Raw genomic sequence first — 72,089 nt, 5'->3', positions numbered from 1 at the left:
GTATTTGCACGTCTTTTAGTCTAATTAGCTCTTAAGTTTCTCCTGCTCTGTATTTTCTCTTTATCTAACCAAGACTTGCGAAAAAGCACTGTTAGAAGCAATTTTATTTTTACATTTTTAGAAGTAAAAGAAAATATAAGCTTTTGACTTAAATGAAACAAACAAAATGATACAACAGCTACAATTAGTTAATTTCTATTTTTAACAAAAAAAAAAGTTTAAACAAAACTCTTTTTTGATAAATTTATTTTAATAACGGTTAGAATCTAATTTTATAATCTATTTTTTATTTTTATTTATACAATTTTTTTTGATAGATTTTTGTTTATTATTTAAATTGTTCATTTTGAATTTAATATTTATTATTATTTCATTTAAATTTGTTTAGTTATTTATTTCATTTAATTTGATTTTTTATATTAATTTTATTGACTTTTGTTTTGGACTTTTATTTAATGTATTTATTATTTAATTTTTAATTTTTGTAAATCTTAAATGTTTTTTGATTTTTTAAAACTTATTTATTATTAAGTTAGTTGATTTTTTATATTCTAACTTTTTTTATTATTTAAAAAAATCTAATTAACATTTAATTTTTTTTTACATGAAAATATTTTTTTTACTTAAAAGTCCTATATATATATTTTTTTTTTCCTTAAATTTTTCACTATTCTATTTTTATTTTTTACTAAATATTTTTCTTAATTTTTCGTTATTTAGTTATTAAATTTTATAATTCAGATTTTTTTATTATTTTGAATAATATGTAATTTTGTTTCGTATTTTTTATTATTAAGTTAAAAGATTTTAAATTCTGTTTTTTTTTTTTTTTTCTTTTTTTTTATTAGTTATTAAATTTAATAATTCAGATTTTTTTTATTTTTCTGAATAATATATAATTTTGTTTTGTATTTTTTATTATTAAGTTATAACTTTTTTAATTCTGATTTTTAATTTTCGTCATTTAGTTATCAAATATTATAATTCAATTTTCTTTTTTTTAATATTATATAGTTTTGTTTTGTAGTTTTTATTATTAAGTTATAAATTTTTTAATTCTGGTTTTTTTATTTTTTAAACATTGTTAAAAAATTTTGTGCAAAAGAGTCTTCTCGTGCAATTTTGTTCCTCGTGCAAAAATGTCTACGCGCAATTTTGACCCGTCCCTGGGAAAGAAACAAAACCCTTGCAAAATTGACCCTCCGTGCTAAGTTGTCACTCGTGCAAAAATGACCCTTCGTGCAAAAGTGTCTGCGTGCAAAATTGTCTACTCGTGCAAAAATATACCCTCGTGCAAAAGTGTCTTCGTGAAAAAGTGAGCCTTCGTGCAATTTTGTCTGCGTTCAATTTTATCTTCGTGCAATTTTGTGCTCTCGTGCAAATTAGTCTTCGTGCAAAAGTATCTTCGTGCATTTTTGTGTTTTCGTGCAATTTTGTCCCCTCGTGCAATTTTGTACGCTCGCGCAATTTAGACACCTACCCTTTATTTTCATATGCTAAGAAAATTAGAAAATAACATTTAAATAAGTAACCTTATCAACATTTTAAACTTAAAATGTTTGTATTCTTTTAATGACATACAATTTTATAGTCAAACTTTTCTTAAAGTAAACAGTTTATTTAATAATTTTATTTATTACAAGATTTAATGTTTAAAAACTGTTGGTAATACGTTTTTAGTACTTTTTTATAGTGACTATGCTTATGACGATATCAATTCAATTCAATTGTATAATTAAAAGTATTACTTTCGTTATAAAAAAAATTATGCGAATTAGTATAAGTCGAACAATTACTGTTTGTATTAAAACAATACCACACATACATGATAACTTATTACTTTTATTTATTAACACAATTTAAGGGATATTAAATTTTGTCGTTAACTATTTTTAATTTTTAATTAGTTTTGTCGATTGATATCGATTAAAAAATCTAGAAAAATTAAAATTGGTAAATTTAAAGTTTAAAACATTATTATTTTTATATACTACGAAATATTGTTGAACTTAGTGTAGTATTTATTTATAAGAAGTCTCTAAATTTCTAAAACTTATTGTACAACACTTTATTAATCCATAATAAAGCATTATGTTAAAAAGTAAACAAGCTGTTTAAAACCTGCTTAAATCGAAAGTTGTACACTAATTAATTAAATATAATCAAAAGTTAGTAACAAATAAGTTAGTTTTTATTTATAACAATAACTTGTATAACATCTTACATTTTAATAGTTACAATTACTAATTATTTCTAATTGGTAATAATATATCTCCCATGATGCATTCATACAAAAAGTAATAAAAATGTTATACATTATTTGAATTCACCTTAGTAGAAGAATAAAATAAAACAATAATTATTAAACTGGATTGAATTTTAAACTTAAACCTAAATATACTTATAAGAATAGTTGTGTGTGAATTTTTGATATGATGAAAAAGTAAAGTTTATTAAAGCAAATACTAAATTTCTTTAGTGAATCAAGTTGACTATGTGAGGACAGAAAGAGGAAAGCTGAAAGCGTGCTCCAAAGGTTTTTTGTATAATTTCACCTCAAAGAAGAAAAACGATCCAACAGTGTCATTTTATAGATGTGAAGAATATTGGAAAGATTTTAAGTGTCCTGCTAGGGTTAGTATAATAGAGTTAAATTAATAATAATAAGAAATGTAAACTAAAAATTTAATCTTTATTTAAAACTTATTCATTTGAAACAAGGTTGTCCCTTTACCTGGAAAAACCTGCAATTTGAGAAAGTTTAAAAAAAACATGGAATTTAAACAATTTTTACATGTCAAGTAGAAATATTTAAATTAGACTTAAGAATCTACTACAAAGATAAAAAAAATTGAAGTAGTTTCACAGTATTTTTCAATGTTTTTATACTGTTTACCTTAAACTTCAATTTAAACTAAAAACAGACCCAAAAACAAGTACTTTGAAAAACCTGGAGAAAATTTTCCAAAAGTTGGTGGCAAACCTTTTTGAAATTTTATATTGTTTGTATTTTTAGCTGCCTTATTGTAAATTAAGTTAGTTGAGTAAAAAAAATAATTGTTTAAATTATTTTTATAAAATATAACTCAGATTGTTGTAAGAGATGATAGAGTTGAAGAAATCAAAAATGAACATAATCACAGTCCAAATCACACCAGGATAACTGTAAGTATACTTTTATTTAAAACATTGACATAGCATAAAATAAAAATTTGAAGTTTTTAAAGTAGACATTAGGTGAAATCTAGTTAATCTTCAATATTTGTAAACTATAAGTTTATACTTTAATTTTTATTAACACTAAAAAGCATATTTAATTTTCTTTTAGCCTTTAAGAATAAAAAAAAACTAAAATTTTGCACATTTTAAAGCTACTTATTAATTGATTATTAAGAACAGTTTTTGAATAAAAGAGTGGCATGTCTGAAATAACAATTATTTTATACTTATAGATAATTTTTTTGGTTATAAAAATATTAGTTCCTACTGTAGTTGTTATATTGAGTATATAGTTTTAGATTAATCTTTCTTTTTTAATATTGTATTGTTGATTTTTTGATAAGAAGTTGGATACAAAACAAAAAAAAAATTATTTTCCACCATACAATTTTATATTATTCAATGATAAATGTACTGTCATTACTAATACAATTCAAAAAAACAAACATTTTAAAGCTAAGAATATACATACATTTAGATTTGTATTTAATAAAAATTAGAATATCTCTACAAATCAGTTTTTGTTTAGATAGGTCTTTATTCCAGCCGCACTAAATAAAAAAGTAAATACACAATTTTAAATTGGCAATAGGGGTTATGACTCATTTTTTACAAATAAATGTTATTTTAAAGATCATAAACTTATTTAACAGTTGAACATTTAGTCACTTAGTGAAAGTTAATATCTAAGTTGTTTAAACTTGAATAACCAGTTAAAAGAGAATTTTATAGCATGATAACTTAACATATTTGTAGTTTTTGTATAACTTAAGTTTTATAAATAAATAACAGTAGATTTATTTGTTTCAAATTTTTTGGTAAATGATAAGAGGAAATATTTTATATAACATATATATAGTTTACATTTGTTTGTATTTTTTTACAGTTACTAAAGTATATTCTTTTCTAATCAATTTTTAATTTTAGGATTTTTAATTATATGGGTAAGGTAGTATTTGTTAAACTTAGTGAACAAATTATATAAGTGTTACATGTTTTAGATAAACAGTAAACTAACCTGGAAGTTAATAATATCCAATAAAAAAAATATATTAGTCTAAAACATGTAATACTGATATAGATTGTTCATTAAGATCATCAATACTATAAATAATCCAGAAACAGCTTGGTAGGGTAATTTTTTAACATCTTATTATAAGATTTTGAAATTTTATAAAGGATATTTTATTAATTTATACCAAATGAAGTCGTTGGAAGTTAAGTAGTTTTGTAAATTTTAAAGAACAATATGCAGTTTTAGTCTGACAATGAAATTTTTTATTGATTTTTACCATTTGAAGGCTTTGGAGAATAAGGAATTTTTGAAATTTTAACTGTCAATATCTAACTATTTTTTTGTCAATTCTCCTGACTTTTCCTGACTTTGATATAATTTTAAGTTGTTCATTATTTACTTTAGAATAGGTTTAAATTAAAATTTTGATTTAGAAAATTCAGGAAAGCTTTTGTAAAAAGTCAGGAAAAGTTGGACATTTTTTTCTCAAGTTGATCTGTGTCAACCCTGATTTCGTATCAGAAACATTTTACACAACTGGCTGTTTCTCTTTTTTTTTTTTCAGAAAACAGTATGTAATAGTTATAACTGATATAAGGGCTTATATACATTTTGGTGAACAAAATAATGTTGAAACCCCTATGACCTTAACTTGTTTAAATATCAAACATAGTTTATTCTTCATTTACTCTCATTATATATTATTTGAAGGCTGATATAAAGGTCTACCCATAATAAAAATAGAATTGACCCAATACTTAGAAATTCACAGGATTTTTTTTTTCCACATTTTTTGTTTAACTAGAGATTTGTTTGTTTCTGTTGTTCTTTTTTTACATGCAATTTAATTGTTTTATGATTATTTATTAAAAAATGAAATTTTAAAACTTTTTATACCAGGATGGCCATTTTACAGAGAACTTTGAAATTTTCTGGATCTGGATCTTTTTTTCAAAATAAACTGGCTGGCTCCAGATTCTAAACAATTTTAAAAATCCAAGCAAAAATAGCCAAATAATTTAAAAATGATCAAAAAACCTTGAATTTTATTTTAAACCAGTGGCAACCCTGTGAAAAACAAAAAATAATGATCAATTTATGGTCTTTTAAGATCTTGAAGATGTTAGAAATGTGTGCATGTTTGTTTTTATTATGAGTATCCTTCAAAATGAGTAGCCTCATTTTAGCCTTTAAAAATAAATAGTTTGAAAGTAATAGAATAATAAGAAAATTGTGTCTCATATATATTTTATTTCATAAATACATATTTGATAAATAGTAAAACACTTTTTCTTTACATAAAACTAATTTACAGGCATTGAAGCTGGTTTCTACTGCCAAAAGTACTGCTACGAGTACAACAAATTCTACATCAAGGATTGTTAGTGATGCTTACGGGTCGATGCCATCTCATTCAATTTTTGAGATGCCAAAGGAATCTAGTCTTAAGAGAACACTACAAAGGTCAAGGAATGTAGCAGAAAGCTGTCCGCCTGAGCCCGCTTCTTTAAATGAGCTAGTTTTGAGAGAGGAAGACAAAGTGTTATTCAACCGTGAAAGCTGGTTGGTTTTTGACTCTGGTCCAGGTAGTGACAGACTTCTCATTTTTGCAACTCAAGCGAACCTAAGGCTCTTGGGACAGGCTGAAATCGTGTTCAGTGACGGAATATTTAAGTGTGCTCCAAGTCGTCTTTTTCCCCAGTTGTATACCATTCATGGTAAATGCTACGGGTCAGTTGTTCCCTTAGTATACTGTTTGTTGCCGAACAAAAGGGAAGCAACATATAGAACTTTAATCAATGCATTACTTGATAATGTAAATCTAGCTCCTCTTGCTTGGCACACAGATTTCGAAAGGGCTGCCATTAACGTAGTTAATGAAAAGTTCAACAATGTTGCTAAAGGGTGTTTCTTCCACTTCACTCAATGCATTTATCGTAAAGTGATAGAACTCGGCTTAAAGCAACCCTACGAAGCAGAGGATGGAGATTTTGCCCACTCAATTAGGCAATTAAGTGCATTGGCGTTTGTCCCAGAAGATGATGTAGCTGGGGCATACCTCTTACTGAGGCAATCTGATCAATTCGATCAAAGAACTGTGCCTCTGTTTGCATATTTTGAAGACACATGGGTGGGAGTTCCCGGAAGCAACCGTCAGCCCTTGTTCCCGATTTCATTATGGAACGTGTACCTTCAAACACTGTCAGGAGAGCATCGAACTAACAACGCTCTAGAAGGTTGGCACAGAAGTCTTCAAAGTAAGTTCAACTGCGCAAATCCAAGTGTTTTTAAGTGCATTAAGTTATTGAAAAGAGAACAAGGACTGATCTCTGCGAGAGTGGCTCGTTATGCAAGCGGTGAGAGTCCTCCTCTTCCTCGGATGGACATTCGGAAACGAGAAGAAAGGATCAAAACAATCGTGGAGAGATATCCTTTAATGGATAACTTGACTATCTTAGTGCAATAGCCAGGAATTATAAATTTTAATGTTGTAATGAAATGTGCACTTATAAATCTTAGTTGTTTTAGTTTGTAAAATTTGAGGAGCTTAGGAATGAATATATATTTTTCGAATTTTTTTCAATATAAACTAAATAGGTTTTTATCTTCATAAAACCAGCATTGATTGATGTAATATTAGTTGAAAAAAAAATTAAAAAAACAATGTTAAAAACTGGTTATGTTATATTAACACGTGAACAAAATTTAGAATTCTCCCAATTTAAACTGATCAATAAAAGCTCACCATTGACTAAGAAAACAATATAATTGTTTTTTGAAACTATAAGAAACGAAAGTGTTACACTAAATAGAGTAACATACCTAGAATATCATGGTATAGATATACATTTAATTTAGCGCTATGTTACACTAATCTAATCAAAAAAAAATTGCCTTCAAAAATTTGATAACTTGAATAAAGAAAAATGGGCAACTCATAATAAAAAGTAGCACAATTTAATATCAAATCTAGAGTTAAATTACACAAGAATAATAAATTAAATGTTTTTTATTGCATCAAAAAACAATTATATTGATTTTAATATTAGAAAATGATTTTTTTTATCAAAAAAAAAAGCATAGAATGAAGTTTTACTGTATATGTAGAGATACAATTTATTTTAAATAAAACGTTACGACAACGTGACTTACATTAAAAAAATTATAAAGCTTTAAAAGAGAACAACTATTATAACGACATTGTACTTATTGAACATACATGCAAAAGTTTTTTAACTTCAAAATATTAAAATTTTAATTTTTCAGATGAAAACTATATACAAATCGGTTAAAACATAACCGCAAATATTACCCTTGTAACTGCTGCTCTTAGATTCTATGTCCTTGGATAATAAATATTTAACCCTTGACCGACTTAATACTATATTTATAAATACAAAATCTCGATTACTTAAAATTTACTCGAAAGTAATGTTTTAAGCTAAAACATACGACTTTTTATTAAGTTTTTGGAATCATCTATTTGTGGCATCCTTGTGCTGAACAGTATTTTAATAACATTTTAATATTAGATCTTGTAACCGCTCTGTAGCGTTAGAAAGTCATCTTATTTCATTTTCTTCTCTCAAGTTCTCTTTAACAGTAACGAACTCGTTTGAATTTGGCTTTTTTAGTTGACTTACTGTTTGTTAGTATTTGTTTTTTATTGGTTTTTTTGGGTTTGTTTTCGTCGCTTCGGCTGTAAAGCCGAAGTGTTTCATATCGAACTATTTTGTTAGTACAATTCGTTTTAGTTTATTGCAAATTTATTTTTTTGTAAATACAGTCTAAACTTATTGACTCGATTTCTTTTTACAAGTAGTTTAAGCTTTCTAACAAAGTTAAAAAGCTACTTAAACAAATTTTAGTTTAAATAATCTAACTGCTTTGTAAAACTACTTCAATAAACAGCAGTTTGGTTCCATCAACTTTTATAATCTGTTAGATTATTAGATTTACTTCAATTTATTTTCTATATACCTACTTAATTATTTAACGAGATTAATCTAAATCAGGGGTCGGCAAACTGCGGCCCGCGGGCCAAATGCGGCCCGCGAAGGGTAAATCTGCGGCCCGCGAGCACATTTTATTTTTGAATGGAATGCGGCCCGCGAAAGAAATTTCTGCGGCTCGCGAGCATGTAAATGTGGCCCGCTGAGGAAAAATATATAGTAGGTTAAATTAATTTGCTTTATTTCGTTTTAAGTCCCTGTATAACATTTTAAAATCAACAAAATACTCTACTGCTTTAGCTTTTAAAATGTTAAACCATTTCACCAGGGTATTAAGTTTAACTCATTTAGTGTTTAAGAAAGTACATATTCTATTAGGACTTTAGTATATTTAACAATTTAAATTCTATTCCCAAAGAAATTTTTATATTAATTAGCATTCTTTTTGTAGCTTAAAGTCATTTAAAGTAACAAAGTGATTAAAAGTAAAATTATCTCTTGTGTGACTAAAACTAAAGCCAAAAGATTACTCAAATATCACTAAAACTAAAATTGTGGCCCGCGAAGATTTATAAAACTTAAAATTTGGCCCGCGAGCACCAACTGCCTGCCGACCCCTGATCTAAATAGTAGCATAGAACTACCTAAGGATATCATTTTAATACGGCATTATAGTTAGTAACCGCCAGAACTGCGTATATATAACCAAGCATATCTCTTAAATTGATTTATTATAAGTAAAGGTATTACCTCTGATCTTGAACTAAACAAAATGTTACGACGTAAAATGGTGTTTTTATCACTATACATAAATAAAAATTCTATTTTTAAATTAAGTATTTTAAAGTCAAATTTTTACAGTTTTTTTATTGTAAAATTATGATACAAAATTAATTAAAATTTTTGTAATATTGGCCTTAGCGGGCCGGATCCGGCCTGCGGGCCGTATGTTGCAAAAACCCTACTCTATAAGAATAGGAGATTAAAATCCAACACAACATCTTAAAGACTTCAAAATAAAACTTAACAAATTTAAAAACACAACACTTAAAAACGACAAGTACATGTAGATATACAATTACGATAAAAATAAACTCTTATTATTAAACTTTTTATGATATATACTTTTTTTTTGATTTTTTTTGTATTTATTTTAAAACTAAGTTTTATTACTCAAGATAAAAATACATAAAACAATTAATACTGTCAAAGCTTTCATAGCAAAAACTGAAAAGAGGTTACTTGCTACAAAAATGAATAGTTTTTGAAACTTTATTTTATGTTGTTGGTTTTATTTATCATAGTTTTAGTTGTCGTATTTTGAATTGTCAAAATTAAAATTGTCGGGTTTGAAATGTCGGAGTTTAAATTGCTAGAATTTAAATTTTTAGAATTTCAATTGTCCGAAATTAAATTATCGAAATATTAATTGCCACAATTGAGTTTAAAAATTTGAATTTTAAAAGCTTGAATTGAACGAATTTGAGTTGTCGATGTTTGAATTGTCTAAGTTTGAGTTGTCGGAATTTGAATTGTCCGAATTTGAGTTGTCGGAATTTGAATTGTCTGAATTTGAGTTGTCGGAATTTGAATTTTCCATATTTGAGTTGTCGAAATTCGAATTGTCGGAATTTGAGTTGTCGGAATTTGAATTGTCCGAATTTGAGTTGTCGGAATTTGAGTTGTCGGAATTTGAGTTGTCGGAATTTGAACTGTCCGAATTTGAGTTGTCGGAATTTGAACTGTCCGAATTTGAATTGTCGGAATTTGAGTTGTCGGAATTTGAATTGTCGGAATTTGAGTTGTCGGAATTTGAATTGTCGGAATTTGAATTGTCGGAATTTGAATTGTCGTATTTGAATCGTCCGAATTTGAATTGTCGGAATTTGAATTGTCGGAATTTGAGTTGTCAGAATTTGAATAGTCATGTAACCAGTTTATTTTGTCTATTAGAACACTAAATTTTCAAGTTATACTCATTTAAGTTATTTTTTTAATAAGGCTTCAACAAAGTTTTTTTTTTTTTTTTTTTTTTTTTTTTTTTTTTTATGGTAAAAAAACATCAGTCTCAAACTCTACCCCTTGCAACGATAAACGTTTTCTGGGGAAAAGTGAGTGTGTTACATCATATGTAATTTTACCTGCCCCATTAATATTTAACTTTAACTATCCAAAAATAAAATAAACAAAAAACTATCTTTTAAACAAATAAAAAGCCCTTGGTGACACGCCATTTGAAGAACACTCACACACAAGGCTAAAATCTCAACACTAAAAACCACAAAGTGTGGGAAAATCATGAAGCTCAAATCCCCAAGTAAGTGTTCACCGGCGCTACAACAAAAAAATCACACCAACAATCCAATCATGTGATCACTGCCACCAAAGTGAACTCACAATCAGCTGTTGAGCAAATGCATAAAACTAGTATTATAATGAATACATTAGCATTAAATAACTATCTTAAAGCTTGATAATTAACTAATTTACTGAAATGGTACTCAGAAAAAAAATCTAAAAATTAAGCTAAATTAGAAAAAAAATAAAAATAAATAGGTAAAAATTAAACAAAAACTATTAAGAAAAATTTAGTTTCTGAAACTTGTATTGGTGGAATTAATTTTAGTCTAATAAAAGTAAGAAAAAAAAATAAAAGAAAAAAACTATATTTAAGCAATAATAATTAATATATACAGCTAACAAATAAATATAACAAAAATATAATAAAAACTGGATAGTAGCAAAAAAAAAAAAAAAAAGAACAATCACGCACAACCATACAATACCCATCAACAGACCAAAACCAGCCAATCATGATCAGAGTAGACACAAACAAAATTGTCCATACATATAATAAGAGAAACAGATAAAAATAACAACCAAAAGCAATTAATCAAAATCTGCATGCAACACAAAATATTCAATCACAGCACTCTAAATCTTCTCAGCATACTGGCTCAACAAGAATTTTTTGTAACTATATTTAAACTGATCTTTTTTTAGGTTTTTAAAAATTTCTGGAACACTAGACCACAACTTAGGGCCCAAATACTTGAAGGAGTTTAGGCCAAGTTGTGTTCTAGGTCTTTCAATAACAAAATTATTATTTTTTGAATGTCTTGTGTAGTGTGTATGAACCATACTTACTGGAGTAAAACAACTGTGGTCAACCTCAAATCCTCTCAAAGTATTCAGCATCAACTTACAAACTTGCAAATTAAACACCTCATTAAATTTCAGTATACCAGTTTTTAAAAACAATGAATTTGTAGGAGTCAGTGCAGGTACGCGACAAACATATCTTACAATTCTTTTTTGCATACAAACAATTGGTTTCAAATGACAACTAGCAGCACCACCCCAAACAGATATACAATACAGGATATGAGGATAAAACAAACTATAATACACCATTTTCAAAGTACTCGTATCCAAATAATATCTTAATTTTGACATCATAAAACAACTTCTTGAAAGCTTAGACTTAAGGTACTTTAAATGTGCCTTCCAATTTAAATTATCGTCTAATACCACACCTAAGTATTTAATATTTTCACTCTGCTCAATCACAAAACCATTTACCTTAACACTGAAATCATTCTTTTTTGCAGTTCTATTAAACAGCAAAAACTTAGTCTTTGAATAATTAATAAACAATCTATTTTTACACAGCCATTCATCAATTTTCTTCAACTCCATATTTATAACAACATTAACATGGTCAATATCACAATGTTGATAACTCAGACAAGCATCGTCTGCAAACAATCTCAATTTAATATTTGTAGCTGAAAATATGTCATTTATATATACAAGAAACAACAGTGGACCAAAACAAGAACCCTGAGGTATCCCAACATTCAAAATTTCACGCTCAGAAACAACATTATTTACAACAGTAGACTGACTTCTATCTTTTAAATAACTTTCAATAAAATTTAACATTGAGCATTTTATATTATAACATTTAAGTTTTGATATTAGAATTTTATGGTTAACAGTGTTAAAAGCTTTAGCAAGATCCAAAAAAACAGAACAATTTACCTTTTTTTTTTCACCAGCCTCAATTAGTTCCTCAACAATCTGATTTACTGCTAACTCAGTAGTACTATTTTTTCTAAACCCATATTGTTTGCAGTGCAGTAAATTATTTGACAGAAAATAATCACTCAGTCTCTCACACACCAATGACTCAAAAACTTTAGAAAATGGAGACAAAAGAGAAATAGGTCTATAATTGTTTACATTGTTTTTTTTACCATTTTTATAAATCGGCACTACCTCAGCATGTTTAAGAGAATTAGGAAACACACCATACTCAACACAACTATTATACAACATAGAAAGATAGGGAGAAATTATTTTTGCACTAAGCTTCACAAAACGAATACTAGGGACATCAGAACGCACACTCTTGTTAGGGTTCATTGTTTTAATATAATTTTCAATTTCGCTCGCTGATATATTCTTAAAAACAAAACCATTTTTTACAGAACCTATTGAAAACTTATCATAATCACAAGCAACATGTGTTCTTTTTTTTATTAAATCATCAGCAATTGACACAAAATTTTTATTCATAACATTACCAATTTTTTTTGGTTCAACAACAACATTACCATGCACATCAAGCACACCATTGATTTTTGAATGAGAGATAGGTTTAGTAGCAACAATATTGTTAATTATTTTCCACAACTTTTTACTGTTTGTTTTGTTTTTGTTTACAACCTGTTTAAAGTAAAGTATTTTAGATCGTTCAATAACTCGATTCAGAATATTTCTATATTTTTTGAATGTTATTGAAAATTTTTTAGTTTTATCTTTGATGGCAGACTTAAACATTAGATTTTTCTTTTTAATTGAAACAATAATCCCCTTTGAAATCCAAGGTTTAGCTTTTAGTTTTTGGTCTTTTTTATTTAAAATTTTAATTGGTGCATGATAAAACACTGTGCTACCAAACACACTCTCAAACTCATTCCAACACTCATTTATATCCTCACCTTTTGTTATACTCATTTTCAATTTACCCAAGTTCCTTCTAAGATCATTTAAAAAAACTCCAACATCAAACTTACTGAAATCTTGAACTGATTTTTGATAACACAATTCATTTTTATTCATTAAACATTTAATTTCACAAACAACAGGCATATGGTCAGATATATCATAATCTACAACATTAACATTTAGCTTCTCACGCCCAAAACTAGAATAAACATGGTCAATTAAAGAACTAGAGGAGCAATCAGAAGAAAGTCTAGTTGGGGAATCAACAAATTGTTTAGCACCAGCACTAGAAACACAATTCAAATAGTCACAAGTACGCTGATCTCTACTAAATAAGTTTATATTTACATCACCACCAATTATAAAATCTCTTTTCTTTTCATTTAATTTATCTAAAACTTTACGAAATTTTCTTTAAAAGTATTAAATGTAGAGCTTGGGTGTCTGTACACATTACCAAGTATAAGATGTTTATTGTTTCCAAGTTTAATAGAGATCCACAAATCATCTACATCACACTGTTTAAATGATATACCTTCTACAACCTCATAAGAGTGACAAGCTCTTACAAAAAATGCAACACCACCAGATTGATTACTATTAGACAGTTTATTTACAAAATCATACCCATGCAGTTTACCCATAAAAGGTCTCAGACTAGTCAACCAAGTTTCACAAACACAGATTATATCAGGTAGATTTTTCACTAAATTCAAAAATTCCTCAATTTTATGTAGATTTGCATTTATGCTTCTAATATTCATGTAAACAACACTAATAGTATTTTCTTTTCCAAAATTCACACAATTTAAGTCTAAATATCGGTCATATTTTCTACTAATATTCATCTTAATAGGTTTATTAAAGCAATCATAGTCAAGATTATCAACATTCTGAAATGGAAAAACAGATTTTTCACATAGATCACAATAAAATCTAAAACTATTGCTTTTAAATTGGTACAGAACATTTTTACTAGTTGTACATTTAAAATGACATTTTCTATTACATAAAAAACAAGTTAAACAATTTTCTGAGTCTTTACAAGCTAAACTACATCTATAACAAACAGACATGTTCAAATCACAATCTTTACAAAAAAAAGGTAAATCATTTTTACATATCTTATTAAGACTCTTGTTTGGTATATTGACACATTTGCAATGCATCCATTTAAAACAACCTTCACAATACACACATTTATCTTTAGAAGAAAATCTTTTAAAACAATTTTTACAAAAGTCTTCACTCCCAACAATGTCAAACTTAAAATTATTTGTACAATTTTTACAATAAAATAAATCACTGTTATAAGAATAGAAGTTAAAATTAAGCTTAGATAGCCCAGAACAATTTAAATGTATCCATCTTTTACACCCATCACAATATATGGATTCAAAATTTGGAGGTTTAAAATCATTTTTACAAACTTTACAAATCTCAACAGAAGCAGTTTTAACTAATTTTGTCTTATATGAGCTCATTTAAAGTACTAAGTAAAATCTCGACAAAAACTCAAAAAAAAAAAAAAATAAATAAATAAATACCTAAATATATTAATATTTAGAATTAAGTGATAGTTAACAATCACTTTTAGAATATTTTTTTAACTCTTCTACACAATGAACTACCACAGCCTTGCTTGTTTCCTTTTCTCTCATCAAAACCACCCCACCAGACGACCAAGAGAACTTCCAGCCATTAGCCTTTTGGAACCTTCTTGTATGGTAAAGAAGGTCCCGACTAAATTGTGATAGGTTCTCGTTGATGTAAATCTTCTCAATATTTTTACATATTGAGTTAAGATTAGCATTTGCCAACTTTTTCTTCTCTTTCATGATCTTGACCTTCTGTTCAAAAGATCTAAACTTAACTAAAATCGGATTAAATGCTTTCTTCTTATCTTCAGCCTTTCCAGTTGGTTTCATCCTTCTAAATGAAACAACATCCTTTCTATGAATCCGTGGGTCAACTATTTTCAATGTGTTCATCACTAAACTTTCCAGATTTTCATTTTCTGATACCGGTATCCCTTGGATTTCAGCATTTGATCTTCTAAGAAAGTTGTCCATCTGGTTAACTTTTTGGGACAACTCACCACCTTCTTTAACTTTACTAAAGTTTTTTAAAAGCATAAGAAAAACATATATTTATTGATGTAAAATAACTTTTAATTAAGTTTTGAATGTGGGGCTTAAACTTTTTTTTACACAAATTAACTTCTTACACTTGTGTATATAACGATGTGGAGTATAGAACAATATACCTAAAACAATTTAACTGTTACATATTATCATCTTCTAAGATAATAAATAGTTTTAAGTACAGCAACATATTTTAGATATAGACGTAATCATACTCTAAAACAGGGTTTCCCAAAGTGGGCAATATCGCCCCCCTGGGGGCGATTTTAGTTATTTGGGGGGCGATAATTAGTAAGGGGGCGAAAGGGTGGGCGATAACTAGTAAGGGGGCGAAAAGGGGGCGATTTTAAAATTTTGGGGTGTCATAAAATTTTTACTTTTTATCTTGATATTTTACTAATTTTAGCTTGCTATCAAATATTTGAGCCTGAGGTAAAACTTAAACAAAAAAGTCTATTGTATTCATTTAAAATATAGAGAAAAAAATCAAGTACTTATGACTCCTACTTTCAAGTTAATTACATATTTTCATTTATATATTTTCTTATTTAACAATTACATAAATCATAGACGATCGGAAATCCTCTCACTATTTTCAACCTTACATATATGTTATTTAGGATCATAAATGGTTTGTAAAAATCTATTTTATCAATATTAACTATCAGCTAATGATATTTACAATTGTTTTTTGAAAATTCATTAAGTTAGACTAAGAAATAAAACTAAACAGGGTTGCCAATTTACCTAGAAAAACCTTGAACTTGACAATTTAGGCAAAAAAAATCTAAAAAATCTGGAATTTTTAACAATTCCAACATATTAAGTAGTAAAATTTCGATTTGACACAAAAAAGCTATCAGATAGATAAAAATATGTATCCCTTCGTGGCAGATCTTTTTGAAGTAAACGACTCACAGAAAACTTTCTCAGACTTACAAACTGACTTTGAACTTAAATTAATTTTTTATAAAGAACGATATGAAAGCTTTTGGACTCAACAAAAACTTAGGCAAAAATATTCAATCATTTGAGAGGAATTTAGATTGTTGTGTATAGTTTTTTTTTCTTTCTAGCTACGTTGTTTAGAAAGCTTTCAGTTTAGTTATCATCATCTTGAGAAAAGTATATAATCTAGATATTTGTAAAGGAGGTGACTTGAGGCTTTATATGAATGATTTAGAATCAGATTAGAAAAACTTGCAAGCATTCATGAACCTCATCCTTCGCATTATATTAGACTTCAGTTGCAGACATTATTTTATGAATTTTTTTTTACTTATTTGATCTTTTAAAATACTTCTTATTTAACCTGGTTTGTATTGTATTTAAGTAGTCTTTTTATATTAAAAATTCTTATAAGTTATTTATTCTTTAACAGGTTTGCATAATGCCTAATAAATATTAATTACGGTAGACTTCCTCTTGAGTTTGCATTTTTAACCCAAAAAAAAGTGCAAATTTATATTTTCTTAAACTAGAAGTCTATTACTAACTAAGTAATAAAAAAAAAACACAATATTTAATAGCTTATATAGATCTTTTTCTATGAATGTTTGTTTTATGTTTTAGTTGATTTCATGTATATTCATAACGTTATTGCATATAAGACATCTAAATTTATCATTTTGTAAAAATAATGGTAATAATTTTTAAGTTTAAACTTTTTGATTTTGTTCAAAGCGCGAACTGAAGAGGAAGTCTACTGTATTTATAAAATGGTTTATGTTTTAAATATGTTAATAGCTTTGTTTTGACCTAATTAGTTTTTAGTTAGTATTTGTCGATTTACATTACATTAAAACTTTTTATAGCATTGTAGTTAAAGTATTTGTTTGAAAGAAATTTGTTTGACATATTTTTGTTAATACTTGTTTGATCTGTATAAGTAAAAAAATATTGATAACCATTAAAGTTTTTATTTTAAAAATTATTTTTCGGCTTTAAAAGAGTATAGATTTGATATCTCTATTTGAAATGACTTCAAACTTTTCATTTAAAAGATTATTAAACTCAAATTTATTTTCTAACTTGATTTATTAATGTTAGAAAACCTATTATTAAATAATTTTAAACTATTAGTACAACTGTTTTTTGTTTTATCTTATTTTTTAATATATTAGCAATTAGAATAAGTTGTTTATTTTAATAGTTCAACACTAGTTTTTAGTTTTTCACTATATTCTTCTGGTAAATTATTGTAGGCTAATAACTAGAAAATAAATAAAATTAAACAGTATTAAATAAGCCATCAAAAAGACTGCTACAGTTACAAAACAAAGTTTAAACATAATTAAAAGAATTTTTAATCGATTACTTTCTGTTCACAGAATTAACTGCAAAACATTTGATTTTTTTTGAATTTAAATTAAGAAAAAAATGTTAAAATTAAGGTTTAGTTTCCTAAAGGTTATTCCAAGTCAAATACTATTTAATGGTATTCTACTACAAAACATATAGTTTAAAATTAAATTTTTAATTCTGCAACTAACTTGCTTATAATATATTTTAGCATTGAAATTAATAATTTTACTACATTAGCAGAAGCTATTCATAAAACCACTTTTCATGTTAGATTATCAACCAGTCGGTAAAACTTTCTACAACTGGATTAGAAATGGTGTTTTAATATTTATTTTATTATGTGTAAAATAATCTCTGGTATTTAATTTTAGAATATGCCTATCTATAGAATAATTTAAGTATTTTGTGCGGCTTAAATAAGTTACTTAGTATTCACTTCTAAATGTCCGAAATTCCTTAAATGAGAGATAGTTATAACTTCAGGTTTCAGTTAAGATTTCAAATGGGTAACGTACGGTCCAGATCCAATCAAATTTCGACCCGCTAAGTAATTTGAAAACTACTTGTGCAAAATAAACAAAATTTAGTTTTTTGATGCTTATGATTTTGAAATACACTTTCAATTTGGTTTTCATTTCACAAAAGTATTTCCTAGATCACAATAATAGTAAATCATTTTATTGAAATTATGCTCGAGTTTTAATTTTCTATATGTTATTATTTTTTTAATTATGCAGCCTGCAATTACATTTTTTTAACGAGTTGAAACAAGAAAAGATTTTTTAGTAAATATGAATTGCTGACTACAAAAATTTTCGACCACTACCCTAAAAGTTTCATTAGCTTCAAAACAATTGATATTTATTCAGGATTGATAACACAAGGCTTTTTAATATTTAAGTATTTCAATACACTTTACTAGGCTTATAAGAAAACAACAGCAACTTATTTTCTCAAGCCCTGTAAACTACTTTGAACAAAGCCCAAAAGTGCGTGCATAAGAAATACCAGACTAAATTACATTTCGAACACAAATTATTTGGCTCAAAAGTTTGTACTCAAGAGAAAAACTACTTTTTAAAATCTTGGGGGGCGATTATTTTTCAAATTTCTGAAAAGGGGGCGATTTAGTAAATGAGTTTGGGAAACCCTGCTCTAAAATGATAGAATATTATCAGTTAAAATTAGACTGCTCGTATATATTTTCGTTTTAGTCAAAGAAAATTATAAGAGTTTAATGCGTTTCTTTTCATTAAGTTACAAAACATTAGTTTTTTTGAATAATAATTAAAATGGGAGTTTTAGGTAGTACAATCTGCAAGTATTAAAAAATAGAAATAAGTTGCATAAAACAAACGATTTAAATTTTTGCAGTTAAAAATAAATATTCACAGTAATTTGTCACAGTTGTGTTACTCTCTAAATTGGCAGCTCTCTAGGCAATGGTATGTCTAACACTAGCTCATCATCGGGTAGAAACCTGAAATTTATTAACAAAAGTTTCAACTTATAAACCAAGTACCAATATTATAGTTATTGTATATTATTTTTTTAGAGAGATTTAAATATTTTGTATTTAATTTGATTAAAGATAAACCTCTTTAGATAATTTTCATTCCATTAACAGGGGTCAGCAACCTTTTTTAAGTAACTGGCTATTTTTTATAGAAAAAGTCTTTAGCGGTAATAAATTGTTAGAAAAAAAATCTTCGCAAACTAATGTGCTTTTGAAAAACTAAACTATGATATTAGAAAAGAAAATTAATCCCAAACCAAAAAAAAAAAAATCACTCTTTTTTACTCACAATTTATTTAAGAGCAGATGCATGAATTTTTATAACTAAGTATTTAATTTGCTTGTTTTGCTCAAGTTGTTTTCAACCTAAAAATACTCCATGGGTTAGATCTGGATTACGGGATTTTTAGAGTTTATCGACGCCTTATTTAGTACTCTTGCTAATGATAGTTAAGAGTTTAATATATTCGACTGGAAGTACTAACAAGGAACAATTATTCTTTTAAAGGGCTATAAAATGATTGAACGTTGTTCATTCATCAATAGTTTTCCATATTCTAAGCTGCAGAATGAAACATAAGTATGCTTTAGTTCATTTTTCAAACAAGTTTTGAAAAAAACTTAAATAAAACAAAAAACTTGTCTGAAAATAGAACTAAAATACACTTAACTGAAGGATTTTAAACTATACGATCGCTTTCAGGTTAAAATAGTAGAGAGTGGAACAATAAAAATTTTATAAGCTGTATATGTAAAACAGCTGGTAACAACTTAGTGCTAGTAATGATCGTTTATGAACTTTCGAAATAAGAACAAACTTTTTATCTCTATCAATACCGATCACATCTTGGAAAGCAACATGTCTGACATTGCTCAGTTTGTTGGTGATCATATCGTTATTTTTCGCTTCTAACTCCAACACATCGCGTTCAAATGCCTCTATGATCTGTTGAATTTTTGTAAAAGTATTTGCTAAAGTTACGAGTGAAGTGTACAAAAAAACTTACTAAGAATTAATTTCTTAAATGTTATTACATTAATACTCTTTAATTTAATAAATAATTTAAGCAAAAAAGTTAGATTGTATCTAAAAGCTCTATTGTCACAGTAGTTAGTATGCAACAAGATATAAATAAATATTTACTTAAAAAAAGTTGCACCACCCGAAAAGCAACAACGACTAATTTTTTTTCAAAATCACGGTTTTAGTCCCGGCAGTTTCAAAACACCGCGCACCCAAGAAATTTCAACCCAAAATTTAATCCAAAATTCAACCAACGTCCTTCTGCTTGCCGATCTCGAACCTCAGCTGCTTGTTGTTCACCGCCACGCTCTTCAGCGCCCTCTCCGCCCGCTCCCCCCTCTCGCTGAACACCTTCTCCGCCGCCCTGTCTACCACGAACACCGCCATCCGGCCCACCTCCACGTCCAGCTTGTCCATCTCGTCGCCCATGAACTCGTTTATCTTGCCCGAGTCCGCCTGTTGTTGAAATTAGAAGGGGGGGAATTACCGAAGCTGGAGGGCATTGGGGTGGGGTTTGTTTACAAAAAAAAATTAATAGTGAAGCCTTTGTGATTTTAATGTATAGATTAAATAAAATCTTAAAAGTACATGCAACAATCAGATGTATTAATATATTATTTTATTTTTTCTAACTTTGATGTACACGGAATTTTTAACAAATGACATTGAACTTAAGCACAACAACAGTTACGTACAAGGTGCTCGGCATTCATGTGGTCGAGCTTGTAGTTGAGCTTCTTTATCTCCAGTAATTTCACCGGGTACTCTTTATCTTTGTAACAGTGAAGACTCTAAATATGAATAGTCACTCTCAATGAGTTGTATTAACAGCTTGTAAAAAATATACAAAGTATTTAAGTGTGTGCGAGTTTTCAAATCAGATACTTTTAGCTTTAGGATTTTTTTTTTTTTGGAATAGATAGTAGTTTTTTTTTATTCTAACAACTTTCAAACAAAGTTTACAAAAAAAAAATTAACCACAACCAAAATAACAACAAAAATAAGTCTAAGACTTGATTAAACTACAGGAAGAAAATATATTGGGTAAAAATAAAAATGATAGTACAAGTCTATTTATTGGTATTTTTAAAACAAGTACTTAAAAATTCATCAACAGAAATCTAAGGATTAACTTTAACTTTTAGCTAAAAGCTAATTTAATTGTTTAAACCTTATGCTTTGGAATAAAAATTAAAGTAAACTTAAGGATACATAAGCAGCATTTTAATGAATTACTTTCAAGGCTATAGCACAAAAAAAAAAATTACAAAAAAAAACTAAAGCAAAAAAAAAATATCAAAGTAAAACATCACTTAGACTTATACAACTCTTCTGAAAAAAAGTAAAACTTTAAAAAGAGGACTTTTATACAGTTGGATCTATAGTTTAAACTGGTAACATGATTTTTGGTTTGTTAAACTTGTTTATTTTTGTAAGTATAACAAATGGTTTAAACTTCATAAATTATTTTTATCTTAATTTGAGTATCTGTAGAAATAGAAAAAAATTACTAAAGTGTATTACATATATTTCTTAATAACAAAGTATAAATAATCATGATTTAGTTAAACTAACTAATAAATCTTGTTGTGTTGAATATATTTCAGCTTCTTTTGCTGCTATTTCTTGTTCAAGCACTGTTTTGAAATAAACTTAAGTTTTATAACGTACATCAGCCAGAAAAAGTTACCAAAGGTATAAAACTTTTTTATTAGTTTTTAACAACTACTTTAAAAATTTAAGATGACTTATAAATTAAAATACGTAACCTTAAAGTTTACATTAAGCTTTGATCAAAAAATATAACTATTTTAGTTTAAAGTGTGTGCTTTAAAACAATAAGATAAAAATAATTTATCAGTAATAGCATACTGTTTCTGGAAAAAATTATTAAAGCAATTTATTGTTATATAAACTATTCATAAATTACTTGATTATAGGGTTAACAGAAAGTTCTTGAACCATTTATAGACTTAGGATAAACTGGCTAAAATGTTTTTTTTTTCATTCAAATTCAAGTATCATTTAGTCTTACTCTTTATCAGTTACTGCAAAAATAAAAACAAAACAAAAATAAAGAGTAAAAAGCAAATATCAGCTTTATTGCGCGGGAAGTCAAATTTATTGATTGAAAAAGGTGACTAAGTAAATCCATAGTGTATCACGTTTTTAAGAAACTTAAGGAACCTTGTATATTTAAAAAACGAATTAGCAGTAGAAGGCAACGCTCAAGAAGGTAATTAAAATTGTCAAGGATAGGGTAAGGAGGAATCCAGATAAATTTGCAAGACATATAGCTAAATATATGACTGTAAGTTTTACCTCAATTAAAACCATCATAATTTTTAGATGATTTTCAAGGTTAAAAAGAACAAAAAGAAGGAGTCTTTTTAAATGAATGCAAGCACGGCAGAGCGAGAAATTTCAGAATAAAATGTGTCTTAAATTGAAACTAATGTTAAAAGTTAAAATTACAGAGTGAATGAAAAGTCTTCAGAAGTCATTGACGACTCAGTGAGAATAATTTATTGCCGACAAAAACTATTTTCTCTCATAGTTGTGGGCTGCAATTAATAAATATTGAAAATAACTCTTTAGTTTTTCTAAGATAACAATATAATTATAATAACAATATTTAAGCTTCAATTTAGGAAGAGATTAAAAATACGTTAAAGGTGATTCGAAAGGCCTAAAGTCTTATATTTCTAAAAAGATTAGAAACTGTCCAACGCTCTGGCAAAACTAGTTCAAATGTAATTTCAAGTTTTTTGAGTAAATATATTTGGCTTTCTGCATTACCTAATTTAAATCGAATTTATTTTTGGTATGTTTAAAATCAAAGGTTACTTCTGTTATAAATCCAAGTTTTGAAGCATCAAAGACATATCTTTTCAGCGAGTAGATTAAAATATCAAGTAAATACTATTTGCTATAGTTGATAACTTCTGTCAAAGAATTAAAAAACTTTTTGTCATATTGAAAACAAATTTTCAAAATTAAATACTGGTTCACTTATTTTATCATATTTGTGTACTTTTTATTGAAAGGCTACTTTTAACTTAGTTCAAGCACTTTTTGTATAGTAAAATGTTTTATAAAACTGGTGTTACAGTCACCTCTCTCAAATCTACGCACTCATTTGGTTACGCAATCTCGTTTAGTTACGCATTTTAGAATTCTTAAAAAAACAAAAAAAATAGTTTGAAAAATATTTTTTATGTAAACTTATTATATGTATGAATGAACAATGTATTTACTAATTTTTATATATTTTTAAATTTAAGTATTAAAAATATAGAATAAGATAGAATTTTAATAGAATTGAGATTTTTACGATTTTACTTTGTGCTTTTTATAAGAAACTTATTGAACTCTTTGGCTTTGCTCTTTGTATTTTAGGTGTCTTAGCCCCTTATACTCTTAATTGAAACAAGGTATAATTTTAAATTTCTCACAATATTTATAGCATAAAGTTTAATTTCAACTCATTAAATACTTTATTTTTAGCTAATTTGTTCCTTGCCCACCTAAGATTATACTTGTCTTGCAATACATTAGAGAAATATCTTTGTCTAATATCAACCAAGACAAGTTTAATCTTAAATAGTCAAGGAACAAAGTATAAAATAAAGTACTTTGAGTAGATATAAACAATTTTTATTAAAAAGTTTTTTACATACATTTACAACTTGAATGAAAACAATTTTTGTAATTAAAAAAGGGGAAAAGTTACCATAATTTATGTAATTAAATTTATTAAAAGAAAATAGCCGATATAATAGGTATATTTGCTATCTCTCGTTCGGTTACGTTCTCTCGTTTAGTTACGCACTTTTGCTGTGAACACAATGTGCGTAGATTCGCGAGAGGTGATTGTACTTCAGAAGTTTATAAAAACATTACTAAAGTCTATGACCGCTAGAATAAAAATAACAAAGCCAATACTTATAATACTGAAATCCATAAAAAATAGTTTTAGAAATAATAGAACACTACATTAACTATACTTTGACAAATTAATTCAGATGGTCTAGACCGTAACTTTTTTAAAGATCGATTACAAAAAATTCCAATTTGTAATACAACTAAAACTTGTTTTAAAATAGTCTAACAATATAAAATTAACCAAGTAATCCAAGAAATTAGTTATTAACATGAAGATATGATTATTAAAACTCAATTTAAAATAAATTGTAATAAAAAATTAGTTTATACTTAGCTGTGAACTAATATACAAAATACAAAACTTGAATATACAAAACTTCTAATGAAAAAGAACATGAGTACAATTGAATACTGGCCTTATAACTTTATAATTTAAGCAAATATATACAATACTAATATTACAAAGTACTTGTAATTCTTTTCAAAACAACCTTTCAGCTAGTATCAGTTAAAAAATACAAGAATTCAAATCTCTAAACTATTCCACACATTAAACCAAATTTTTCAGCCAACCTGCAATTTGATGTTCGGTCTTCACCTTGGTCGCTTCCAGGTCACGCTTGATCGCGTTCATCCTCACCGCGTGGTTCTCCCGCCTCATTTTCCCGCCAACCAGGTAAGCGCACCCCCGTTCCAGGTCCTTGGTGGCCTTGGTGTAGGCGTCCTTCTCCAGTTTGCTTATTTCGGCGCGCACTCCGTAGTTCGCCTGCCTCATGGCTTCCACCAGACCTCTGAATAAATAAAAAATTATACGGATTAATACTTTTATATGTTGTTGTAGACTTTTATGCGATATTCAAAGATGAGAACGGATAAGTGTGACAACTTTTCGTAAATATTTAGCAACAAAAATTAATTTCTTCTAAAAATTAAAAAATTATACAAATAAAATAATTTCTTAAGTAAATTTAATTTCCAAATTTTTATTTAAGATTTTAAACTAAATTCAAAAGAAAAAACTAGAATGCATACAAAACATAAAACTACCATAACAAAAACTTGAAAGTGTCTGCTGTATAAAACTATAGTGCCCCAGGAAACATATACAAACTGAAACAAAGTTCAAGCTTTAGAAAAAAAGCTAAGGTACAAGTTAACAGTATATACACAAGTATAAAACTTTATATTTAAAGATCTTAGAACAAATAATTAATTTAAAAACTCTCATGTTTGGTTTTATTTTAATACTCATATATTGGTTTACGATTTTTACACCAGACAACTTTAAAAATAATAAGAGTAGCAGTTTTATAAACTTAAATTTAAATCATAATCACAATAATAACAATTAGTTTTAGTACAAAACATTGCTTGAGAATTAAAAAACAATTAAGACAACTATGAAATTTAGGAGATACTGCAAAGTTAAAATCAAAAATTGGTAAAAAAAATAGAAAAAATCTTTAAACTTAAAAGGTTAACTAAAGGTGAAACATTAAAAAAAAAAAAAATAGATAATTTCGATCAAAATATAAGATAGAGTTATTCTCACTCGAAAGCTTGGATGCTTTTCTTCTTGGATTTTATTTGCATTCTCAGCATGAGCACGTGACTGCCCTTTGTTACGTCATAGTTCTGTTTGTGTCTCACAAACTTTCTTACTTTGTGCTTTGAGCTCACATTCACGGGATCATCACCTGCAAAATTAAATTGAAAACAAACTTAAGTATTTTAAGTCGGTTTAAAGTAAACTACACATTTTCTACTTTGTTTCAGTTAATCTTTAATTAATTTTACAAAATATGATTATACTGAAAAACTTAAATACCAATGTTTGAAAATAATTTTAAGTTAAAATTTACACTTTATTAAACAAACTGAATTAAGATTTGTAAAATAAAAATAGAATACACTATTTTAAAAATTTTAACAGTAAAATAAAAAAATCTATACTTCAAGTACTATTTATTTTTCATGTTTATATAACAACATTGTATAACAAAAAAAAAGGAAACTGTGTGAGTACGATTTCTTTCAAAAACAGTATATGTTAACACAAAACTCTCAGTACTATCTTTTACTTTAAAATACCTTTACTACCAGCCAGAAATAAATTTAACTGAAATTACTCAAAAACAAAAAACTGACTACGAAGCTAACCTAGCTGATCGAGCTTCTCGATTATGGGATTATTGTATGCGTCTTCATTGACGCAAGGCAAATAAAAATCAAACCAGAACTTGTCTTGCGCTTCCTTTTTCTGCATCTCAATTTGCTAGCTGACTGCTTTGTTAAAGTCTTTACCAAACTTAAATCACAAATCTCATGTAATGTTTGTTATAAAATTTGAAGTTTTTTTGTTAACAAAAGCATACTGTGACTGACAATTTTTATAGTACAATTGTTGTTTAATAAACTAGAGAAAGTTATAGTCTTTATTGAAAAACAATTTTTTGTCAATATTCAGCAACAAAAATTAATTTCGTCTAAAGATTAAAAAAATATAAAAAGAAAATAATTTCTTTAAATAAATCTAATTTCCAAGTTTTTATTGAAGATTTTAAACTATATTTAAAAGAAAAAAAAAACTAGAATGCATACAAAACATAAAATTACCATAACAAAAACTTGAAAGTGTCTGCTATATAAAACTTAAACAAATAAAGCTGAAACATAACAAAAAACACTTTAGTACTCTAAGAAACATTTACAAACTGAAAAAAAAGTTTAAGTTTTAGAAAAAAAGCTAAGGTACAAGTTTACAGTATATACACAAATATAAAACTTTAAACTTAAAGATCTTAGAACAAACAATTAATCAGAATTATTAACTACATTTTTACCCCTTTTACATTTAATTTCCTTCTATTCAAAACATATTTTGAATTTAAGACAGGTAATAAAACTTAAAGTTTACCAAACCCCTTGTTTGTAAAATATAATAAAGTATGAGGCATAATCTTAAATGACAATAAATAAAAAATATATACTACAAAATATTACATCAGCGTTCAACTCTTAACCTCTAAACTTATTTTTAGAGTTGCTTGATTTCTTCTTTGCTTTTTTTGATTTTAATTTTTGCTTTTCTTGTGCTTCTAAGACAGCTTTTTCTTCTGGTGATATTCTTTCCCATTGAGCATATGACTAAATATTAATTTGTTTAAGAAAATTTGAAATGAGAATAAACTTTTACTTAAAAACAAATCTCTAGCTTTTAGATCTTTGTAAACAACTATTTATGTCTTTTCTTAATGTGTTAATTAGTTTTTACTTTTTTGGTAATTTTCAAAAATTTTAAAGTATGTTTACAAGTTTATAATAAGTAGTTTCATTAAATTGTTTTCATAACAAGCTGGTCAAGAGGAGCTTAAAATAAAAAACTGAAAAAATCACACCATTATAATAAATTGACAAACTAGAAATACAAAGACTATAAATAAATTTAAAGAATCAAGAAGTATTTTATTATACAAATTAAATTTATTTTCTAAATAACAACAAGTTAGAAAATGTTATGTTTAAGTGTTATGGTAAATCAATTAAATGAAAAACATATTTAAAATATTTAAACAATTTTAGCTACTAAAAAACATTAACAAAATGTACAATGTGTAACTAATTTGATGGTGAATTGCTTTACATGAAATTGAGTAAAATATATTTACAGAAATGAAACTAACTTAAAAGTCCGTTAAAAAAAATTAGTTTAAAAACTGAATTTAATCAAAAAAAAAAGTTTTTTATGAGTATTTGAATTTAAAATGTAATGAAGTGTATAACAATTCGAACAAGTATTTACACGATTAAAAAAATACATATTAAATTCCAACATAAAATAGACAAAACATAAACTTTATATTTAGTAACATCTATCTAAACATCGAGACATACTTGATACTCATAAGATAGCTTTTCTTTGAGTGAGTTTAGAATTTCAGCTCTTATTTGTTGAGGTGACTTGGAATATCTTTGAACAGCTCTTCTGCCCCAAGTCATTGTGGAACTGAGCGGCTTGACATTTACATTGCTGGCACATTCTACATTTTGTTCGTTTTCTTCATTATCACTGTTCATTCTTAAATAATTGCAGGGCTACAAAAGGTACTGTAAAAGATTGTTTTGTTTCAAGGTTTTTTGAATATTGCAAAGATTAAAAGAGCTTAGAAAATAATTTAAAAACTGTTCTAATAATGCATGTTGAGTTTTTAGATTTTGACTTTATACTAACTAGTTTATTTATATAAATACTATTTTTATACTACTTTATTGCTATAAAGTTACTACTCTTAATAATATAACTTATTTATGTCAAATTACTACACTTAGTTAAATCTAACTATAACACATACTTTGGTAATACTTTGTAGCTTAGTTTATTAGTTTTCTTATGACTTTAGTACAGCAAAATGCTACAAAGTGATAAAATAACTCAGTCTTTGACGAAAAAAAGACTACACTGTTAACAACTAGAAAATATTAATTAAAAAATTAAACTATAAAAGTATTGGCAAAAACTTGTGGAAAAATATAAATACACAAAGTTTTAGCTGAAATATAAAAAACGGTACTTAACTAATCAAAAAAACTTATCGAAATAGTTACTATTTTTGTTCATTAACAATTACTATTGGTAATACAAGGTAAATTAAAAAAAGATTGTGATTAAATCAAAGCTATGTAAATTTGAAAAAAAAAGCTAAACAGAAAACTTAAAGTGTATAAGTTTTTTCTAAATTTATATTTTTGTATGCAGTTTGATGTAAGAAAAATCAAGATTTTGTTTAATAATAATGTGTAATTTCACCAAAAGAATTTAAAAGAGAATAACTGTTTTTTATCAAAACTGTAAAATAATTATATATTCCATAATTCCTACACATATTTAATGATACTTTTCTGCAATTAAAGTCTAAACATCAGAAATTAAATACTAATTTTAAGGCCGTAGGAGTCAATTAAAATTGAAATATAAATTTTAAAAATAGAAATTTTAATGACAGGGTTGCCGCTTGTTTTTATATTTTTTTTCCAGGTTTTTCAAATTTCTTCCAGGCTTTTAAATAGTACATATTTTTGGGTCTATTTGTAGTTTAAATTTAAGTTTAAAGTAAGAAACTATATTAAATAGTATTAAAAGATTAAAAAGATACTGTACAGCCACTTAAAATGGGTTTTTTAAGTAAAAAAATGTTTGGTGATGACAAATTTTTCTATCTATATGATAAATTTTTTGAGTCAAACCGAAATTTTACTACTGAACATGTTAAAATTCATAAAAATTCCAGGTTTTTCCAGATTTTTTTACCTAAATTGTCAAATTCCAGGTTTTTCCAGGATTCCAGGTAAAGTGGCAACCCTGTTCTAAGCTAATTCTACTTTAAATAATTTTCAGAAACTTTAAAATCATTATTAGAGATTAAACAGTTATTTTTTTGAGAATGTTGTAATTTATTAATAGCTCAGTAGCCTTAGTAAAAAAAAGTTACTATAGTTTATTAAAGGCATATGAGGGAGATCCATCTGGTTTTTAACAGACTGATTTTATTTTGTAAAGTTTTGTGTTAGCAATTAGATATTTTTAACCCCTTAAAAAATAACAGTAACTTTAAATAAAAATGTTTACATTGTTTATACAATAGAATCTTTTAATGATATACTAAGATTTATTAGTTTGCGTTTAAAATTGTTATATATATTTTTTTTCATGTAGTTTTTAGCATCTATAATTAAACAATTATAAGTATTTGCCATCATTCTTAAACTAAATGCAAGAGCAGAATTCTAGTATAACAGTTTGATAGGATAAGATTCGAAGGCAATCTTATATTAAATGATTTATAAATAAGGCTTAGTCTTACTAGAATTAAAAAATAGAATGTTTGTTAATAGATTTCGAAAGTACTGTTTTTCTTGTGTAAACTTTGAAGTTTTATTAAATTTTAACTGATGAGTCTTAATGTTAAGAAACTTTGTGCTAAATTAAACTCATAACAATAATATTAGTATAATTTAATAAAAAGCAAAAAAAACTATTCATAAAAAATGGTGTATGTAATAAAAGTTTGTCATTTAGCAAAAAAAACTAAAATAAAATTTTAATCATTGTGTATTCAACGTTATTTAGTAAAATCAAGTTTTTTATTTTGTGAAATTTCAATTATCATGGGAAATACAGGAAATTTGGAACCATGAAATATCAAATCCTTTGGCTAAGAAATTGCACAACTACTAATCAAAAGCACAAAACTGAAATGTACTTTTATATATCTACTCCAACCAGAGTTCTCACTAACAAAGGTAATGAAAATTATCCTGGGTGACCAAAAACTAGTCTAAGTTATATCAATTTAGTCTGAGTTGGACAGAATTCAAAATTGAAAAAAAAATTTGAACGAAAAACTGAGAAAGTTACTTAAAACTAAGTTGAAATTTCTAAAATGACAAAATAATAAATTAATGATAATTTTAATTTTTTTAGAAAAATTTAAAGTAAAAAATTAGCCTAAATTATCTTAACAGTGTAGCAACTCTTTCCAACAACTGTATCAGATGTAGAATTTGTTATATAAGTCAAATACAGGCCTTTTGTCCAAGTTTTTAATTACAGGTTTTTCAGAGTTGCAAGTAACATACTCACCCTTTTAATATATACAAGAAACAATGTTTGTATGTAAATACTCAACAGATATCCTGAGATACTCAAGCTCCCAAAATTTTTTTAGTTAAAGATAAAAAACTTCTTTTACCACCATAAATGGACTTCAGAGAATTTTAACATTAAGACCTTCATATTATGTTTATCAAGTTATGATAAAAGTATAATAAAGAACATTTTTTGTCAAATTACAAACTAAACATAACAAAAAGGATAATTATAAACAAACAGTGATAAATTCTTATTATTAAATGTTTTGTTGAAGTTTCCATTAATTTAGCATGTTGGTAACACAAACAACGTGAACAATTCAAGCATAAAAATTCTGTGTTAGCAAAATCGTAAAGTGCTCAGGTATTAAGACTTGATTTAAACTAGTTTTGTTTTATTAAAACTATTTTTATTGCTTTTTGTATAGTCATAGTATAAATAAGTTTTTAAAACATATTTTAAACCTTTTAAATACTTCAATAGAAAAATTTTTCAGTAAGAGGTTTTATTAAATAAAAATTTTAATGAACTATCGAAATAAGCTACTTTTGTATTAAACAATAGTCGATAATATATAACTAATTTGTTAAGATTCATTTCATTTAGTTGGTAGTCTCAAAAGATTTAAGCTTTGGTTAATCATTAGTAGGGTTTAAAAAAATTAAATTTTTACAACTTTCATTTTTTTGGTCTGTTGTAAATACAGATTGCAAAACCTTTAACATTTGAATCTTTAGAATAATATTACTTCGCCTTAATAATCTCTTTTAACCCTAATTTTAATATCTATATAAAAAAAAACAAGGTATTTTACTAAAAACAAATATATTTCAACAAGTTTTCAACAGTGTGATACAATTGTTACAAAATAAAGGAAACTTCTGCATCAGAAATTAGTTAATCACGCAAAACACAAAAATAATTAAACTTATAAATTAACATAATTAATATAACATAAGAGCACTAACTAAATAAACAAGGGTAATAAAAAATCAAAATCTTTCTGCTTACATAAATTTGGTTTGTTTACGTACGTAGACAATTGTTTCACCATTAGTGACAATGAAAACGTTAGCTCTTTGTTATTCGAGAAATTAAATTCCCTACATTGAGCTATCCTATCCAGTTCAAAAAAAAATTAAAGAAAATAATTAGACATCGTTCTTGGATGTTTTGATCAAAAGAAAAGATAGTACAATTATCACGTCGGTTTTCAGAAAACCTTCGTTCACGGGTCAATATCTAAATTTTAAATTTCCAATCTTATTGTTGCAAGAGGAAAATAAATGGAATAATTAAAACCTTATTACACAGAGCTAAGAAAATATGTTCTCCAAAAATTTTTGAGATTGAACTTAATGTTATAAAAAGATGCTAATAAAGAACGGATATCCTAATCCTTTGATTAATAGAGTTTTTTAAAGTGAAATTAACATATTAAATCACATAAAACCTTATGGTCTTGAGAAAAGTCCATTTATTTTAGTTTTGCCTTATGCAGGTTAAAAAAAATCGACTCAGTTTTAAAGAGACAAACAGAATTTAATGAAACAAATACATCGTGCTGCTGTACCTAGAGTTATTTTTACATCAAGTTCTGTTTTGAATCCTAAAGGTAAAGAATTTATGTCTAACAAACATAAAATTTGCGTGGTTTACATGTTTGAATGCTGTTGTTCAAACAGTTATATTGGTCAAACCTATAGGCACCTTAAAACCAGAATTAAAGAGCACATTCTAAAGTGTGTAAGAGAACTTATTAATTTTTTTCCTTAAGTTTTGTGTTTTGCTTAATTAACTAATTTATGGTGCAATTATAAGGATATATAAATTAAAAAACGTGTTTACTTCGTAACAATTGTATCTACCTGATGATGTAAGGACAGTGTCACTCACCTGTCCTTTTGATAAGTGTATATTCTTTTAAGTATTTACCGTCTTTGTAAAAAAATGTCACTCTCCGGCCTTGAAAAGTGTTTTACACAACTACTTAATTAAAGTTACTATTTAAAATTACATATTAAAAATTCTACGCAGCTTTCCCGAGAGAAAATCCAATTCTCTCAAATGAAAAACATGTTATTTCATATACATATGTTCATTGTGCGTGCATGTATGATGTATATATAAACTATGGCAACTTACAAAAATTAACATTTTCAGATTTTGAATAATCTGTTTTTAAAATTATATTTCAAAGTTATTTTGTAACTTTGTAAAGTACGTAACACGAAACACGAGTTTTAAGTATGTAATAACAACATTATCAATTGCAAGAAAAAAAAATCTTCTCGTTAAAAAGTAAAAAGAACTAACTAAAACGCTTGCTTACCCAAGCTGTTAAATTAACAACATATGTTTGTTAAAAAAGTTTTTGTTGTTTGCATAAGTTTTTTCAACCTTAAAATACGTCTAGGGTCAGATGTTTCTACTTAACGAGGTTAGGTCCTACCCGCTGTTCGTACTTTTCGACCCCTACTGTAAAAAATTAACACTGGAACGTTAACATTTTTTTTTTAAGAATGAAAATATAAATAAAAAAAAACACTAAAATTTTCTGGTAATTTACTTTGTTCAGATGTATTTTTAGACACGATAAAATACATTAAAGTGGTGCGAGTACTAACTTAAGTTGCTATATTTAGTTTTAAGTTTGTAGTTTTTTAGTTTAATTATTTTAAACGTGCCTTTTAAAACCTAAGAATGAAAAATTAAGTCTTTAGTTTGTATGTTAGTAATTACTGTTTAGCGTGTTTATAACATGAATAAAACATGAACGTGAGATCGCTTGCTTTAATCGCGACGATGGATCCCCACAGGTCAAACTATGAAGACCCGACACCGATCTAGATCAGGTGAAAGGGTTGGAGTTTAAGTGTTTTACTTTAAATTAACGCGTATGATGTTAAGATATGATCACGTTTTTCCAATTTGAAAATATTTATAAAGAATTAAAAAAAAAACAATAACAGCGAGAGCTTTTTAGAAATCTGTTTAAAAATTTAAAAACTTCAAGTTAGTTAATATTTATTTCTGCAAAAATTTTTTAAGAAACAGTTTTAATGCTTAAAGAAAATTTTAGAAATTACATCATTTTATTTATTCTAAATGTTGTCTATTTTTAAGTTGGAATGCATTTTCTACTTGTAAAACAACATTCAAAATTAAAGTTATCTTTTATAAAAAATACCTTTTGATAACAATGTATATTTCTACCAGTACGTTAGTTCTACTCAAAGTACTAATAATTACTAAAAAATTACATTACTCAGTATTCATTGATAAATACACGTTGTAGTGTTAAATTTTCAAATAACTAGTAAGATTGCAATAAGTCCTATTTGATTAAAACAATTGATATACCTCTTAAATCTAATTTTTTTTAATATTATATCAAAAAGACAGTAAACCATTCGTTTAATTTTGTCTTGTTTAATATTAAGTAAACAGAAATCTAAGAAATTATTTTCAAAGTCTTATTATAAAAACTTTAAGAAAGAAGTTTTAATAAATTTATAGTAAGAAATTGATTGTAAAATCAATGGCTATTGACATTAATTTAAGCTTGTTAAAGTTCCTTATTGTAAAATTAGAGAATAGTTTAGAAGATACTTTTAAACTCAAACATTATTAATCTAAATACTTATAATGAAATTCCTAAGTTTAAGATTAAATTAAACTAAAAAAGTTTATAACTTTTACAACTATGAGTTAACTTTGTAGTTTTTTCAATTATAAAGACTTAAGAACTTAATGTTGTTACTTCGAAGTACTTGATGTAAATACTTTACTGTTTTCGTGAGTTGTTATAACTAACTCTTGTATAAAGTTAAAAACTTAAAGCTTTAAGAAACTGCGAAATTATTTCAGTTTATAATCTTTTTATCGACTTTTGAATACTTGAACTTTATCTTTTTTTATATCAAGTTCGTGATAGTTGTTATTATTTTGTAGTAAGTAATATTTTGATATCTTCTTCAAAACTTCCTGTAAAAATAGTTCTTAAATACTTACGTTGGTTTAAAAGTAGTTAGGGTTAATAAACTTATATTTTAGCAAACATAAAAGTTTAATATATCTAGTGTTTGTAGTACTTAAAAAGCAAAATAAACGCAACAATATAAGCAATTGAAGCAAACTAATTATTAGTTTTAAAAAGCTTAAAATTCAAAAAATCGTTTATTTTTGTTTTATAAGAATATGTTTAAAGTATGTTCAGTTTTTTTTTCCTTTAAGAATGATTAATTTCTTATCTTTAATGAAACTTTGCGTTTTTATTATTATACATATTAACTTATAAAATATTTACTAAATAGTATCTAATAAAGTTTCATTAGAGATTTATGAGTTTCATTAAAGTTAGATTTCAAATGCAACTCTGCTACAAAAAAAATATTGCTAACTACTAAAACTTTTTAGTTCTATTAAATATTTTAAACTGGTACGGATACTTTAAAAATTTCAAAACTTATAAAATATGTCATTGTTTTGTAACAATACGCCAAGTCTAACTGTTTTAAATGCTTTCTTCTTAACATTGAAATGAAAATTTTTGAGCAGAGCAAAAAAGATTATGGTATAAAAAACAGATAGTTTCTATTAATTTATTTTAAAATTTCAGACTGCTTCAGTTTAACAGTAAAGCGAGAGACTAAAGAAATATTATAATACAGTTAATAAATAATACTAAAATTAGTTGAGTTTCAAAACTTATTTTATTCAAAACATTAATGTAAAAAAACGTAAGTCTTGATACATAAAATAAAAAACGTCAAAAAAAAAATTTCATAGTTTAAATAACTAAATACAATTATGAAAGCGTTTACTTCTATCTGAAACAAAGTGAAACAAAAGCTACTTACACAATAAAAATAGATATAAAATTGCTTTATTATTAAATGTACCTAAAAGTAACTTAGTAAAAAAACGTAAAAAAACCTATCTACAACAGCAATACTGAAAAAATGCTCAAAAGCAGAAAATTAGTATTTTTACAGATCAGACGCAAAATGTTCTGTTGCATGAGAAAAAGAAAGAAAAAAGCAGAAAAGAAAAAAACGACCGAACCCCCCAAGTGGTGTGAGGCGTGCGACCTTGAAAAGGGGGTGCACAGGCGCGAGAACAAGTACAAGGTAATCCCCTTGAAGCGAACCAGCCACGACCACAAAACCGTCTGCAGGGCCTTCATGGCCACCAGCTGGCACACCAATGCCAGGTGGACCCCAGAAATACTGCGGGTGTACAACATCGTGGGGAATTCCCGGAACGAGGAAAAGGCGGGGGTGAGGTACGAGGGAGGGATGCTTCTGTACTTCGGCATGCGGGTGAACCACGCGGACAACTTTCTGTGGCAAGGGTTCGGCAGGACGAACTGCCTGTCGTACGGGGTCAGCTGGAACGGCCAGGTGCGGTTAACCAACTCGAGCTTTGCGGCGGTGACGGCGTGCGACCCCAAGTACAGCGATTTGGGGGAGCCGTGGCACAGGTGCGAGTGCGTCCCGTTCGCCAACGAGGTCGTCTACGTGGTCGTGTGCGAGGTGCCGCGACCCGAGAAGTGTAAGGTGTTCGATCTGGAGCCCAAAATCAAGGGGCTCTACCCTTTCGAGAAGTACAAGGGAAGGGTGACCATGGAAGACGACTGCCATTTCAGGGACAGCATGGGAAGGGGCCTGAGCAAGGGGAGTTTGAATTTCGACGAGTTCTCGATCGGGGACCCGGTTGGTGAGCGGGTATGCGACGAGTTCCTGGTCGGGGACAAGTTGGTGAAGCCGGTTTACCTGGTAGCTGTCAGATTTCGGCTGTGATTTATCAATAAAAAAATTCAGTCTATTATTTAATAAATGTTTTTGGATGTTTGTGTTGCAATTTTTTTTTGGTCTTAATACGATTGATAGCTTTATAATTCCTTTTTTAGCTAACTAAATATTTCATGAATTACAAGTAATTAATATTGTTTTTAAGGACTTTTCTTCCTTTGGAACTAATCATTTTAAACAATGTGACTAAGTTTATGAATTTGTATTGAGACTTTACAATATCACTAAAAAACGAGTTGTCATAAAACGTTGAAACATTTTTTAATTAAAGTTATGACGTTGTTAAAGTATACTTTTTGGTATTCTCTAATCCAGAGGTCGGCAGTGATAGCCGGCTCACTTTCGTAGACTCGCGGGCAGTACTGCATATAAATAAGTCTTCCGCAGGCCGCTATTATTTTAACAAATTACATTAATCAATAAAAATAAGCTGTTTTAAACAAAAAGTGAAGTCAAATATTAATAAAAAATTCACTATGTAACACATAGCATAAGGTTGAGATCGTACTTGTTAGTTTTAAAAAAGTATAGTTTTAGCTGGAAAGTACCTCCCGGAAAGTATATCTTTGATTTGTGAGCTCAGTCCACCGACCCTCTAATCAACCTTGTTTTAGATACGTAAATTTAAGAATTAAAATAACTTACAAAAATACACACTTGTTAAATTTACTGTGGAATTATATTTATAAAAAGTTTAAAATAATAAATTTTACAGGTTTAAACAATAAAAATTTATTTATACCTGTAAACTTACAAACTACTAGTTTATATTATAAAACATATAAAATAAATACTATTATTGTACTTTAGCAGTTTATGAGGTGTTTTATGTAAGTAAAACTTTTCAAAAAGTGAAGTTTAGTATTTTTGTATTGTCATTTTACTAATCAAGTATTTTGTTTGTTTAAAAAATCAAGCATTCAAAATATTTTGTCTTTGTGGCGAAATTTTAATTGTTTTTACTGAAAAATGTTTACACAACAAACAAACTTAATTTTTTACTTAACTTAAGAAACCTTGCTTTTTTTAAGTAAAATGACTGTTAAAAATAAGTCAATAAATAATTGGTCAAAAAAGTTTATAAGCTTATCATTTTCAGTAGTTTTAAACATGTTTGTAAATGTACCATAGAAAAAAAAGTATGACGAAAAATTAAAAGCTTTTTAAATAAAATATTCAAAAAAAGTAATGTTACGGGAACTATTTGCTTTGTGTTTATAAACTTTTAAAACGCTACCTAATACACAAAACACGTTTAAATTAGATAAAAACTTAAAAAAACAGATATGAAATGACTTAAAAATTTTCAAATGTGGAATTTATATCTGTTTTTATAAATAAATTTCATCTATTATCTGAAAAACTAAACATCCTTGAAAGACCATGATAATGCAATCAACTAAACAAACGGAAAATTGTTTATAGAAACGTTATTTGTTTCAACGTTGAATTTGATTAGCGCAATCAATGCAATCCGAACAACAAAAGTAATGATTAATCTGTAAACAAAAATAAAGTTTCCATATATTATTTTGTGTTATTCGCTTTGGTTATTTAATCAAGTTTTTTTTCAACCGATAAAGTATAATATAACTGCAGATGTATAAAAATTGCTTTAACTTCATCAAAAACAGTTTTTACCGTTTTGTAACAATTGTTTTTAGTTTATATACTGATATAGTATTAAAAATCAGAGTTTAAATTATAGTTTAGAGTGTTTTAAAATGTAAAACATATGTAAGGTCTATTTACTAGTTTTGAAATTTGTTTGTATGTTCCTACTGATTTAGAGTACTTTTCGATATGTTATAAACAGTATTTGTAATCGTAAGTGGTTGTATTTAAAAAACATTTGACTTGCTTTTAAATTTTGAAAGAGCTTTTTTTAAACGACAGTACTTTTTTTTAAAGTCGACCAACAATAATTTGCATACCAAGTTGACGAATTTTTAGTCAAAATTTACAGAAGAAATGTTTAATATTTATGTAATTTTTTTATTACTTTTTTTAACTCACTAAAATGCTGATGATAGCCTTTATTATTACAGAAACTAAAGTAAAATAGTTTTTGAAAGATACAAACTAAACAAATTATAAATACAAAACACTTTAATGAAGGACATAGAACAAAAATGTTATCATTAAAAACTGCAATATTTTTATTTCTACCTCTTCTAACAAGTAAGCATACTATTTTTTTATACTAACTTAGGGCACAAAAACAACTCATTTGTAAAAGTTTAGATCATTAGTTTTCATTGTTGAATTAACATTCCGAACTTTGTTAATCTGAAAAAATTGAACTTGTTTTATACATTATTACTTTACTTATATAACTGCATAATATAATGAAGTATGCTCATTCGAAAAGGTAAGTATTTTTATCAATATATTTAGTTATCTGTCGGATAATATAAATAAAGAAATAATAGATTAATAAAAACACAGGCATATCTTAATTTTTTAAGATTTAAAAAACACAAGCATACAAAAATACTTCTATTAAAAAGTAACAGGGACAATGGGAGAAAACCTATAATTATAGAATAAACATATCAACATAACAGAAACAATATCTTACAGACTTTTATTTTAACAATGTACTGACTTTCATAATTAAAGTATTTATACTCTTTAAAATACTTAGTATTATAAAAATACTAACGGGCAACAGAAAAACTTTTAAAGCACTCTAAGAAAATAGTTTATTCTCACTTAAACTATACTGAAACATCAAAAATGAATAATTTCTAACTTGTTAAAACAGATTATAAACAGCTTTCAAAGTTTAAATAAATGTAAAAGTAAAATGTCCTACGGCCTGCAAAACCTTGGTTAAACGACATAAATACCGTATTAAACTAACTTTTTATTACTTATTATATCTTCAAACAGATTTGAAAAACAAAATAATTTAAATAATCAAACAATAATATTTTGCTACAGGTTCGGCGCCGACGTGCCCGCAGGACTGGGAGTTTTACGGCAACGACTGCTGGTACTTTTCCTTCCAGACATTGGGCCTAGACCCCGTGCAGTCGTGGACGGCAGCCGAATCGACCTGCCAGATGAACGGAGGTCACTTAGCCTGGTTCGCTTCCCCCGCCGAACAGGTTGGTTGTGACGTCATAAAGCTTGTTTTTTTTTTAGCAAAAGTTTTACTTGTGAAACATTTTTTTGAAGAAAACCCAAGTTATGTTATTTTTTTTATTAGTTAAATGATGTGCAATCTTATTGCTATATATGACACGACGCTGTTTAATACGTCTTAAAGTTTTTTATTTTCAATAAAAAGATTTACACTTCAAAATTTCTAAAACTTAAATAAACTTATTTACTTCCTAACATGTAGTAAAATATTACTTTAAGTATTACTGACTTGTATTATAACTTTGTTGGTTTCTTAAAGTAAATATATATTTTTTATAAACATTTAGGTATAATAACTTTAAGTTTTGTGCAAAAAGCTGGTATTAGTATCAAATCTGATAATTAGTAAAATACTGGTGTTTTTCATTTAAAACTAATTTATAGTTTATGCTCTAGTTTATTTTTAAACTAAATTTTATGTTTAAATAGGATTGGGCGTACAAGAAAGTAGAAACATCGAACAATATAAGGTGGTGGATTGGTTTGAACGACTTGAATGCCGAAGGAACGTACAATTGGATCGGAGATCCTATTCCTTATGACGATCTTACAAGGTAAACGATCCAACATCATTAATATAAATCGTGTGTTAAGTCTTTATCTTTCTATTTGAACAAGGGTTATATTTTTAGATTTAGTTCATGTCAGTTTTAGATGTTCTACTAAAAGTGAAACTCAGATTAGACACACTTCTTTTATAGTTTAGTGTTTGTTAAAAATATTAAGATTAAGGTAAATTTAATTTAATGACTTAAAAACTAATACTTTGAAATAAAGAATTTCAGCCAAAAATCTACAACTTTTTTTTTGTAATTATCAAAAAACCGTTTTTAATTAAACCTTTATATTGTAAACAAAAACTTTAAAACTATTTTGAATATTACACTTAACTTATTAAGCTTAATCTTAAAATCAAGGAAAATACTACTGTTGTTTATTAGTTGGTTTTAAATTTTTTATTACTACAAATCAAATAAAACACATGCAAGAGTAAACAAGTTTGACCCAAAACTTTACGATCTTTAACATTCATACTAATTAGTTGATATTTGTTTAATTTTTATGTAACTTTAAAATTTAGTTTAGTTGAACTATAGTTACAAATTTAGTTTTGAAAGATGTAAAAAACACAACTTACATAAACCGACTTATTTTTTTACAAACATGTGATTTAAAGAAAACTATTGAAAAATTAAATAAAAATTATTCAAAAACTAGCTTGTAAGTAAGAGGAAAATTAAAATTTAAAGGAAACCTTAAAACTCCTATAATTTTTTATTTTATTTGAAAAACAACAAAAAAGTAATAATTCAGAACACTGCTTTTCTTTTCAAGGCGTAAATTACAAAACTTATTTTCTACGTAAGACTTGTCACTGCACCGCTGCTAAATATTTTATATTTTTTTATAGCAACTGGTTGATAGGGGAGCCGAACAACAAAGGGGACGAGGACTGCGTGCAGATGATGGTGGATCCCCCGTTGCAGAGGGGGAAGTGGAACGATGACAGCTGCAACCGCGCCACCAACTACATTTGCCGCGCCCCGTCAGGTAGTTTCGCGAAACTCAGTTTTTTGAAAAACCTAAAAATCATTTTTTGGTTGACTGTGTTTATGTTTATACACAAGATAGCTTATACGTAGTTTACAAGCATTTTTTAAATTACACTTTGGTAGTAGTTTATAGACACAAGCACTTTTTTTAAGTTTTAAAATGTTTCAGCCCAATCGGCCAAATGTCCACAAGGTTGGTCCGAAAGGCCAGGTAGCGACAGCTGCTACAAGCCCAGCAGTGAAGCAAAAACGTGGCACGAAGCCGATCTTGAGTGCAAGTACGTAACAATAGCTTGTGTAGATGTTGTATAACCGAATTAAAAAAAACTTTTTTAACATAAAAGAGCACTTAAAACCTTTAAACTAAATTTTAAACATATGTACTATTTGACGTAAAGCTGTAAGTAGCAACTTTTTCATGTGGCTGAGACAGAATGTTGTAGATAAAAGAAGTAAAAAAAAGAAAAGTACCTTTACAAAATCTTTAATTTTTTTTTATTATTAAATACACCGTTCCTTTTTATCTTATTTTAAATGCAGCTTTATCTATAAAGCTTCAGAATGTTTATAAAAATTTATTTGAAATTTACCTTTACCATTGAAAATTGTGCTTTATTAATAAACAAATCCCATTAAAACCATAAAAATAAGTATAAGGTAGCATGCAACTGTTTTATTTTATACGTTTGTTTTTTAAAAAATTTCTAATAATCAAAGCAAAAAAATCATATTGGTTTGCGCTGTTTGAAACTTATTAGCAATTTTGTTTACTTATGTTAAAATCAAAATGTAAATCTAATTAACAAATCAGAGGGCAGGGATCCTGGCTGGTTTCCGTCCAATCACAAGACGAGGAGGCTTTCGTCGAGGGGCTTGTCGATAAATCGCAGAACAAAGAGTACTACATAGGGTACTCCGATACCGTGAGTTGATTTTTTTGTGTAAACTGTTCCTCTGTAAAGTAAAATTGAACAAAAGCGTAAAGTTAGAATTTGACATTTTTATAACTTTTTAGTCCAATACTATGAAGTTTTTGCAAAATTTTATAGACTGTCTAACGTTTTCTAATTTAATTGTAATTTCTAAAGATACTGTCAAGTTAAAATATATATTAAAGTAAACTTACAGTAAATAAGAAAAAAATCTAGTTAGTCGGTAATCAAAGTTTTGTACCAGTATACTTGAAGAGGTTTTTAGGCATAGCAAGCAAGATTTTAGAACCTTTTTAAGTTTTTAGAGAAAAATAAAAGATTATTCAGTTATAAAAAAGTCGATTAATTTTTTTTTAAATATTTCTTATTCAGGTAACACCAGGGAGTTTTAGCTGGGTGGACCCTTCTGCCGCAGACAACACTTACACAAATTTCAAAAGCGGTACACCCCCAAAGTGAGAATTTATTATTAAATGTAACCTTTAAAAAGTGCATTTTTAAACTAAAGAAAACCAAGCAATAGTTTAATTAAAAAAATTAATATGTCTAAAACGCTTGTTTCGTAGCTGAATGTGAAATGAGCTCAAACGACGACGTTGTATACCAAAACTAGTATCTGCACTTGGGACTTTTTTAACTCAAATTTTTTTATAGTCAATAAAAAATTGACAGTTACTAACATATTAAAATTTTTAATCTAGTAGATGTACAACGAACAACAAGTTCCTATACTTTGTAATGAAATAAAGTTCAAGTTTTAATTAGTAAGATAGTTTATTAAAAAAAAAGTACTTGAATCAAAAATAGTATTTCAAGTGCGTAAGCAAGTAAATATAACTTGCGTACTAAAAACCTGTCCTTAATAATAATATATTTTTGTTAATAATTTAAAAAAATGTTTAACGGACTATTTTCAATGTATAATGTTTACTTACATTTTCAGTAGAAGCACAAACATGAAATTTTTAGAATTTTAAAACAAAAATAAAATAAAAGTATAAAAATTATTCAACTAAAAATTTGAATTTGTTTACTTAACGTTGCCTGTATGAAAACAATTGTTTTAAAATAGTCACGTTTATGTTTGTAGTGCATTTGTTGACATTGCTAACATGTTTGTTCTAACATTAATTGCATATTACAAAGGAGAAAACCTATAGATAAAAGTTTTAAATTTTCAAAACAAATAAATAAAATACTATATCAGCACAATGTTTACTTTACTGGGGCAAAGTTTAGCTTTTTTACTGATTTTCAGGCAATTAGCTAAAATTAAAATTTATAGTAATTATGAATAGTTTTTAAGTTCAAGGTTTTTGTTTAAACAAATAATGTTATAAATTATTCTTTTTGTGATTATATTTTAACTTTCATAATTATTTTAAATTATAATGACAAGTAAAAATATTAAACTTGTAAAAAGTTAGTAAGTTTAATGAAATTTCTACGCTGTTTCGAGACAACCCAGTAGATTTTAGTATGAATTCGCACACAAGAACAATATAAGTTTACGTTAAATAAATATTCTATTCTATAAAAAGCAAGCTCAAAGACTCTTTCTATAACAAACTTTTATTTTTATTCGGTTTTAATGTAAATTATTAAAAAAATTTAAACTTGCCTTACATTTTAATAATTTCTTTAGTAAAATAATCTATAACTTAATATACTTGATTATTCGGCAGGCCTTAAAAAATAACTAAAGTATGTATCATACAAGTTTGATGTTTATAGCACGCATAGTTTAAGAATTTATAAGTATTTTTTATAATGACAAAAATGTTTAAAGTAAACCAAGTAAATTTTCCTCAACAGACCTCAGTACACGGGAAGCTCATGTGTCCAGATGACCGAGCCGAATAGTTGGAAGTGGACAGTTACTAAGTGTAGCAAGCCGCTCCAGTTTATATGTGAACGTGGTCTTATCGGTTCGTGGAACAGACTTGTTGTTTATGCTTTTTGAATCTTAAATTCAAAGTGGCAATATCTTATCTAAATTTGAAAAATAAATATTAAAGCAGACAAATGTTCATTTCAGTTTTAACATTATTTTTTTAACAATAACTTACAGTTCTTCTTAACTTGTTTTGTACAATTTTAAAAAAATAAAGAAAAATTGATGTCTAGGAGTTTTAAAGATCTGTTTGGCTTCAATGCAGGCTTATATTAAATTTACCTGACTTAAAGTATTTAATTTATACCTCTTTTGATACCTAAAAAACGAGTAGAACCTTTAAATAAAATCTTAGATAAGGGGTCGGCAAACTGCAACTTGCGGGCCAAATGCGACCGCAAAGCATAAATATGCTTCCCGATATTTACTTTTTAGCTAATATCTATAAAAAAATTAAAAAATTGTAGTGAGGAATTACATCTAATATTGATAATTAGTAACTCTTAGTCTTTTATTATTGATTACTTTGTTGTATTTTAGTTTGAATTTATTGCTACATTAATTAGAATAACTGCGGCCTAAGAACCCCATTTTACTATAGATTGCAACCCGCGAGCAACATTTTCTAAGAAAATTAGCCGGTCACTTATAAATGGCTACCGACCCCTACCTTTAAAAAGATTTTTTTTTGCACAGTGATCATTTAAGTTTTATTACAAAGGTTTTGCTTGAACTATTCAATCTAGAAAATTGTGATTCTAACCTACTTTCAGGTGACTGCCCGGCAGGATGGACACTGTTGGACGGCAAGTGTTACGAAATAGTCATCAACGCCAACAGGGTTCAGACCTGGACCAATGCCAAGGAGGAGTGCAAGTTTATCGGCGCTGAAATGCTAAAAATTGAAAGGTGATTAAAACAAAGACTTTAAATTTTAAGTTCTCTATCAAATAATTAGTTACCATTAAGTGTCAGTCTCTGTTTTGTTATTTATATACCTGTTAAAAGCATGAAGGTAGTGGAAATTACATATTAAACTAAAATATACTTTTCTTATACCAAAAATAGACTTTTGTTTTGATAAGTATTAAGGATTCTATAATAATTTATTGTCAAAAAAAAAAAACGTAAAAAATAACTAAATGTTTTAGAACTTACTACGCAAAATATTAAACCATAAATATTTAGACAATACATTAAAAAATATATTTGGAACTAAAGTTTGTAAAATTTTACTACCCCATCAAACAAAAACTAAAAACAAATTACAACTGCAGTGACTCGGAGCAGATTTATTTTGCATCCATCTTGGAGGCCCTTCGCGGAATTGGTCACGATCAGCTGTGGTTGGGAGGCTCGGACATAGGTAGCGATGGCAACTGGCGGTGGTCCGACGGGTCACCAATTGAGAAGTACTACTGGCAGGCCGGTTACCCTAAAAACGTACAAAGTTAGAAAAAAACAAGTTTTAAATTATTGTTTGTCTGCGAGTTTCGTTTTGTTTATTGTTTTAATTAGATAGTTATAAGTTTATATTAATAGGAAATTTGAATTCTTTTAGACACTAAATAAATTAAATAAAATGTTCACATTTTATTTTTCTGTTTCGATGTAGCCAAAAAATAGTTGTAGGTCTTATTCACTTAAAAAAGAAGTTAATAAATTACTACATTATAGTTATAATTCTTTAGTAGTAACTTTTTCAACAACAAAGTAAAATTTATCTTTAATTTTTCTAAAGTTTATATACTTAAATACTATGTTGTATGTGCTTTTTCGCGTAGTAGTTTTGTATCTATTTCTTTAAGTGAATATTTCCTTACAAGAAAACATAAATATAGCAAGAAATTTAAACAAAGAAAAAAAATAGCACAGAAATATTCGAACACTTTTGTAAGTAAACTGTTTAAAACATTAGATACTTGCTAATGTTGTAAATTTTTTGTTTGATAGGTAGAGACGACTGTATGACGATTTACACGGGCAACAACGTGAACAACTGGGAAAGTGGGGATTGTTTCAGGCAACTTCCATACGTCTGCACGGTTCCTGAAGGTGCCAAGTTGGCTCCCAGTGGTAGTGGAACCATCACTAGTTAGTTGCAAGAGTGTAAAATACAGTTAAAAAATGATAGCTGTTCTATAAAATAATATATAAATATATGTAGTACATATTTCTTTATTTATTAAGCAAAATTGTACAAACAGTTGTAAAATTAAACAAAAAAAAAACAAGTAGGCTTGTAAAAAACTAAAACTTAATAAGGATTAAAAAGTTTATAAAACTTTTCTTACTTTTTAAACAAAACACTCGAAAAAATTTAATTGTAAAGCAAGCTGTGTGACTAAAGACCTTTAATAAATCCAAACTATTTGTACTTTTTGCGTCTAAAAAGACAGCTAAAGTAATAAAACACTAAATTGTTACGTCATATAGTCGACGGCAAATGTGACGAAGGATGGAGACACTACAATGGCAAGTGTTACAAGTTTGAAACCAGCAGCATGACTTTTCAAAAATCCAAGGAATTCTGCCAACAGAACAACGGAATGCTGACATCGATTCTGGATGAAAACGAGCAAAGCTTCCTTGTGGGTTCGTTGCTAAAAAATAGTTTGGTAGTCTCTGTTTTAATTAGAGTAATAATAAACGGTCAAAACTTTGTAGTAGGCACTTTGTACTTTAGCTCGGGTTTCAGGAAATTGAAAACATACATAATTGTTATTGTTAACTAGGTTTATTACTCCAATTTTTTGCTGATATTTTCCTTTTTTTAATTTTAAAACTATAGGACTTTGAATGAACTTTAATTATACTACTCTAGCAAACCGTTTCTCAACATAAATACAAGACATGAAAAACTTGAAAAAATACTTTTAGTTTGTTTTATGATATTATTTCTTTCCGCACAAAACTTGCTAAAAAGTCCAACAAATACTTTCAGGACACTCTCAGCAAAAGTACTGGATCGGTCTCGAAATGGGGGCTTCTGCATACGAATGGAACGACAAAAGTACCATAATATTTGAAAACTGGGGTGTGAACGCAACAAAGACTTTGAATTGCGTTTCCATGAAGGCCAACGGGGATTGGAATGATGAAGATTGCGCCCTCTACAGGCGACCCTTGTGCAAAAAGGAAGACAGTGAGTTTTTGTGTACAAAAAAAGCTTGTTGATATTTCTTTCCGAACAGTTACTTTAGATTAAACATTGCGTTAAAGTTCCAATATGATTGTTTCAATTAATCAAACATCACAAACTTTTACACAGACTCTGGCATCCGGACCATCGTTATTCAAACTACTGGTTGGTGTTCTGTTTTTAATACTAATAAAAACAAAATTTGTACTGAAATGTAGTAATTAAAAAAAAACACTGAAAATGATGTTTAAAAATCTTTATACAAGAAAGTCAAAAAAGTTTGATTTATCTGTAAATATTTTTCTTCCAGTTTCACCCGACCAAGACAAGTGCGGGGGAGGTGGATGGTTCTCAGACCCGTCATCAACTCAATGCTACCTCGTCAGTTTGTAACTAATAAAAAAAAATTCTACAATCATAAATAGGCTAATTCTGTTTCGTGCCGGAACTGATTAAAATGTTTTTTATAAATCTCTTGTATAAATATGTGATACTACTCCAGATAAACGGGGATCAGACGCGCACGTGGTTCGATGCCAGATCGGCTTGTCAGGCCGCAGGTGGAGACCTCGCCTCGATCAACTCGCCTGATGAATCAAAATTTTTGTTCTGTTAGTTCAAATATTTTAATTCGATTGTAAAACAAACAATGTTTTTATACTAAAATAAATTTTCTTAATTTTTATGATTCATTATATTAATTGATATGAACACAAATTTAAAATGGAGTCAAGTATGTATAGCACTGACTCTTTTAATATAAATGTTTCTAACTACAACTATTCCAAATAGGCTTGAAATATTTATACGGCGTATAAGCAATTTTAAAAATCTGTGCACATAAAACTGTTTCATTTTAAAACAGATAAAGCAAACTTTTAAGCAAAAGTTAAGCAAAGTATTTAAAACTGGTCTATATGGACAAAGTTAGTTAAGCCTGCTATCTTACCATAATAACGTTCGAACAGCCGTGGTCCAGGGAATACCCACAATCGCGAACATTTGGATCGGCCTCATAGATTCGAACCCCTTTCCCCACGACATACTCGACACTGCCGACAGCGGATGGGCCTGGTCTGATGGGTCACCTCTTCCCTATATAAACTGGGGCCTCGGTTGGTTTGCAGAGCACTTTTATATTAATTAAAACTAACTTTTAAAACCATATTGTTTTCAAATAACCATTGAGTAAAAGATAACTAATTTGCTATTCAAAATATTACAAATAAAAAGTTTTTTTTTTTCATTTGCTTGTTTGTTAAGTAAACCTAACCTATATAAGTGTATAAAAATAAGTTGGACAGATTTCAAATCAAATGTCTTAAAGGTTAAACTAATGTATACATACAACTAAATTAAAGTTTGCTAAAGTTAACTAAACAAGCAACTTAACATTTAAATTATCAAACTCTTCAGAGTTTTAACAAAGATTTTTGAAATATTAAACTTTTCTATCCGCTAGGGGAGCCAAACAACGCTGGTGACGAGGATTGCGGGGAATTTTACACGGGAGACTCGACGTGGAACGACATCGACTGCTACTACCACAAGCACTACATGTGCGAGAAGAGGGGAATCACCACGAGCGTGATCGGGGACCAGGGCGAGGAGGAGGAGTGCGACGCCAACGAGTCTTGCTGCTTCAAGTTTGTTGTTGTTGAAAAAAAGAAAACTAAACTTGTTTTTAGTTTTCGCTTTTTTTCTAAATCTTTTTGTTCACTAAATATAATAGATATATTTATTAATCACCTGTTTTTGGTGACAGACTTTTGGATCAATTATTGTTCTGTATTACTGTATTGTACAATTGTAAATTCCATTTAAATACTAAACGTATGTTAAACTAAATTTTACTTCAAACATAACCTCGATTTCCATAATGAAAACGATTTTTTCAGACACTTAGGTGCGGAGTACGGATCGACTCTTCCAGACTCTGCGATGACGGCTTCATCTGAAAAAGATCATTATTTTGGAGCGTGGAGAGGTAGACTAAACACTCCGGACGATATTGCTGATTTTGTGAGTGAAAATATTAAAAAAAAATACTAATTTTAGCTACAGATAAGATTTACAAATGCATTTAATAACATTTAAGGTAGTTATTATAATCTTTCTAGTACGTTTCAAGTTTCCAGAATTTTATACAGCTCGGAAGTTAAGACGCGTATACATCCTCCGTACAAAATAACATTTAAAGCCAAATACAGCATCTTTGGCTTATAATATTATGTTTTTCGTTAAGTATTCAACTACGGAACACTTTCAATAATCTCTTTGTAGATAGTAACTATCTTTTTTTTAAATTCAAGGACAACATTCAAAAAGGTCAAGGTCATGGTGGTTGGCAACCGTTGTCCCAGTCCAAAGACCCTGAACCATGGCTACAAGTTGATTTTCCGAAACCGGTCAACGTTAAAGGGGTGATCACACAGGTAACTTCTTCTGATTATATTGTTTTAAGTTTGTTTTCAACAAACAAATTTCAGTTACTGTTTGAAAACTAGGTACAAAAGTTATTACCTCCGAATTCTGTCAAGGTTTTAGAGTTAATTTCAGATAATTAATAACTATAATTTGTGTTGTTTGAAATTTCTTTGCATTTTATTAATCATAGTTTCTTATTAAACTTATCTGTTTAAACACTTGTATTAAATAAAAATACTTAATTCTAATAATATTAACGAAAATAATGATAATAAATTCTATTAATTTTGTATAAATATTATAATAATGATATTAGTAATTAATCTTTTTATTGCTAACAAAAAAAGTTTACGTTCCAAACAAATACGTTAGCATCAAAAATTTTTAGAAAAATTTGTAATTTAATTTTAAAAACAGAGCTTTTAGTAAAAGTTTAGTTTTATTTTTCTCATTGAAAACATTTTTTTATAAATTTTGTAACTAAAGTGTACATTTATACGAAAATAACTTACAATTATTATTGTTGTGCTTTAGGATAACTATCAAAATTCAAACTGTCAAAAAAAACTAACTAAATTGAGTTTTGTTCAACTAGCCAATACATAAGCATTTAAGGTTTTGATACATTATTGTTATGTAGTGAAAAAAATAACTATTTTAGTCTCAAATTAGTTATACTTTTCTTATAACAAAAAAAGTAAATAGTCAAAACTGTTGCCCTCAAACGTATAAAGCAAAATTCATATGGTTTTAAACTCAATATAAGCTGTTCACTAGGGAAGGAATGGTATTGGACAGTTGACGGACAGACAGTGGGTGACCAAGTACAAAGTGGCTCACAGCATGGACCACCATAATGTAGGGGCTAACGTGCAAAAGTGGGAGTTTTTGTCCGACCTGGACGGAAAGCCTATTGTTAGTTTGATTGAATAAATTTTAAAGTGTTTGTTATTTAGTTCTGCTTACATTTTTCAACAAAATACTTATAAAAAACCTTGTAAAGTTTAAGTTTAGTGCTGTTTTATCGTGCTTATAACGGATCACTAATGAAAAAGTACTAAATACTGTCTAGTTAGCTAAATAATAAATTATCTTACTTGACAGCTCCTAACTGAGTAATGATTGATATTTAAGTTTTGATTTTAATTTTCTAAACTAACATATTAGAATAAATTTCCACGATCTTAAAAATTTGATACTTGTAGAATTAAGTAAACTTCTTGCCAAATCAAACTAATAAGAACTATATTTGACATTAATAATTTCTATAATTTTTTAAAATATAAAGCATCTTTCAGCTTATGTCTAGTTTACAATAACTTCTATCAACTAAGTTTAACTGTTTCTTTCAGGAATTCGGTGGAAACTCAGACCAGAACACCCACGTGACAAATATATTTCCAAGGAGCGTCGTGGCCACTCACATGAGGTTGTACCCCTTGGAGTGGTTCGATGATTGCATCATGAGGCTGGAATATATCGGCTGTAATAACAGTTAGTTTGAATGGAAATTTAAACTATTTATAGTTAGTTTGTAGACTGCCAGAAATATGCTTAGTTTTCGATATATTTTTTACATGGACCGTTTTAAGATAAAAATAAATTATTTTAATAATAAAGAAACTTTCTATCTCAATTTATTTTGTAAGTAAACAGTTTTTTTAGGTAATTCTTATTCAACAAAAGTTTTAAAACTAAAAAAAAATAAATATTACCAAATAAGTAAAAGTTCACTGTTTGTTAAAATATTGTTATTGATTGTAAAAAAAATCACATTTGCATTCAGGTTGTCTTCACCCTCTTGGCATGGCTGATGGCTTCATTCCTGATAATTCGATAACCGCATCTTCCTCCACCTCCGGACACGAAGCTAAACAGGCGAGAGCCACTCTTCAAAACGATTGTTAGTTTGCAAAGTTATTACTTTTTTACCTGTTTTAGGTGTTTTTATTTTATTTTGATTTATAAAAATGTTTGGATCAACTATAGAGTTAAACTATAGTTTTAAGCAAAAATAAGCTAAAACCGTTAAGTTTAACAATATATCCATTAGTGATTAATTTCACAAAACTAATAAATACAAGCTCTATCAAGTAGAGTGTGAATAAATAAAACTGATTATAAAAACTTAACAGTTGTACGTTATGTTGTGACCGCAGCCTTTAGTATGTTTGTTCAAGTTTATAATAACAACTATTACTATATGTTTTGATTTTTAGAAAACAAATTAAGAGATCTCAACTACGATAAGATAATGCATAATAAAGCATAATAATGCAAATAAGATAATTCACAATAAAGTCTTGAAAAAATAGAAATATAATAACTATTGTGTTAAATACATTTTTGAGTTTGAAATCTTTAAATAACTACGATAATTAAAATTGTTGAAGTTCTAAAAAGCTAAATTAAATTAATCTATTTAACTTAAGTTATTTGTCATGTTAAAAATAATTTCCGTGAATCTTTACTAGCAATATAACTACTTCTTTTATTTATGAAAATTCCTTGAATTTTACTTAACTAACGTTTTTTTGGTATTCATACCAACCTCTACAAATCCCCTAACTGTTTAAAACTTTAACCTACATGTCTTTTTTTTTGTTTTAATTCAACTAAAGCTAACCAAATTATATTCAGTCTCGTGTTTGGCTGATAGCAACGACAATGGAGCAGGTTATAGGGGATTCGTCAGCAAGACTGTCACTGGTCTCGATTGTAAAGACTGGACGGATCCTACCAACAAAATGTTAGTTGTAATTTTAAGTTGATGTCAAAGTAAAAAAGCTACTGTTTTGATATATGTACATCGAAGTTTTTTACTTAATACGTTAAGATTGTTTATAAATACAGCTTCAAACAAAATAAAATTCTTTTTATTTGTAGTAACATATTACAAGACTGTGAAAAAATTACTTTTCTATACAAAAAAAAGTTACAAAAATTTAAAACTTTTTTAAGATAAAATAAAACTAAATATCAAACACTAAATTATACGTTTGCGAATGTAAACATTTAATCAACTTATTCTGTTACCTAGCAACCCGACTACCAACCCGGATGCAGGGCTGAGGGAAAACAAATGCAGAAATCCGGACGGTAAAGATGGACCCTGGTGTTATTCTCCGGACCCCACCAAAGAATGGGAGTATTGTGACGTGCCAACGTGTCCCTGTTAGTTTATTCGTGACGTAATAATGCGTCTTAAGTAGTTTTAATTTATCTTTTATATGTATTTATTTTTAGAACTTTTCCTATGTGTTTATTATCTAAATTTTATAAAATTTGAGCTTTTTCCAAGATTAAACAAGTCTTTTGTAAAACTTAAAGTTTACCATTAGGGCTAATCGTATTTAAGTCTCTGTTCAAATTACTTTAACATGCATATTAAACCTGATTTTGTGACTTTTTATTTACTAATATATAATTTTAAATAAGCATACTTTCTTTAAAGTATAGTTTGACTATTTAAAATATTGAAAAATTGAAATATGTTTGTGTTCTTTTTTAATATTAAACAATTGTAAATTAACACATAAACTTTTCATTAGTTGAAAAAGTAGCTAGCATCACAAGCTGAACATTTTTTAATTTAATTACGGGTACCAGATCTTAAGATACATCCTTTTTCTTCACTGAAAATTGTTAACATACAGCGTACACACCAACCGGCTGGACTCCATCTACTAATGCAGCTACTGAATGGATACAAGTTTCTTTTAAAGACTTCTTCAAGGTTTGAAAACATTTCTACAAAGTTTTTTGTATTTTTCGAAAACCAAGCAAGAACGTGGGAAACATTTCAGCTTGAAGTATTGTATTTTAACTAAAATTTTATTTCTTTCACAAACAGAAAGCTTATGAAGCATTGAACTTTAACAATGTTGATAGCAGTGTTTTTATTTTTATTTACAAAGTTTTTTGACAAAAAAGAAACTGCTTCAAGTAAGTAAAAGTCAATAAACGATTAACTCATCTTACTACAATAATAGCTATGTAACAATATTAAATTTCATAAATATATCTAAGGTATCAGGAATAACCTTGTACGGAACTACAACAACAGGAAACTACCTCACTTCTTACAACATACAATTCAGTGACGATGGGCAAAAGTTCAACTATTACACCAACCAAGAAGGGTTTATGCATGTGAGTTTATAAATATAAGATTTTTGGCTTAAACCAACCAAAAAGTTTAATGGATCTTTTTAAAACTGTATCTTTTTACTTCATTGCCCTAACTAGTTAAAGTATATACTGTTAGATTAGAGAGCTTATATAAAAATGCTTCAATTAACCAGATATTCGAGGGGCTTCACGATCAGGTTACGAACGAGGAGTCGATCTTCAGGGAGCCGATCGCGACCAAGAGCCTGAGGCTGATCCCGAGGACTTGGGTGGGAAACATCGTGATGCAGTTCGAAGTGATGGGCTGCTACAACTACGAGAGGATCACTTGTGCAGGTAATTGATATTGTTGAGGTTTAATAAAAAGAATTGGTTTAAAAGCATATGTCACACAGTACTTAGACAACTAATATGAATAATTCTTTGAGAAAAAAAAAATTGAAAGTTTTACTCGTTTTCAAAAAGGGTTTCAAAACATACTTAAAAAAACTTCTATGCCAAAAGTAAAATTCAAAACAAGAATAACTTTTTAACTTTATTTCTTAAATAAGTAAAGATGTCCAGTATTAATAGCAGTTCATGTGACAAAAACATTGCGATGATAGCCTGTATTTAAAGACCAAATTTACAAATTGCATTAAAGCTCTTTAATTTGTATTTGGAAAACTACCGAAAAAACTGTACGACCAAAAGTAATCAAAATATTCGGCAGACACTGCGAAGGAGTTTGACACTGGCCTCAACAATGACGTCACAATAGACTGTCCGGCAGGATGCGTCGAAGATCCGTCCAGCGGTCCGGTATACGGCGGAGGTGACGTGTCTAAACAAAGATATGCCCAGGTTCGTTGGTCGATAAAAATTAAGAAATAAATGAATAAGACAAAAATGTTTTAATTTTAAATAGTTATTTTGTTTTTTATATTTAGATAACGTCGTATGATCACAATTATTTTTCTTAACAAATAGTTTAAGTCTGGTAAAAAAAAAGCTACCGAATTAAGACAGTAAATCAACAAAGTTAACGACTATGTACACTAAAAACAACTGTTTTGTGTGTAAAACCAATGTTTTTTTTAAACTGCGCAGGAATCCGCAATTTGTCCGGCCGCAATCCACGCGGGAAGACTGAACAACAAACATGGCGGATCGGTGAGTTACGCTTTGGTGGCGGGTCAAGCACAGTACACCGGTTCTGTCAACAACGGAATCGCCTCACAAGCGTTTGTTGATTTCAGTTTTAATTTGTTTCAAAAGTTAAAGCTAACCTATAATGAACGAAATCAACTAAGATGATTAAAGGCAACTACTATCTTTTTAATTAGTTGGATAAGCGTTGATATGTTTACAATAGTTCTATTGAGCTGTATTATAAATTAATTAAGGAAACTAATGAAGTTAAGAATTAATTTATTTAATTAAATTAAAATTAAATTAAAAAACTTTCGTCGTTTTTTAAAGCATCAATGCTTAATTATAGTAGTAGTAGCTTTTGCTTATCATTATAAGCTTTATATCAAATTAAATTTTTTAACAAAAATACTTAAAAATTAATCGGTTTTACTTTATTAGAGTTTTGCTAACTTAAACTAAAATGACTAAATTAAACAAGCACAAGTAAAGTTTAACATTTTTAAAGTAAACTTTTTTAGTTTTCCTGTCATTCATTAGCATTTTTATAAAATTTAAAAACACAAAACAACTTAAAGTTACCTCATCTTAACTTTGTCATTAGACAAAAAATACGTACTTGTAATAACTAAAATAAATTAAAATTAAACAAATACAGATACCAAACATCTGCAAATTCCATCAACTTCGAAGGAAAAGGTTTGTAAACACGCTTTGGTAACTCTAGTTACTCAGTAAACTTTACTTTAACACAACCACCCTAGTAAGCTAGCTTGTCATTTAAACCTTTTAGCGACTAAAATTTTTATTCAGTTTAATAATTATTTATAAAAGTTAAAATTTTCATTATTGTGTTTTACTTAAATAAAAGACTAAAAACGTAATTAAAAAATAAAAATCTAAAACTTTTAAATACAAAGGAAATGTAAAAAAACATGTTAACAAATTGTTTATGACGTCACAGTGTTTAAGTGCGACGACGCTGCGGGCTGGAAGGCGTGGAAGGACCACTGCTACTACTACTCGCCTAAGGGTGTGAAGAGGACGTGGTACGAGGCAAGACAGGAGTGTATTGACATGGGAGGAGACCTGGCCAGCATCAACACCAAGGGAGAAAACGATTTCGTCGAAAGTGTCATCTGGCAGGGACGTTAGTTTTAATATAATATTGAAAGTTGTTAACATTTATTTGTTAAATATTTATATTTCCTTTATTATCTATGGATAATTCAAGTTACTTATTATTGCTTGTTTGCTAAAAACAAGGTTTGCTGATGTCCTTTTGTATTAATTGACTAAAAAAAGAGTTATAAATGAAAGTGTAAATCTATTATCTGTTTCAGCAGCGAATTAAAAAAAAAGATTTTAGAAAAACAGAAACAATAAAATGTATAGAATTTTTATTAGCTTGATGATAATTTAAATCTTTTTTAAGCTTTAAACTAAGCACCTATAGTATTTTGCATGAGCTTATTTTTCGGATACCGTGTTTGTACCTCAATTGAATATTAAATGGTTTAGGTAATAACTATTGCAAATTTTGGTTTTTTAAAACTAAAATTTATTTGATTTCAAAACAGTTAATGTTAAAACTTACTTTTATTTTCTAAAGCTATTGGTATGATTTCAAAAAAAAAACATTAGCTATAATTTATTACCAACAGACAGAGAAGATTTAGAAGATGTAGATGTTTGGATTGGGTTGAATGATCTGGACAAGTACAACTACTACCAATGGGTCGACGGATCTCCTGTGTCTTATACTAAGTGGTCGTTCAACGAACCAGATGGCGGAGTTAGTTGATATTTTTGTTAGAACTTTTTTTTTAATCTATCTCAGCGATCAGCTAATGCCTTAAGATCTTTTAACTGTTAAGCAAACAAAACACTAGTCAACGACTCTTTATAACTGTGAACATAAACACAACAAATAATAAAATAGATGTTTGTGTTTGTAAATGATTATCTGGTTTTCTCTAGTTTTTTGACTGTTTCTATTGAAAAAAAAATAATAAGAAATCTTTAAGAGTTTATCTATCATGAAACTTTCATAAAAAAACTACTTATAATGCAATATATTATTTTTCTCAACCTAAACTTATTAAATGGTCAGGATCCGCAGTGCGTGAAATTTATCCGTTTGGAGGGGTACTGGTCGGACAAGAAGTGCACCCAGCAGCTGCCCTACATGTGTAAGAAGTCCAAGCAACTGATGGAGGACACGGGAACTGGTGACTTGCCCGTGGAAGAAGGCTGCGACCCCGGCTGGTCGGCCTATGGTCGGTTGCTAATTTATTTGGTCTTTAGGAACATATAGATAATATTTGTTTTTAAGTTTCCTAAAGATTTTTTAATGCCTGAATTGTCTTGCTAAATTGTTGTTTTAGATTTTTTGACTGATGATACTATATTTTAAGAAAGTTTAATAACTTCCTATCCGCTATCAGCTAGTATTTACTCGTAAATGTTTATGAGACATGTCAAACAGAGTCTTCGTGCTACTACGTGAACACCGACGACACCATATACAGGTATGCGAGGGAGATTTGCGCTGAGAACAAAGACGGAGCGTACCTGGTCAGCATCAATGACGGTTACGAGCAAGCCTTCGTCAACTCGCTTGTTAGTTGAAATTGTATTTGCGATTTGGTTTCTGCTTATAAGCATTGTTTTACCTTAAAATTTTAACTGCTTTATCCGCTATAAAGAATTAAAGGCTTATATATTTATTTGAAAGCTGTCATACGCATTATATCGGCGTTTTATTAGTTAAATATTAAGGTTACACAACTGTTTTGACAACTATTTTTTTATAACAAAGTATATCATCAAATTTTCAAATATACCTTTAGCCAAGGTTTTTAATTTCATGTAAACGAGTAATAATGTTAGAAGTAAGTAATAAAAGTTGTTGGTTTTATGTACTTGTTTGTAATTAAAAAAACGTGTTGTGTCCAAACACTAAAAACTTTCAGGTGTCCGCAAAACTGCGTCCAGGTCTGAACTACACAGCATGGATCGGGTTCGCCGGAAGAAATTTAGACGACAACATGGCCGAAATCGTTTACGAATGGGAATCAAAGGAGCCGGTCACTTACACAAACTGGAACGTTGGACAGCCCCGTTAGATTTGTTTCATAGTTTGACGATTGCATCAATTTTTATTATAAAACAGTCTAAAACTTGTGGCTCAAAAGTAAAAATCAAAAGTTAAACAGAATAAACCATTGCGAGTTGACTTTTTAAATTTTAGTCATACGTAAATATTTCTTACATTAAACAAAATATTCATTGTGCGTTTTCAAGAAAAGAAACACTAGGAAAAAAATTTACAAAAGTTTTAGATATTTTAAACATACTTTACTTTTAGCGTAGTTATAAATTTTAAACATCAAAAAGTTCTTAACAATTAGAGTAAAAAAAAAACGAAAAAAATATCATTTTATTTCTTTAAAATAGCTTTTGTATAAAAAAGGTACGAGTTTTAAGAATTTGAGGGCTAATGAAATAATGCTTTCAATATAAATAAAATAAATTTTCAAACTATTTAAAATAAATTTATACCATACAAATGTTCAACAGAAACGAGGTACGAGTGCGCGCTGCCGTTCACGTACAAGGGAGTGACGTACAACGAGTGCACGACCGACGTGCCGTCTCCGGCCAGGCAGAACGAGCCGTGGTGCAGCACCGATGCGGAGTACAACGGTTTCTGGATGTACTGCAGCGACAAGCGGGCTGTTGCCTGCACCTACCTCGACCCCATCAACGGTTGGTTTGCTGTTGGAAAACGTCTTTTTTAGACTGTATTTTAAATTTGTAGAGTTTGATATATCTAGATGTATTTTAAATTCATAAAGATGTTGTATAATGGGTATAAATACAATTAGTTTTTGTTTACTACATCTTCGGTAACTATTAAATTTTGTTCGATAGACAAAATTAAATAGTTAATTAAGTTTTTCAACCTATGCTGTTGTTTTTATATAAGTGCCAATGCTATTAAGTATTTTTGATAAAGAAAATAAGGGTCAAATTTAATAAAGTGTTTGTCAAATCACTAAAAAGTTTTCTGTTTGTTTTTTATCTCATTTAACTTATAAGATCGATACACTTCTCACAACTGACAGGTAAGTGGAACGTAGACTTGTGTGTGAACGACTACCACTTTGTATGCGAGAAACCGAGGGTTGGATACCCGCAACCTTCCTATACCACCCCGGATCCCTCATTGAGTTGCCCAGATGGCTGGCTAAGCGATTCCACTTCATCCTACTGCTACATGGTGTGATAATGTTCTGAACAATATTTTTTGAAATTTTATTTATTGTATGTTTGAGTAGCTGTTTGTTTAGAAATTTCTACTGCAGCTTATTGCTTTTAAAGACATCATCTGTTTGGTAAAGTCAATTTTGTTTATCAATCAATGGTATTAGAACCTCTAAAAGTTTACTTTATTAAAAAAGTTTAAAAACTTTTTAAAATCTAAATTTAAATAGCAAACACTTTAAACTTATACAAATCTTCAATTACAGCAATACTGAAACACGTTTTGTATCGACACTTACTGCTCAGGAATATAAACATTCAATTTTATTTAAGACATCGAAAATAACTTTATAATATTTCAACTATCAGGTGATGGAGTCTCTGGACGACGCTGACCGGAAGACGTGGCAGGAAAGCGTGGACTACTGTCGCCACTTGGGGGCGGACCTGGTGTCGGTGCACTCGCAGGAGGAGCAGGCGAGCGTGATACAGGCCGTGCAGCGGGTCACCGTCAACTCTTACGTGTACTTCTGGATAGGGCTGAACAACCTGGTCCCCAAAGACGGATACCAGTGGTCCGACGGTTAGTTATTTTTGTGCATTTAAATTGAATTCGGGATATTTTGAATGTTTTTGAATATTTTATAAATAACCTGATACAAAAAATACTTATTGGTTTAAATGTACATAGTCAGTCTGTTTTTTAAGGAATTTGAAAACAGTTAGAGCGGTTTTAAAGATTACATAAAATGCACGTTATGATATTCTTGATGAAGTTTTACGCAAGCAGATTCCTATATATATATATGTGTATATATACATATCAGGCTTAATAATCAGCAGCCTGACGCTGACGGCTACGTTAAGTTGCTTAGAATATTTCTTTAATTGTTTTCTTTATAAATTTATAGTATTTAATGAAGGTTTTTATAGAATTTATGAAATGTATTTTGAAAATATTTACTATACTTTTTACAGGTGTTACAAATGTTTACTTAACACAACAATAACATTAAAACAAGTTTAAACTTATGGTAATGGCTGCCACAAACTATTAAGCTTATTTTTAATATAAATATAATTACTTCTGTATTACTAACATTTTTTATAGAACATGCTTTTTTATAGTTTGTAATTCAAACTTAAATATAAAAACATATAATTTTTTTTTTCAGGATCTCCAACGGATTACTATAGCTGGGGTGACGGGGAGCCCAACAACTTTGAAGGAAGTGAAAATTGTATCGAAGGACAATTTTACGCAGGCGTTGAAGGGTAAGCTGATTTATAGCAGTTAATTTTTGATTGTAAAAGTAACATAAAACTTACTCTCATAAACTGCTGCTTAATAATAGGATCTTATAAATATTAATTTTTGAATACGAAAAACTTAAATGAAAGCGATGTGGATGAAACTATGTTTGTTAAGTTACTCTATAGGTAGCCAAAAAAATGGGTAAAAAAAAAGACGTTCATCTTTCGACGAACATCTTTGAAAAAATACGGAGAGAAAAGATTAAAAAAAAAAAGATCAAAAAAGCCCTCCGAATTCGCCCAAACTTTAACAACTAATTTAAATTGTTACAAACATATACTGTTTATATCATTCAATGTAATCTTAACAGTTGGAACGACATTGAATGTCAAAGCAAACGAAACTGGATTTGCAAAATAGCAAAGGGCAAGTCACCGTTAGCACCGCCAACAGAACCACCTAAAAGGGGCGAGATTGACCCCGCGTGCGGCACCGACCAGTCATGGGTAAGTACAACTTCAAACTAACACTTAAAGTAATTAAAACAAAGACTCTTTTAATCTAAACACGTTTGCTTTCAACCAGCTTTAAAGTATGTTGAAGACACTTAATTATTTTGAAATTGTACGAAAGTTTTACCGATGAAAACTTTTAGTAAATTAAAAGCTCTTTTATGAATTACTAATTCGTTTCTGAGAAAACTAGCTTCTGTAAAAAATGTTCAGGAAAGTTTGATTGCCCCAAAACTAAACAAAAATTTATACAAAAATTCGAGAGAAAAATTAATCAAAACCGAACTTAAACCAACACGTCACACGCAGGTCAGGTACCAAACGTCGTACAACCAGGACAAGTGCTACCTGTTCAACGACCAGTCCTCCCGCCTCACCTGGCCCCAATCGAACGATTACTGCAGGGGACAGGGCGGCCAGCTGGTGGCAGTGCACAGCGACGACGAAAGCTTGATGCTGCAGTCCTGGACCGCAATAAGTTCCGCGTCCAGCTTCTGGATAGGACTCAGGGTGGGTTTTGGAGTTTTGTATTTTTTATATGATAAAGTAAGATGGATTGTTTATAACAGCCTTTGTCTTAGCTGAAAGGAGATTCACACGCACTTATCAGTATGCTGTTTCTTTTTTTACATACAAAATACTTAAACACTGTATCTATTTTTATTCTTAACTTTTTGTTAAAAATTGATCCTTTTCAGTTTAAATTTTGATATTTTTTGGACCATGACAATACTTAACATTCTCTAATAGAGCTGACATTGGAATAGTAAACCTAAAGCTACATTGTATTTGTAATAAAAACATCTGAATTTTCAATGACTAGATATTCTAAAATCTTAAAACAGTGTTAGTTTTTAGTTTAAATGAAAATGAAAGTTAAAATGAAATGTCGCATTAACATTGTTTTTGCTATTAAATTGTTAATGGTTGAAACGATATGGTTTATTTTAATTGAAGAACATTCTTGAATAAAAACTTGGTTAAAAAATTAAAACTTTAACCAAACTAAAGACAGAATACTAAGTGTACGAGAATATACCTTGGTATGACCTGTGAATTGGTGAAGACTTTTCTTAGAACTTATGTTATATTTCTTTAATTGTTAAAAAAGTTGTATTGCCTCGTTTCAAACAATTTTAGCTGTGATAAAATAAAAAACAATCCAAAGTAAAACAATAGTGTTTACAATAATTATATTTAAATGTTCAATGTATTTTAGTTGCTGTTTTTAAGCAGATATAAAAAACGGAAAAAAAATGATATAAGTGACTTTTGTTCACAGGACAGAGGAGATAGAACATTTATTTGGGCGGACGGTTCACCAATAGATTATGTGAATTGGAACGCTGGAGAGCCTAACAACTATCTCGATAGCGAAGGTCAGTACTATGTTTTTGAAAAACTTTGTGTAACTTTTTTTCTCTACTCAAAATATGGTCAGTTTATAGACACGGTATGCAATAAATTAAATGCTGCTGGCTTAACAGAGTGTATGTTATATAATCTTTTACTTTTAACGTTCTAAAAAAGTTTTTAATTCTAAAATTTTAAAACTATTTTCGACATGAATACTTTAACTAAATAGACAATTTAATCACAAGTTACCTGATAAAACTGTATCCGTGGTGTACGACTCGATAACCTAAAGGTTTTTTCGTGCACCAAGTCCTTGGACAAAACTCTTTGAGCGATTTTTCATTTTTTCGTTCAATAAACAGTAAATATGAGGAAAGTTTAAAAAACCAACTTAAATAATAAAACTTCAAACCTTAAATAAGTAAAACATAAGTAGTAAATAGTTCTTTTGTTAAGCAAACACTTTTAATTCCTTTGATTTTTGTTACTCTTTTGTTTGTTTATTAATTTTATTTCTGGACACAACTTTCATTAAAAGTCTGTCACTTTAGCTTTTTTCAAGGTTTTACATTTCAAAAGTATAAAAGTATTTTTTATCTGGAAAATAATAATAAAAAATACTAAACAACAAAATCGTATATATACAGATTGTGTCAACATATACTCGGACACCGCTCTCTGGAACGATGAGAATTGCGGAGCGTCAAACCACTTCATCTGCGAAAAGTTCCTCTCCTCATCTTCCGTCACCGTCCCTCCCACCCTCCCGCAACAAGGTTACTGTCCCGGGGGTTTTACCGAATACGGAAACAACTGCTACATGAGCAGCAAAGAGGTTTGTTTCACTTTTGAAGAGTTCAGGTTGTTCGGTTTCCTATGCATGATTGTTGTGTTATTTATCTATTAAAGCAAATATTCAATATTTGAAGTAGTACTACTGAAACATAAAAAAGTTCTTAAAATAAAATTAAAGTTTAAAAGATACACCTACGTTCAAAAAATGAGCTTAATTCGCGTATAACTTATGGGTTTGAAGCATTCTAGAATATTTCTTTAAAGTACTCCTGCATTACACTTGGTTAGAAACTGTAGGTTGACGTATGATTGTTAATTTTTTGTAATATTCTGCTCAACAACAAACAAAGGCATTGAGTTTCTAGAAAAATAAGATTAATATGTATTTTTATGACTGAATTTAATAACAATTAAGTCTTTTTAAATACTATATTACCTACATTTTAATACATCGAAACAGGTTTCGTTAGATTACATTTTTGTATCAATAAATATTCGAACAACAAATGTGTTACTAAGTTGGTTTTGGCTCATGATTTGACCAAACCAATCAAAACAAAAAAAATTAATAAACATGTTAAAAAACAATACATAAATGTAAATACGAAAATAAAACAACTTACAGGTCGCATTGGATTGGACATCGGCAAGGGCGTGGTGCAACGACAAGGGTGGAGAATTGGCATCGATAACCAACGAATACGAGCAAGTTTGTACACTAACAGTGTATAAAAAAATACGTGTGATAAAATAAGATTAACATTCAATATGGATTAAGCAAACTTTTCATATTGTATATACAATAAATTTAATTATAAGAAAATCAAAGAATTATAATCCTGATGTTTTTTGTTTATTAAAAATAAGCCGAAATAAGTTAGTTGTATGTTCTTTATTACAATTTGATCAAAACACTAAAGGTAATAAGAAACAATTGTAAGAAAGCTGTTCATTTATATTAATCAAATTAGCCGGTTAGTTTAAAACAGCTTTTAATAACTATTTGAAATCAGGCTTTCCTCGTTAACTTCTTATGGGGAGACGCGAACAACTTTTGGATTGGTCTGACCGACAGAAACACGGGATACTTCGTTTGGATCGACCAATCAGATTACGTTTACACGAACTGGCAGCCCGGAGAACCAAGCGGTGGATATGTTAGTTTGTCTTTGATGAATTAATAAATAGATCGTAACATTCATTCTTGTATCGTGGCTATAGTGTTGCTGTTTAAAAAATAACGCTTTTAGTAAGCATTAACTGATTAAAACCTTATGTCTAAATTTATCTGACTATCTTATACTTAACCTTTTAAAGGAAAATAATTTTGTAACTATTGCTCAAACAAACTTGTTAATTGAAAATGTGTTGTTAATTGCAACAAGTAGGTAATATTTTTTCTAACAATTAACAAACGGATAATCGCAGGAGAACTGCGTGGAGATGCGGATAACCGGGAACGTGCATGGGGAGTGGAACGACCTCGACTGCTCCCAGCAGATCCCCTTCGTCTGCTCAACGAGGAAATCCCCTCAGCTACCCGCTCCCCCGGCGACCACCTCTCCCATCGGGTGCCCCGCAGGTTACTACTCGTCGGTTGGCAGCCAGGCGTGCTTCAAACTGGTCACCACCCCCAACACCTGGTCCGCGGCCCAGCAGGCCTGCAAGAACGAAGGTGGGACTTTTATTTTTAGAGAGTTTGTACAAATATTGTAAATTTAAATTTTAGTTTTAGTTGAAGCATATTGAATAATGAAATATTTTTGTAATCTTTGATACTGTTTTTTTTGTAGGCCAAGGAATAGAGTTGGCCAGTGTTGCAGAACTGTACGAGAATGACCTTCTCTTCAGTTACTTCTTCCAGCAAGTTACTACTGATTCCGTGTGGTTTGGACTGACTTTTGAAGTTGTTAGTTTTTTTTCACACATTTTTTACCTTACAGCATAAAGAAACTATTATTGTGTGTAGCTTGTTCTGCTAATAAAATAAAAACTCAAATACAAACTATATTTTCAAAAAGTATAGTTTTTATAACCCAGAGTAAAACAAGTAAAGTTCGATCAGTTTTGTGAAAACTGTTTAAACTTTTTTACTTACTTTAGCTTTATCCATGTACATTTAGTACAAATCAAAACGACTCATACGTTATTACTCCGATGTATTTCATTAAGATTTCGCTAGGAAGGTACAATTGAAAGCTTCATATTTAACTTTTTGACGGAATATTAAAAAAATACACCGGATGATAGCATAAGAGTTGATTATTACTGAATATAAAGTAAAACGACGTTATGTTCTGAATATTAAATATTTTTCTTAAAATATAAAAAAAAATTACCAAACAATTAGTGAAACATTTTAAAGCTAAGTAGTACGTTAACCGAGTTACGTCTACTTAAAGTTATAGATTTATAAAATAATTCAAGGACCAAGCAGCAGCCAGGGCGAACTACAAGTGGACGGACACTTGGCCGGTTACATACACCAATTGGGACACTCAACAGCCGAATGGTGAGGCATTGCAGGCCGGCACTGGCTGTGGAAGAATGATGAAGTTTGTTGATTTTGTTTTTTATAGAAAGTATCTTAAACAAACTGTGAAACAAAAAAAATAGAGTTGAAAGAAGTTTAAAAATTATATTAGTTTCAAAACATACTTAAATTTAAGCATTTGGGTAAAACTTTTTGTATAGCCTTATTAATTAAAACACATATAAAAAGAGCAAGAAAATAACATAAAATATTAATTTCAACCTTTTTGTTTTACAATCACCGACTTAATCAATTTAAACATCTTAAATAATGAACGCAATTTTCATAACACAGCAACGGAAGGTGGCAGGTGCTTAGCAACCAGCTTCAGGGGGTAAACTGCAACACCCAGCTCCCCTATGTTTGCAAGAAAATTCTGCAGGAAATTCCCCCTCCCCCGGAAACCCCCGTTGAAGACGGAGTTTGCGACAACGACTGGTTGTTCAGCGACGGAAGGGACTGTTACTATGTAGAGGTTCGTTGCTAGGCAAAACTTATTTTTTTCTGGCCTTGAAGTAATTTGTACAGAAACAAAATGTAGTTTTTACCAAGTGCTAATTAAGAACAACTAAAAAACTAAGCTTTTCCATTTTTAAAGTTAGTATTAATAAAAGTAGCAAAAAACGGCAAGTTTCCATTTACGTTCTATCGCGGATGTATAATACTGTTATTCACATTACTTTATTGAAATAGAATTAAAAAATAGATGTTACTTCACGATATGATGTGAAAAAAACAATAACTAGTAAAATATTCTATCAAGCTTAGTAATCTAGCTTACGGAAGTTATTTTTCAGCCCGGAATATATACTTCTGAAACAAAAACATGGGCGGAGGCGGACTTTTCATGCAAGAAGCGAAACGCCGAGCTTGCGAGCTTTCACAGCCCAGAAGAAGTTAAACAGTTGGTCGACAAGATTTCACCCAACTACCACAATTTGTACATCGGCCTCAGAAGCAACGGATACGGTGAGTTTTGAAATGTTCAAAAGTTTTTGTCAAATTAATTTACTATTTAAAAAAAACTTATTTGTAACTTAGTAAACTTGGCTAAAACGGAATAGGTTCAGTAAAATTCCATAAATTTAACTGAAAATTTGACAACTAAACTGCTAAAAAACACAACCCGAAAAACTATTCAGTACTCAAAAATTGGCAGTATAAAAAAGTTAATACAAACTAAACGAGTCACATACAGAGGGATGGACGTGGAGCGACAGTTCTCCTTACCAGTACTCGAACTGGGCGAACGGGGAGCCGAACGGCCAGGACGGGGAGGAGTGCGTGGAGATGTACCCGTGGGACGGCAGCTGGAACGACGTGCCCTGCTACGAAACCAGGGGGTTCGTCTGCAAGAGGCCTAAAGGTTTGAAAAAAGTATAGATTTTTTAACTTTGTAGGATTTAAGCTTTGTGGTTGAGAACTTTTTTTTTGTATGAAACGTTTTGTGTTGTAGTTGAATTGATTTTTTTTTAAATTCAATTTTTAAATTAAGAAAATTAGGTTCAATTTTAGATATTTTTTTAAAAGTTTATTTAGTTTTAAAAAACATATTTTAACTAGTTGAGTTTTTTAAGAATTGAAACAACTTATATTTTTTCTACATTATACATCCCAAAAGAAATCTTTATTTACTAGTGTTTTTATAACTATTAAAAAAATATATTCTTTTGTATTTAGTCATAAAAGACATTAAACTTTTTCCAATGTTTATAATAAAACTTATAAATATTTCTAATAAAATAGAACATGAAAATCAAAGTCATTTCGAAGTTCTTATCTGTTTTATATAAAAAAACGATAAAAAGACTTTAAACATTGAATAAAAAAAACTTTGAATATTCAGAATGAAAAACTAAGGTGTTACAGGTCTAACTTATAAGAACGTGTCTATGTAAAACAAAAACAACAAAACTTAACCTTAAAAAAGCTTAATATCACTTATAAACGATCAAGTCATTAAGTATTTCGAGAAAACACATACTCAACATTCGAAATATTCAACAGAATACTCGGTATGCAAGGTGGCGGTGAACGAACGTGATGAGTGCGGATTCGCGGGAATCACCGAAGACCAGTGTGTTGAGAGCAGGGGCTGCTGCTGGGACAGAACTTTCGCCGGAGGCAACATCACTGGGTGCTTCTACCCGTCAGGTTGTGTGACGTCATAATTGAAAACATCGTGTTGTGTTACATGCAGTGTTGTAGTTGTTTCTTTCGACTTCATAGCTTTTTTAAACGTAACGCTTGTAAAAAAACACCTTTAAAAAAAAACTGCTATCAGCATTATTTATAAAATAATGTAGTTTTAAATTAAATTTAACATATTTATTTCACTGAAAAAACATTACTTTTTAAAACTTGACTTTTCATAGTTAAGTTACTTATAGTTGTAACTTATATCAATATGTTTTTGAACTAACCTTGGCCACTTCTAAAGCATTTAAACTAGTAAAAATTTTAAAATATAATCGAACAACTTTTAGGATCTGGCGGACAACCAATTAATCCAGTTGACCCGTCCAAAGATGATTCTAGCACTGGGTTGTCAGGTTAATATATATAATAGCTCATCTTATGATTTACGATACAATTTCAACTAAATTAAAAAAGTTAAAGACTTCACTCTTGCCTCTTTACTATCAAATAAACATTTATTAAAAAAAACTAGTTTTTGTGAAATATATGATAACTTTTTTTTACAAACAAAATCTTAACTTGAGTTATTTTGTTATCTAGTCAGTTTTGTTTATGACTTTAGTTGGAGCCTATCAATTTCTCTGTTTAATAATTTTCAGGCGGTGCCGTGTTCGGAATAATACTTGCGTTGATAGTTGTCATAGCGGCCGCAGTGTTTGGTGGAATCTACTACAAGAAGAATTCTTCATCAAAGAGCACGTCTGTTCCCGACACGACTTACAACAAAGATCAGAGCAAGGGTTTCGATAACCCTATGGCGTTTGGGGTAAGTAAAAGTAATAATAAAATGCATGACATCAGTCGATTAGAGGCAAACTTTGTTAGGTGCTTACTTACAGCCTACGGTAAATTTTTTGGTTATTTAGAAAAACTGTTTTAACTTTATTCTTAAGTTAGAGCTTTAACAAAAACAGCATTTTTAACTTACTTAAATAAAATGAGTAAAACCTTTTATAAAAATTTTTAATACGTACTTTTATTATTATTTAATGTTGTTAATTAATTAAATACAAATAACTAACATTGCTTTTTTCAGTCGAACGCATAAAGAGCAAAAGTGTAAGAAGCTTAGAAGGTTTTGTTCAATCGTAATATTTATTTTTTTGTGTCTTTTATCGTTTTCATTTGCATTTTCAATAAACTGTTGTTCTTTTTAGATTTAGACAATTAAAGTTATTCAATTTATTATGTTTTAAGTATTTTTTAAATAATAATTTTTAAAGTTTACTACATTACTAGAATTCTTTGAATTTTTCAGATAAATAAACGTTTTCAACCTTTTTTAAAAAGCAAAATTATTTTAAACCTGTCAAGTTTCACCTCTTTGCATCTCGACCTCGAGCTAAAAAGAACTATGAATCTTCAACTAAAAAAAATTATCTAAGAAAAACTAAACAATCAGCCTTACAAGTTTTAGATTTTACTAAAATTTAAAAAAAAAAAAAATTGATATAGATGTGAAGTTAATTTAAAACGAAAATTAAGAGTTTTAACAAATCGATTTCCGTCAATACTAACTTATTACAGTATACACTTTGTTTTTTTAAACAAACCAAACTTTATACAATTAAAAGTTGTTTGCTATTTTTCAAATACCAAATTGATGTCTAGTTTTTTATTTAAGCACAACTAGATAACCCGTTATTAAAATGAAACTAAGTAATTACTTTAGTTATGTTTTATATGTTTTTGAATTCTAATTATGTACTGCATAAATTTATTAACAGAACTACTGTAACGTTTAATGTGCAAAATGCCATGATTTAGTTAAAACACGAAAATTAAAACATGCAACCTAAACCTTATATATAATGTTAACAGGTTTAATCGTTTTGTAAAGGTATACAATACTTTCTGACTTATAAGTCGTTCATGTATGTTTAAGATAGTCTACAAGTCATTTAAGTCATAACTTTTTTTATTTGATGTAATACTGCAGAACGCAATCGTATGTATATTTTTCTCGATTTAATCAATCGTCTACTAAGTTTCAAGTGCAATGCACAATCAAGTTATATAAAAGTTTTAAAAACTAAAAGGCAGAAAGAGAATAAAATTAATATGAAGCTGATGTTCTACAATTTATATTAGAGTATGTTTTCTATGATGTTTGTAAAAAAAATCTAAATTTTAATTGATCACTGAAAAAGTGTTTACCGAAATACTAAAAAAATTACTTACATTAAATAAAAAAAGCTTTTGGCAAAAAGTGCTTAGAAAATAGTTATTACCCACAAGATATAAGAAATACAATAAAGGTTCGAAGTATTTATATTACACTTTATTTATTACAATAACTAGTATTAAAAAAAAAAGAATATATGCTATAATGAATAAAGGTACAAAAAATCAAGTTTAAAACAATTAAAAGTAGCGGTCGTTTTGATGTGATGTTTTTTTACTAAAGCATCAAACTTTAGCTAAAACTCTATATTTAACACTAACATTTTATTTGTTAAAGCGTTTAATAATGCAAAACAGCAAAATTATAAAAAGAAAGTAATGGAATTTTGATCATAATAGTATTAAACTTGTAATAAAATTTTAATCTAAAATACATCTGCTTCATTGCAATTTTTTCATTATCAATGACTTTAAGTATTCGAAATATTTTTTTGAAATTAATTTCTAATCAGATTTTACGGGTCTTTTTTAAATAGTTATTGAGTTGTACCTTTTTTTTTTGACTTTTTAAAGAGTTTTTTTTTTGGCTTTCTTCTTGGCTGTAAATACGTAAGTTGCGTATTAAGTTAAAGAAACAGTTTAGTTTTAAACAGCAATGTTGCGTGGTATTTTGTTTAAGGAAAAAAATTACTCGTTAAAATAATCCTCTAAATTTTGTCTTGAGCCGTGAGCGCTTCCTATTCTTAACATTTTCACTCAACTCCTTTGCTTTAAGATGAAGTTATTTTAATTTAGTTCGAGGTGGTACTGCTCCATTTGCAGTGCCCCATTTCAAGCAGCATTTTTGAAAACTTTAAATTTAAGACTTGATTTTTTTGTACGCTTTGTTTTTCATTTTTTTTTTCTATGTGGAGCAACAGTGTTTCCACGCGTAGCCTGGTGGTTCCATCCATCTACAAAATGCCTACCGTATATAAAGTTAATTTTATTTCACAAAAACTCGGCTTTTTATTTAACTTTTAGTGAGTGAGGCTTTTCTTTGGTCTTCTATTTGGATGTATATTTTTGTTACAAATAAATATGGATCAAAAGTTTAATTTTTATTAAGCTTTATACTTTTTTTTTGTTTTAAATCTAAATAAACTATAAGATTCAAAGTGTTTGTTATTACAATGCTTTTAAAATAATTAAACTTATACTAATAGTGTCATATACACTCTTTTTAAACTAAACGTTTATAGTAGAATTTAATTTTAGTGATTTTTGTTCTTAATTTATGTTTAGGCTGTTAAAAACTTTAGCTTTATTATTTTGAAAAACATACAAAACTAATTTTTAACGGTTGGCAGTGATTGTAGTGAAAAATATATTTTCACTCTTAAAGTTTGTAAACTAAAAAGTATTTAAAATATATTAAAGATTAATAATGAAAGAATATTCATTTATATAGAAGTTTATTATACTAAGTAGTTTAAAACATAAATATTGTTTACAAATGCTGCTGACATTAAAAAAAAAGCTTTACTTAGAGATTTAAGTCTTAAAACAAATAATAAACTACACCTCATTTTGTTAAACTATGTCTAGTATTTTATTTTTATTACTACTTTTTTCTTTGATTTATGTAGATTTGTTTAATGTAAAACATTACATAAAACACCACATTTTTAGAATTGAAGTCTTTTTAATAAATTATAATTACGTAGATTGTGTTATTTAAACGTATTTTAATATAATACATATCATATCGAACTAGAATCAGGTATTTTTGATATGATAATATAAGTTTATGCGAAAACCTTCTTTTTCTTCTAACATCAATAAGTCATTTAACTACAACAAGCAATTTAATTAATAATAATCTAAATAAAGCTTAGGTTAAAGTACAGAAAAGTATGATTAAAACCAGTTTCACAAACTTTTATTATCTTATTTAATTTGAAGAACCTACTATACGATCTTTATAACTTCTTTTGAGAATAAAAGCTTTTTATTGAGTAAATCATGTTATCTGCTTAAGAAAAAAAACTGATACGTGGCAGTTGACGGAATGATTTTTAAACTGAACAACAGAGATAACATCTGACATTAGTGGCATTTAACATATACAAACTATTGATAGTTTTTCAAAACAGCATTGAAATTACA

At 28.4% G+C, this 72,089-nt stretch overlaps 3 protein-coding genes across 3 annotated transcripts; 1 reads left to right on the top strand and 2 right to left on the bottom strand.

Annotated features, from left to right (window-relative positions):
• Positions 1-14,780: 14,780 nt before the first annotated feature.
• On the bottom strand, positions 14,781-15,272 carry LOC145828462 (uncharacterized). Its single transcript, XM_082936220.1, has one exon. The coding sequence runs from the start codon at positions 15,270-15,272 to the stop codon at positions 14,781-14,783; it is 492 nt and encodes a 163-aa protein (XP_082792346.1).
• Positions 15,273-18,895: 3,623 nt separating this feature from the next.
• LOC145829871 (uncharacterized) lies at positions 18,896-28,172 on the bottom strand. Its single transcript, XM_082937747.1, has 9 exons — positions 27,968-28,172; positions 27,097-27,220; positions 25,626-25,770; positions 24,647-24,864; positions 21,764-21,825; positions 20,884-20,979; positions 20,444-20,644; positions 19,983-20,110; positions 18,896-19,128 (listed from the first exon to the last, which is right to left on the bottom strand). The coding sequence occupies exons 1-9, from the start codon at positions 28,148-28,150 to the stop codon at positions 19,068-19,070; spliced, it is 1,218 nt and encodes a 405-aa protein (XP_082793873.1). The 5' UTR covers positions 28,151-28,172; the 3' UTR covers positions 18,896-19,067.
• A 10,721-nt stretch (positions 28,173-38,893) lies between these two features.
• LOC145828461 (uncharacterized) lies at positions 38,894-68,865 on the top strand. The gene is made up of 55 exons (XM_082936219.1): positions 38,894-38,909; positions 39,485-39,651; positions 40,118-40,242; positions 41,100-41,239; positions 41,411-41,519; positions 42,053-42,164; positions 42,546-42,628; positions 43,989-44,101; positions 44,841-44,976; positions 45,345-45,517; positions 46,021-46,161; positions 46,504-46,662; positions 47,012-47,212; positions 47,520-47,590; positions 47,712-47,820; positions 48,178-48,324; positions 48,672-48,855; positions 49,108-49,231; positions 49,522-49,644; positions 50,414-50,551; positions 50,989-51,130; positions 51,423-51,539; positions 52,277-52,385; positions 52,677-52,810; positions 53,293-53,372; positions 53,666-53,788; positions 53,941-54,103; positions 54,480-54,610; positions 54,857-54,990; positions 55,557-55,597; positions 55,863-56,048; positions 56,581-56,693; positions 57,012-57,177; positions 57,387-57,520; positions 57,874-58,021; positions 58,481-58,669; positions 59,029-59,183; positions 59,537-59,750; positions 60,343-60,442; positions 60,793-60,928; positions 61,244-61,444; positions 62,217-62,313; positions 62,938-63,125; positions 63,711-63,794; positions 64,099-64,242; positions 64,514-64,760; positions 64,879-64,994; positions 65,513-65,640; positions 65,913-66,093; positions 66,416-66,587; positions 66,817-66,984; positions 67,626-67,772; positions 68,105-68,170; positions 68,417-68,583; positions 68,854-68,865. Exons 1-55 carry the CDS (start codon positions 38,894-38,896, stop codon positions 68,863-68,865), a joined length of 7,404 nt encoding a protein of 2,467 aa, XP_082792345.1.
• The last annotated feature ends 3,224 nt before the right edge of the window (positions 68,866-72,089 follow it).

Source organism: Thalia democratica, chromosome 2 (genome assembly GCF_965202585.1).
Source record: "Thalia democratica chromosome 2, ktThaDemo2.hap1.1, whole genome shotgun sequence".
In the NCBI taxonomy this organism is placed as follows: domain Eukaryota; kingdom Metazoa; phylum Chordata; class Thaliacea; order Salpida; family Salpidae; genus Thalia; species Thalia democratica.
This window is presented reverse-complemented; position numbering and strand designations above follow the sequence as displayed.

Coding starts and splice junctions, on each gene's coding strand:
- LOC145828462 (XM_082936220.1), bottom strand. CDS start 15,272: ATGGACAACTTTCTTAGAAGATCAAATGCTGAAATCCAAGGGATACCG.
- LOC145829871 (XM_082937747.1), bottom strand. CDS start 28,150: ATGAACAGTGATAATGAAGAAAACGAACAAAATGTAGAATGTGCCAGC. Junction 25,771..27,096: donor CTCTAAAAATAAGTTTAGAG/GTTAAGAGTTGA, acceptor TTAATTTTGCAG/GTGATGATCCCGTGAATGTG. Junction 21,826..24,646: donor GACCGAACATCAAATTGCAG/GTTGGCTGAAAA, acceptor ATTTCAAAACAG/TGCTTGAACAAGAAATAGCA.
- LOC145828461 (XM_082936219.1), top strand. Junction 46,663..47,011: donor CGAGCAAAGCTTCCTTGTGG/GTTCGTTGCTAA, acceptor AAATACTTTCAG/GACACTCTCAGCAAAAGTAC. Junction 53,789..53,940: donor ACCAAGAAGGGTTTATGCAT/GTGAGTTTATAA, acceptor TCAATTAACCAG/ATATTCGAGGGGCTTCACGA.